Source organism: Camelina sativa, chromosome 9 (assembly GCF_030686135.1).
Source record: "Camelina sativa cultivar CO46 ecotype springtype chromosome 9, ASM3068613v1".
Classification (NCBI taxonomy): domain Eukaryota; kingdom Viridiplantae; phylum Streptophyta; class Magnoliopsida; order Brassicales; family Brassicaceae; genus Camelina; species Camelina sativa.
In genome coordinates, this window is record NC_141888.1 from 17,199,370 (window position 1) to 17,271,458 (window position 72,089).

Sequence of the window (72,089 nt, forward strand, 5' to 3'; positions counted from 1 at the left end):
AAAAGCCCATCGGTAGGTCGGTTCTTCTTACATCGGTTTACAACACGTCTCGGTAAATCGGGCATAACTTTTGGATGGCTGGATGGATTGACTTGGTTTTACTTCGAGGAGAAAGATGACTCTTCTAGATTTCCATAGACACCAAACATGATTTATTTTGAGTTCTTGAAGCTCTCCAAAAGTTACCCGTACTGTAAAGCTCTGAAACTTTCCTAAAATGTATTTTCTTTCTTTTTGGTCCTTTTTGCTATAAAACCTGTAAAACCTTCTTGGAACCTAAAATACTTGATAATAGACGATAAATCCTTGAAATCATATCAAACTCATCCTAAATGCATACTAAAACTATAGCTAAAATGGGTAAAATAATGATGTTATCAGATCCCATGCTCAAGGAGCATGAAGAGTCAAGCTTAGTGACTTTAAACAAGCTCACTTGGGAGAAAATCCCAAAGGTATCTTTTAAATTTAGTTTATTTGTTTTATTTACTTTTATTTAATCTTTCTTTTTTTGCAATTTTATATATATATAAAAAAGTGGAAAATTGAAAAGAGGAAAATTGGGGAACCCGAGGGTCAACCCGACACCGTACTCGACGCGCCTGATCGTGTCCCTGCTCGGATGGCGAGTGGAGTCCAAATTCCACAAGGAAACCCACTCTCGGCAAAGCCCACCAACCAAACCCTACTCTATTTAAGGGAGTCGAACCCTTCTCCCTCATTACCACCAATAAGTTTCCCCTCTACTCGAAAAGCTTTTTAGTTTCCATAAGTTTTTATTCTCTCTCGATTTCAAGCTTTATCGATTTTCTTTGGAGACTAACCCTATTAACCTCAAGACCTAGCCTTTCTTTTTCTTCTCAAGGAATTAAACATGGAGCCAATTGCTAAAACTTACCAAAGGAAGGGAAGAAAATCCACCTCCGCTGCTGCTACAACCGGAGGTGATTCCTTCGAACTTTGAGAGTCTCAAGGGAGAGGAAACGTTCCACATTCCCAATCGTTGGCTGGACGTTTTGCCTCCCCAACCCGATGCACAACTCGATCCACCACCCGACCTGATGCTCGAGTAACCGATCGAGTAGGCCCCCGAGTTCGCTCACCAAGTCCAATGGCGAGTGTTGTCTGCCGTTCTCCTCGATGTAGGGACCTGTCTACATCCGAAAAAACCCTTACCGACCCTATGGAGGTCGATTCTGATGCTGGAGGAGAAGAGCAAGGGGAGATCCAAACCTCTCGATAAAGGAGCAGAGCCGCGGTTGCAAGGGGGAAGAGACCGGCTTCAGAGAAGGCTGAGAAGATAGTTGAGAGAGCGGTTGAGGTAGAAGATCAACACGCCGAGGAGGAGGAAAGAGAGAGAGAAGAGGAGCAGAGAGAGAGGACCCGCCAAGCCTCACGGAGGCTGAAACAGAAGGAAGTAGACACTCCGGCGAGACTATTCAAAGTCTTCAAGAAGATGAGCTTCGTTGGTACCCGATACCCTCACCGCGAGACCATGAAGATGTTGGGTATTGCAAGGGATGTCGAGTTTCTGTTCGACATGTGCGACCTGGGCCAGATGCTGTGAGCCCACCTCGAAGCATATGAGGAGGAGACGTTCCACTTCCTTTCGACCTTGAAGCTGCACTATTTCAAGGACCACCCGACCCTACTACCCGATGGGGGGACCGGGTTCATCACCTTCTCCGTGAGGAACTATGACTACCGACTCAGTTTCAAAGAGATGGAGAAGCTGTATGGCGTCAAAGCTGGTAGTGGAGAAGGTATGGAGGTTAGCAAGGAGGAGATGAGGTCCCTATGGCTGACAATATGAGACAAGCACCCCTACAAGTCCACAAGCTCCAAATCCGCTCAAATAAGGAGCCCTGTCTTGAGGTCCCTATGAGCATGCACTCTTTTTGCTAGAAAAGAGACTGGGAATGTGAACGATCATGAGCTTCAACTGTTAGATATTGCACTGTGTGGAGTTTTTGATAGCGCTAGGGATAGAACACCACTAGATGTAGCTGATACTAGTATGGTGTTTGTGTTACTCGATCAATTCCTCTACTTGAAATTGTGGGCCGTGAAAAGAAGAGAAGGAGGCGGAGAGATCTCTATTGGGGGACTAGCCACACCAGTCCTAGTGGCATGCGATGTGCCCTTGAAGGGAATTGTGCACGAATCAAGATGGCTGGATGCGGATTACCTCGTGCTGGCAAGAATTTTGGCCTATGAGAGGCCTAATGACATGATGCTGTTCAAGTTTGTCCATCCAACCGTCAGAGCTGCTCAAATGATCCTGCCCAATGTCATATGCACCAAGGTTTGGCTGGGAAACAACATTGACTTCGCACCACCTTTGGAGGAGCTGTACAACCCAGAGGAGGAGTCCGAAGCTGAGAAGAGAGAGGAGACCGGGCAGAGACAGGGAGATAGCTCGGAGTAGTTCGATTTTGAGGAGTATGTATGCTCTCAAAAGCAACCAGTTGGAGTGAGGGAAGCACACAAGAGGATCGGTTGGCTGAAGAGGATGAACAAGTTCTTGGCGAAGAAGGTAAAAGACCTTGCTGGTTCGGTGAAGACAATGGGAGGTCAAATCAAGGAGTTACAAGATAAGGCAAGATGTGCCTCAGCTCCTACCTCGGCACAAGCACCCGTTTGGATGGGGAGAAGCGGACCGCTAGGAGGAACATCACCCGACCAGAAGCATCGAGGAGAAGCCATTCTGATGCTTACCCGACGCCCAACCCGATGGGATACACGATGAACTATCTGATGCACCCGTCGAGCACCCAATTGGGTGATTATGCTGGTATTTTCCCTCCACCCTACTAGATGCCATTCACGATGCTGTACACGATGCACCCTACGAGTGGATACACGGGTGATCATTCTGGACCTCTTCTGCCATTTCCGTCGTACTACCCGATGAGCTACGCTATCCCACACTCGATCAACACCTCGGATGCTGGTCCGAGTAAGTTGTCAGTGCACATTTCTGAGCTCCCTGACGAGCAAACCCGGGCACCTGCTGAAGCCGGCGACGACCCTGGCTACACATTGGCGAGTATTGAGGCTGCTGCAACCTCCTTGTTCTCCAACCCATGAGGTACCAATTTCATCCAACACTTGTATATACCATTGCATTTAGTTTAATTCATTTTGTGTGATTCTTGGATTCTTTTCCAACTTTTATTTACACAGGGACCGTGTAATTTAAGTTTGGGGGAGGGTTCTAGAATGTATTTAACATTTTGTTTTATTTTCTTATTTTTATTATTTCAAATTTTTGCATGCTAGTTTTATTCATTTGAGTCTGCATCTACATGCATTAAAAAACCCAAAAAAAATTTGAAATTTTTTGAAAAAAATAAAAAAAGGAGTGTTCATGTAGTTTTCATTTACATATTAGGATTGAGTCTAGGTTGTTTCATATAGGATTGTTGCATATGCATCTTAGGGGACAGTGATTAAAACCACCTTGTTTAAAATCAAACCTTAGGATTGAAGCTATAGCCCTTAGTCACAGTTCATTGTTGCTAGATCAATCTTTGGAAAAAAATGAAAAATCTTTGCTTAGACCCTTTGTGTCGTTTAAATGCATCCTCCACTTGCTTGAACATTAGAACATCTCTATATTATTGGACTTAATTTGAACTTAATTGTCTTGCTTATGGAACTTCAATACTTGCTCATGGTAACTCTAAACTCGGGTTAGCACTCCGCTTTTTACCAATCTTTTCGTTTAACCCGATTTATTTGTCCTACCCATGAACCCAAACCTTTCTTTCAAACCTTCTTGTGAATTGTTGTAACATCCGTGAACCGAAATCCCGGTTTAGGGGATTGCATCGGTCGATGCAAGAGGTGCATCGGTCGATGCATGTGCAATTCTCTGCGTTTTGACTTAAGTCAAACGCTGCGTTTTGGTCAGAAGAGAAAGGGGAAAACCCTTAGGGTCGTGTCTTTGTCTCATTAGACGTGTGTGGCCGTTTTCTGGAGATTTGAGGCGTTTCTTGGTGAGATCTGTAGCTGGGATTGTTGTAGGAGCTTCCTAGAAGCGTGTTCTTGCTTGTTGGTTGTTCAGATTCGTCTTGGCACAGGTAAGTGCATGACCATGGCTTATCTAAGCTAGAGGAACCTTTAACTTGCTTGTTTTGTGTTGTTAGACTTGTTAGATTGTTGGTATGGGCGTTAGGAAGCTTTTTTGTGGCTTGGGAATGAGTTTCTGTAGTTGTAGGAACGAAATCCGGCGAGAAGCTTCGGGGAAATCACGGTGCTCGACATTGCGTCGATCGATGCATATCATGCATCGGTCGATGCAAGTGCGAGGACAGCGCGTAAAACTCTAGGGTTTTCGTGTTGCATCGAGCATGCGTCGGTCGATCCAGACTGGGTATCGGTCGATGCAAGTTACACTTGCATCGGTCGATGCAGCTTCTGTGTCGATCGATGCTTCCCCATTTGGCATCGGTCGATGCATGTGTGGTGTCGGTCGATGCTAAGTCCTGGTTTGTTATGGTCGTTTGTTGATTGTTGTGTGTTGGTTATTGATACTCTATTGCTTGTGTGTATAGCCCAGTAGATGGGAGGATTGCCTTACTGAGTGTTTATAAAATACTCATGCATTGCAATATGTGTTTGTGGTGCAGGTAAAGGCAAAGTGTGATCGTGGAATCTCGGCAATGAAGAGGAGGATGTTCTAGGGACTCGGTTTGATGTTGTCTGGCATTGCTAGGTTGCTAGAGTTGGGTCATTAGAATATTGTTAGGATGCTGGTTCTTTGATTCTTGATGTTTGGATATTGATTATGTTGGAATATGGTTATATTTTATTATTGGTTTATTGTTGAATATTGGTTGGTTATTTCCGCTGTTGAATGTGTTGTGGTTAGGTGGCTAGTGGGTATGGGACCACTGGTTGTAGTTTATTTTATTATATTATATTTATTATTTATTTATTTTAAAAAAAAAAGGGTCGGTCGTTTCATTTTGGGATGTTTGGGATTTGCATGCTTGATTGATTATGTGAGTTAGTCAATTGTGGGTGGCATGGAGTCCTAGAACATCCTCTTCAAGCCGAGTGTGTGATTCCACGGTGAGTTTATGTTTCTGTGTTATAATAGAAATTGTTTGCTTAGCCTTCTGTTCATGGTAGTGCAGATGGTTAGAGAGGATGCTGTGGCTGGTCGAGGTCGTGGACGCGGACGTGGTCGCGGACGTGGTCGTGGTAGGGGCAGAGCCCCAGTGGTTAGTGAGACCGAGGACCAGAGTGTGACAGCTGAGGGTGTTGGCGAGTCGCAGGGTGTTCCGGGGGATTCTGTGAGTGTGGCAGGAGGGGGCGGTGTTATATTATATTATATTTATTATTTATTTATTTAAAAAAAAATAAAGGGTCGGTCGTTTCAATTGTTGAGTGAGGCCTCTTTTATTGTGCTATAGGTTGTGAAACCTTGAGAGTATTGAGAACGATAAAGAACTGCCTCTTGATTTAGCTAAGTTAGATTTGAACTAGCTAATAGATTCGGTTTTGAAAGATAGGTAGTTAGAATGTTTATCTAGGGTTGGGTTGTGAAATAATAAAAAAAAAAGTCCCTAAGGTTAGAATAAATTAGCTCTAAGTCTCTAAGTAAAAAAAAAAGGAAAAGAAAAATTCTTGCTATAGTCTCTTAGAAAGAAAGAAAAACATATATATTTATATTAGGAGTTTAGCAAAGAAAAAGAAAAAAAAAGAAAAAAAAGAGAAAAGAGAAAGAGCTAGAAATTCAAAGTCTAAAAGTCTAAACCTTAAGGAGTAAAAAAGGAGTTACAATCAAGGATGTGGGTAGTTTAATTATAGGGGATTTAAATAAATAAAAAAAAAAAAGAAAAAAGAGTGAATGAGAAAAGGGTAGATCATAAAGAGTTAAGCTTTGTATGCCCAAATTGTTCTCAATCTTAGATAGTTTTCACAACTGTCTAACATTCCATCTTTTGAGAGAAAAGCATTTGAAACCACCTTACTAAAAAGCCTTACCCATGAACCCGATTGAGCTTGATTCACCTTCCATTTGCAAGAATTCGCCAAACACTTAATTGAATGTGAAAGAGATGTTCTTTATCTTTAGTTGGAGGTTGAGCTAGATCGATGCATGGTGATAAGCATAGAAAAATATTTGTAAGTATGCTGATTGATCTTAGCACCATTAAACTATCTTTAAGGACTATAGCTTGAATCCTTCGCTTAGCATTTTTAAGGTTATGAGTCCCCACTTTCAAACCATACCCTCTTACTTCCTTGCTAGATGACTAGCAAGATTTAAGTTTGGGGGTCTGATAACTCTCCTTTTTATATATTTTTAGCATCCTTTTTTGTCCATATTTTGCATTGTTCATACCTCTAACTTAGCATTTTTAGGCCATTAACTGTAGGAATTCACTTTTAGACCATTTAGCATTTTTAGGCCATTAACTTAGCATTTCTGCATTTGCATATTTTGGATGAAAACAGGTGCTAAAGAGCCAGAAATGAGGAAAAACAGGGACAACTCGAGCATGTACCGGAAGGAGCCATCGAGCTACAAGAACAAGTCTGAACCCCAACACGATCAAAGAGGATCCAAGAGCGTGAAGAGCAACCCGAAGATCCACCCGAAGAGTAACCCAACTTCATCCTCGTGTACCCCATCGAGTAGACCATCGGGCAGGTCTGGGAAGCTAGGTCAAACGGTTTCCATATATAACCCCCTCTTCCCCTAGCTTGCAAACGAGCACGCCGCAGACCCTCAAACCAGAGAGCGAGAGCTTCTGTGAGAGAACTGAGCGACTCAAACATTTTCTTTTCGTTTCGCATTTTTATTTTGTAGTTTTCTTAGATTTCTATCTTGTACTCCTTCTACTCTACTCTATCTTTTAATACAATGTCATTTTCATTCATTTTGATTGCTTTGTTATTCGTTTCTATGTCCGAGTAGTGTAGTAAAGTTTCTAGGGATGGGATAGATGATTTTGTGTTCTTGATCGGTTAGGATGCTTTAGTTGATTGTAAATGATTGATAGATTTCCTTCTAGGTTGGTGTTCTTAATGCTGTCAACAGACCGAAAGGTTGAGATTAGATCTAGGGCGTTTACAAATGCTACAGGCCGAAAGGAGTAGATAAAATGCTTGATTTAGCCAATGTGTTCAAGGTTGATTGTTGCTAGTGCGAAAGTGTGGCGACAAGGTTTTAGAGGTTCATTGTCTAGGAAATAATTGCTTGAGGCATGTAAGGCATTCGTACTGGTCTAGAACACTTAGGATTAGATTACCCCCATCCTTAGGAACTTTCGTATTTCATTTGCTTACATTTTCTTTAATTACTCGACCACCTACCCGATCAGGTACATGATAACCTGCATCGAGTAATACCTCGAGCTGTTCATATCTCACTTGCATACTCGATCACCCCACTCGATCCTGTACTCGATTGCTTGCATCGAGTGCTTAGGTCATGTGGTTTCTTGTTTATAATCTTTTCTTTGTTTATTTTAGGATTGTTAGAACCAAAACCTTATCTGCTTGGCTTGACTTGTATTGTACTGATCATATCCTTCCTGCTAGCAATAGACAACCATTTAGATTGATAACCCTTTGTACTACAACTACATAGGGGATTGATATCCTGGGTGAAAACCTGTCTATCACCGCATACCCTCAAACCAGAGAGCGAGAGCTTCTGAGAGAGAACTGAGCAACTCAAAACACTTTTCACTTTTTGTTAGGATTTATTTCATATTTTTTTTTATCATTTCTTTAGATTTCTACTTTGTACTCTTTATTCTCTACTCTATCTTTTAATATAATGCAATTTTCGTTCATATATGCTTTTATGTTTCTTCCAATGATTTTCGAGTGGTGTAGTAAAGTTTCTAGGGATGGGATATATGATTTTGTGTTCTTGATCGTTTAGGATGTCTTAGTTTGATTGTTTTTGATTTATAAATTCCCTTCTAGATTGGTGTTCTTAATGCTGTCAACAAACCGAGAGGGTGAGATTAGATCGAGGGTGTTTTACCACCGAGAGGTGTAGATGAAATGCTTGAATCAACCAATGCTAGAGGTTTAATCACTTAGCCTAAGAGATTACATGAGTAAAGGGTTTACTGACAATAATGAATCGGTTCTTATTGCCTGCTTGGTAATGTTTCTCCAATGAGAGTTGGGTAGGGGAGTGATCAAGGTTGATTGTTTCTATCACGAGAGTTTTTTAACAAGATTTTAGAGATTCATTGTCTAGGGAATATTTTATTGAGGCATGTAAGACATCTCTACTGGTCAGGAATACTTAGGATTCGATTACCCCATCCTAAGAAGTTTTCGTATTTTAATTGCTTGCATTTTTATTCATCACTCGACCCTTACCCGAACAGGTACACGATCACCTGCTTTGAGCAACCACTCGAGTTGTTCATACTTCATTTGTTAACTCGATCACCCCACCCGATCTTGTACTCGAATTCTTGCATCGAGTGTTTAGGTCGTGTGGTTACTTGTTTATATTCTTTTCTTACTTTAGGATTGTTAGACAAACCCCCATATTGCTTGGCTTGACTTGCATTGTTCTGATTGCATCCTACCTGCTAGCATAAACAACCATTTGGATTGATAACCCTTTGTACTACAACTGCATAGTGAATTGATACCCTGGGTGAAAATCCGCTTATCAAGATCCAAGGCTAGGAAGGAATTAGAAGCTTGCTAGGAAGGTTGGATTCATTGCTGTTGGTCAGAATATTCCTGCAAAGAGGTGAGTTCATGACCATGGCTTATCTATGCTAAGATCTCTAGCTTTTCTGTGATTTGGTGCTTATGTGGTTGTTTCTTTGAGTTCTCTATGGTTATTCGTGGCTGCTATGGCTGGATTTTGGCTTCTGGGAATGCATGGAGCGGATTCGAGAAGATTTGAGGCGAGATTCGGAGTTTTTGATCGAAGAAAATCGATGCTCGGCATCGGTGTCGATCGACACCAGTTGGGGTGTCGGTTGACACCAACGCGAGGATGGCTCGAGATTCTGTCGAGTGTCAATCAACACCATGTGGAGGTGTCGGTCGACACCAACTACACCAACTAGGGTTTTCGGGAGTGTCGAGCATGGTGTCGGTCGACACCAGATTGTCAGTGTCGATCGACACCATCTGGTGTCGGCCGACACCCTTCTTTCAGTTACGATGGATGATGCATGCTTTGAATATTGCCTGGTTTGTTTTATTGATTGTTGTTTGTGGCATGTAGGGATCTTATTGCTTGTGTGTATAGCCCAGTAGATGGGAGGATTGCCTCACTGAGTGTTAATAAAATACTCATGCATTGCAATTTATGTTTGTGGTGCAGGTAAAGGCAAAGTGTGATCGTTGAATCAAGGCAATGAAGAGGAGGATGTTCTAGGGACTCAATTGGTTGTTGTCTGGCATTGCTAGGTTTCTAGAGTTGGGTCATTAGAAACATTGCTAGGTTGTTATGGTTCCTGTTGGTTGAATTTTGGATATTGTTTATGTTATAATTATTCGATTATTATTGGATATTTATTGGATATTAGTATTGGTTATTTACGTTGTTGTGATTGTGGTTAGGTGGCTAGTGGATATGGGACCACTAGTTATAGTTTAATTATTGTTATTACTATTATTATTATTATTATTATTATTATTATTATTATTATTATTATTATTATTATTAATTATTATTTTATTAATTAAAAAAGGAAAATATACGGGTCGGGTTGTTTCAACTGCGATCCTTGATATGTTGAAAGATTATATCAAGAAGAAGTAAGAATCTACTGGCCTAATATGTCAACTTGAAACAATCGATGTTCAACTCTCGCTAATCAACGATATCTTGAATGGGCAAATCGACTTGGTTAAAGAGCGTACTAGAAGAAGTTAGGGTTGTTATTGAGAAAGATGTCAAAGAATGTGTTGTTCCTAATATTGATTGGGATAAACTTCGTGTTCCTTTTAGTGGTTAACAATGTTAAGAATTTCAGCATAAACGTTTAAATTTCTCGAATAAAACTTTTTATTATCTGTCGAAAAATAAACGGGTTATTTATTTTATTATTCTATAAACCTAAAAATTTGTTAAAACGATAATATATAATAGAGATATTGACCTATCTACGAAATAGAAATTTAAAAAGATTAAAATTTTCAATAAAAATTAAAAATAATCATAAATTAGTCTTGGACTTTAATATTTTCTAGAAATATTCATGGTGATATAGTTTCTATATTCATTGAATGAAATATCTAAAAAATATTTAAAACTTATTTTAATCGTAATTTCCAAATAAATAAGTGGGGAATCTAGTAATATATTTGGTGATTACTGATAAATGTACAAATACCATTTAAGTTCATCCAATGATAAATTAATTTGAAGTTTTGACAATATCGTAAAATGTAAAAATTCTAGAAAACTTATCTGTATTATGTATATAGATATATATTCGTTTAAAACTTTTTAAAGTCAAAATCGTAGGTTTCGTTTTAGCCTAAGATTTTTTCCTTTTGAAAACATGGCTAACCTTCTATCTAATGCTATTAAAAAAAATATCGGGAAGAGAGACTATTTTTACGATGTCGACGACCTAAACCCCTTCGTTCATGAGTGGAAAGTTAAAGTAAAAAAACTGAGGAAGTTTGAGTGCCATCATCCTCTATTCAAATCAACACACTTGAATGTATTTGATGATAAGGTATATTTACAGTATACATCGGGTTCTGATAAAATTATAAATTTTTTATGTTACTTATATATATTTCTTTAATGTAGGGTAAAAAAATCCATGTAATGATGTGTCCTCCTTATCGTTATATATTTATAAACGATCTGGAAGAAGGTGAATGGATAATGTTATTAAGTTTCTCACTAACCATGGTTGATGGGATTTTAAAGCTAACTGATCATCATTTAATGATACATTGGGGAGACACGACATGGTTTAGAAAAATTTATGCTTTGTCTTCAAAGCAGTTTTTTTTTTTGTATCATTTAATGATATCAAAAGTGGATATTTAGACCCTGATTGTTGTGTAGGTGAGATGAAAAAAAAATTATATTATAAATTTTATTTAAATATGATAATTTATCTTCTAATGGAAATTGTATGAGCAGATATTATCGAAAGAGTGTACACTGTTGGAAATCGTTTTGAAGAAGGTCTACCATATAAAGAAGGTCTACCATATAAAGTAAGTCGTTCTATTTAAATTTTTTTAATATAATCATACTCATTAATGTCTTTAATTCTAAAAGAAGTATAATTGTAGGGGTGATCGATTGTCATGTCGTTTACCAAAAGACTACGCGAACACCTTTTTTAATAGTTGGATTCATTGTGTTTGTGATATCATATGTGTGTTACGTTTTTCCAAACTTGAGACTAATAAAGGTTCATATTATTTGTTCACGATAAAATTATTATTGTTTAGATTATTGAATATGTTAATTAATTAGACATTGTTAATGTAGATACATTGATGACAACAATGGTGCACAATTGTACAGTGGTTTTATAGAGAACTGATTTTATAGATTTTTAAGTGTAATTTGATATAATTTAAAACGCTATGATATTGAGCTTGGATTTTAATTTGATATATTTATATTTTAATATATTATTTATTTCAAAAATATCATACATACATATTAATTAGATGTACTTCTCAGAGATAATAGTATTAATAGATTAATTGACATTAACATTGTTTGAAATTAAAATAAACAATTTGAAACTATACTAAATGACCAATCATATAATTTATTATAGCATGATCTAATTTAATATATCATGATCTAATCAACGTCTTCTGTTATAATATATATACCTACTAACTATTTAGGGTAATTACAAAATTAGTTATGAAGATAATATCAAATAAAATTATGAAATGGAATCTTTTAAAAAAGGTTTTCAATAAAAATCAGAATAAATAAACATAAATTATACTAAAATTTTAATAATCTCAAAATGTTTATGGTGATACGATATTTTAATGGGAATACTCATAAAATATTAAATGCTTATTTAAAACAGAATTTATAAAAAAAGTAGGGGGAATTATAATAATATTATAATTGATAATTAATGTTAATTGTACAAATAACATTAAAGTTTTCCGATGAAATATATTTACAATTTTGACAAAATCTTTAGATGTAAATTTTCCAAAAAGATTTTCTGTATTATGTATATATAAATAAGTCAAAAAGTCAGTATCGTAGATTTCGTTTTAGCCTAAGTTTTTTAAACAAAAAAAATATGGCTAACCTTCTATCTAAAGCTATAAAAAAAAAGATCGGGAAGAGAGACTATTTCTTCGATGTGGACGACCTAAACCCCTTCGTTCATGAGTGGAAAATTAACGTTAAAATACTAAGAAAGTTTGAGTGCCATCATGCTCTTTTCAAATAATCAGACCTGATTGTAGTTGATGAGAAGGTATATTTCATTAAATAGCGTTTTCTTAAAATTATTTTACTCTTTATGTACTTATGTATAACGTTTATGTAGGGAACGAAAATACATGTATTGATGGGTCCTCCTTATTGTGACATCTTTATACGATTTGGAAGAAGGTTCCCCCTTTGTCTTCAAATCAATTTTTCTCTTTTGTATCATCAGTGATATTGTGACAACCCGTCCCGCGGACCACATTAGCCCCCCCCCCCCCCCGCTAGCTGCCCCAACGGACCGTCTGTGGACCCTGCTAACCCGCCGCTAGCCATCCCAACGGACCCCAAGCTGGACCTGCAGGACATCGATCCTAACCCATCACTGTGGATATCCAAATCCACCATTAGGTTATTGGTGCGCCAGACATTCCTCGAACCCTGGTCCCCACCCTTTAACAACCTTCCCACAGGACAAGCTGTCACCAATTAACCTGCAGGTGGATATCTAGACCCTGCTAATTGTGTAGGTGAGTGTAACAATTTTTACTATATTATTAATTAAGATTCAAGTGGTTGATTATTTAGCTGTTTAATATATTTGCAGATCTTATCAGAAGAGTGTTCAGTGTTGGAAATAGCTTTGAACATGGTCCACCATACAAAAAATGGAATGAGTTGTTTGTTGTTCTAGAAAATATTGAGTAAGTTTTTCTAATTTTAAGAGTTTTACATTTATAATTCTCATTAATTTTACAATTACTAAGAGAAGTAAAATTGTAGGGGTGATCGATTCTCATGTCGTTTATCAAAGGACTACGCTAACACCTTCTTTGATCATTGGATACATCGTGTTAGTGATATCATATGTGTGTTACATTTTGCCAAACTTGAGAGTAATAAAGGTTCATATTATTTCTTGCTGATATAACTACAATTGCTTTGGTTAGAGAATAAGTCAATTAATTATAAAAACTTTATTAATGTAGATACATGGATGGCAACCACGGTGCACAATTGTACAAGTGTCATGATCAATCCTCCATGTCCTCAAGTCACGCAGATGTTAGATGCCTTTGCTAATATGAAAATTTGATTTTAATTTAAAAGTGTTTGGTTTTTTATATTATATATATAAATATATGATACTTCAAAACGCTTTGATAATCAGTTTGGATTTAAATTTCATATTAAATAATATTTCATTTACTATAATTTTACAGAAATCAAAGTCTTTTATTATATTAGTTCCCCTTTGTATTCAAAACAGTTTTCCATTTGTATAATTCAATGATATCTACATATTCATGAATCTTTCAATTATTTAATCAATAGGTGTGAGTGGTAACATCCCTTGGAGTCAAAACGTTCAATGCAACCATTAACAACCTATAAATTCCTAAAGTCGAGTTATTAAACTAAAAACTAAAATAATACCTTTTCAACTTCTACATTTTACTCTCTTTTGACACTTCTCTCTATCTCAAAATCTTTTGTTTTTAAAAAAAAAGAAATGACGAGATTTGTGTTGCTCGACAAATTGAAACCTTAGACAATGGGATGGATGATTTGTGTAAAGGTTTTCCATGCACGGAGAGTACAAGATTGATTGAATGATGCATCGACAGAGCTAATCTTGGTTGACGAAGAGGTACGTTTTACAAATTTATTTCATTGTTTCTTCATATGTATGGTGTGTCTAAATACCTTGGATAATCATACTCTGAATTAGGGTACATTTGGACATGCTACTATCCCGACATCACTCTATGGTGTTCCGTGTTTTAATATGGCGGAGAATCGAACTTAAGTTATAGAGAAGTTTGAAGTCAAGGACGACAGAGAACAAATCCAGAAAACTAATCTCGGTTATCGGATCTTCTTCACAGAAAAAACTATAATCTGTTTTGCAAGAGATCTTATAATTTGCAAACCTTTTAATAACGTAGGTTCTAAAAGTGTTTATGATAATGCGTTTCATGGAAGATGGCCTTACGGTAAGTCATACTTTATAATGGATTGTTTTAGAAATGTAACACCCACAAACCAAAACTGTGCGTTTTGGGGGGGAGGGTGTCGATCGACACCATGGTGGTGTCAGTGTAATGACCCTCACCAAGAATAGAAATTTTAAACAAAAAGGTCGAAGAAATGGGACGGAAAAGACCTAAGAAAGAAGAATAAGGGAAATAAAGGTGAATGGCCCAAGGAAGTCCAGAGAAATATGTGTAAGTCGAAGAATGGTCGAGCCAAGACCGAAGTACCGGACGCACGGTCGAGACCCTAAGTATTTACTAAGACAAGTGGTCGAGAAGATCGAGAAAATTGTCGAGACTCGAGGGAGATGCCGAGTACTCGAGAAAATTGTCGATACTCGAGGGAGTTGCCGAGTACTCGAGAAAATTGTCGAGACTCGAGGGATATGCCGAGTACCCGAGAAAATTGTCGAAAGCTCGAGGGAAACTGCCGATGACTCGAGAGAGTGTCGAGATATCCGTGGCGTGTAGTCAAAGTTGCCCGAGACGTATCGCCGAGGCGTACGGTCCGAATTGCCCGATAGACTGCCGAACGTACCGAGCAGAACGTCCGAACGGTCGAGAAAATGATCTGACCGAGTCGAGAAGCACCGGAGAGAACGTCGAAGGTGCCGGACGAAGGATCAAACATTTTGGGAAAATTTAGTGTTTTCTCAAAATTTTGACCAATAAAAATTGAGGAAAGTGGAGAATTAAAATAATCAAGGAAGAATTAGTGGGGGGAATTAAAAATTCAAGGTGATTAAGAAGAAATAGTGGGGGAATTAAAAATTCAAGGTGATTAAGAAGAGATAGTGGGGGGATTAGCTTAATCCAAGGAGATTAGCGGAGTGGCGAAATTCAATTGGCTGAAAGCTTATGATTAAGCTCACTTAACCCACATGCACTAATAAGAAGGGATTACATGCACTAATGGGGAGATTTACATGCACTAATACAAGGAGAATTAGTGGCTTAAGTGGTGAGCTGCCATTGGTGGAGGAGCTACATGCCCAACATGCAGCCAAAGAGGACGCCATTTGTCAAAGAGCACTAAGGGGATGAGAGGAGAGTTGAGCTTATAAATAGAGGATGTGGGATTACATTCTCTCATTTCCCAAATTTCTTTAAGTTCATAAGCTCTCTTGTTTCACCTAAAATCGAGAGGAATCAAGAGAGTTATCGAGAGAAAGATCAAGAGTGATCAAGAAGGAGATCGAGAGGAGAAGTGATCGACGCGTACGCTTAGAAAACGCTGAGAAAGGCCGACGGTTGGGCCAACGATCATTGGGGAAAAGAACGGGTTGCGACCGACGTAGCGAGAAGCAGTTGACGCGGAGTAGGAGCGAGTGGTCTGATCGGGTGGTGCTGTGAAGTCCGAGTATCATCGACGATTGCGCAAGAGGTGAGTCTAAGGTAGTGCATGTAGTGTAGTACATGTAGTTGCGATTGGAGTAGGTTGCATGCGAACATGATGGGATTCTTGCTAGAATCATCATGCGAAAATGAAGTGGTTGCATGCAAAATAATTGGGACTCACTCAATACTGGGTTAAAGAAGAATTTGGATGCATTTAAGTAAATTGGACTTACTTAAAATTTGGACAAGGCTATTGCATGCGAATTGGGAGTTGAAGTTTTTTAGCAATTTTTATTGCATAAAAGTCAGATGGGATTAATAGCATGCTAAATGAACCTAACGGTTTAATGAGTTAAATCGAATGGCCTTGCATGTGTAAATTGGACTAAAGATTTAAACGGTTAAATCTTATTTGGTTGCATGCATATTAGGACTTGTTGCAATTGTTTTGCTTAAGTCGATTATGTTGACTGCATGCTTGTAAAATAATCTTAAGTTGCTTGATTTATTATCTTGCTTCTTGTTGATTATTTCGTGTTGGGTTTTCTTGTATGATTGTTTGCATGCGTATACAATAATCCTAAGTTGCTTGATTTCCTATCTCGCTTCTTGTGTGATTATTGCATGATTTGTTCTTGGTCGATTTCTTGCATGCGTGCTTGATGAATCGTTGCTTGAATGGAGGTGGTGTTTTATTTTAGCTAGTCTCTTGAATGTGTTTCTTGAGTCGTAGCTAGTGTAATGTGTCGATAATTCTGGTTCCATAAGCGTTTGTCACGCGTGAGTTCCCGACGACCACTCACGCGGGGACATTGTTACGGCTGGCTAGCTACCAGCATAACCGCTTCATGACGATGTAGCTAAAGGTGGGTTCATGCCGGAGAAGTTTGTGGTCTCGGCATGGGAAGGATTGGAACGGAACAGATTATCGAAGGGCCCTAGGAGTAAAGAGTCTAGAGTAATCAAGTGTCCCTTGTTTATGTCTAGTCGTCTTTACATGTTGTGTGTTGCGTGTTGTTAAAGAGCTTAGGGTATTTCAAGCGATCCTTGTTGTACTCTAGACATCTTGTTTGGTTATTCGATCAAGGAGTTAGGATAGTTCAAGAGTTCCTTGTTTATCCTAGTTGTCCTTGCTAGTCGTGTAGAGGACTTAGAGCGTCGAGACGAGTCGCGTTGATCTAACCTCTCTTGCATGTTGTAGTTTGAATTGCTTCCGCTAAGCTTTTGTTGCGTTGCTTTGATGTTATTTGCTAGTTGTTGTGGCTTGCTAGCTTCTTGGGATTGCCGGGGTAGTCGGTTTGGGGAAGTAATATCCTGTTGAGGATAGAAAGGGGGTACCCAGACTCACTGAGTAATCTTAGATTACTCATGTCTCATTTGTTGTGGTTTTGCAGGGAAACCTAAGTGAGTCTAGAGCCGGAGCAAACGTTAGGGTACCGGATAGGGTTTTCTTGTGTTTCTTGTAAAACCCTATATTTTCTTAAAAGAACAAGTGTAAAGTTTTCCGACTATCTTTATATATATTACTTTAATGATTTATTTTCGATGAAGTATCTTATTAAAGTGATATATATACGGTTTTCAGGAAAGCATGGCAAGTTGCAACTGATACTCGGCCTAGTCCGGGCTAACACAACGCACCAGGCCGCGAGGGTTGCAAAGCCTAAGTAACCTCGGCTGCGGGTGGGACTGTGCTAGGGAGGACCGGTTGGGAAGTCTGCAGCTTCCGTCCCTCGACCGGATCACCTTGGTGCAATTCCACAAGTGGCGTCCCGTGGCTGTCCGATGGCCTTAGTGGTCATAGTACGGTTCGGGGGCGTTACAATCAGTCGACACCAATTCTGGCTGGTTCGACCAGATTGTTTTAATCGGTGATTTTGGACGGTTTGGTTTAAGGAAACCATAGAACCGGACTATTAAGGGAGAAGAACGACCCAGAGTCGTGTTTTGGTGTTGTCTCGCCGTTTTTAGAGAAAACAAAGCGAGAAAATGTTCTTGAGGTTCTAGAGAGAGATTGTGAGATTTCAAGGCTTTGTGGGTGAGATCTTGCTGTGGGAGTGAGGATTCAAGACTAGGAACGTGTGGGAAGCTTGCTGGGAGTGTGGATTCGTCTTTGTTTGTCAAATCTTCCTGCAGAGAGGTGAGTGCATGACCATGACTAATCTAAGCCTGTGATTCCTTGTTCTTGCTTGTTTGTTGCTGTGTTTGTGTGTTTTTCTTGCTGGGATTGATTGCTACAGGTTCCTACGGACGTATATGGCTTGGGTCTTGAGTATTGGACGATTTGGTGGAGTTTGGGAGAGAGATTCGACTCTCGGCTTCATGCGGATCGTGGTTGCAGAGGGAGTGTCGATCGACACCAATTGGTGTTGGTCGACACTAGTGAAGCAGCATCGATCGACACTGTGGGGTAGTGTCGGTCGACACCATGAGCCAGTGTCGGTCGATACTTGGCTGGTGTCGGCCGACACCTCCTTTCCAGCGAGTTGATGTTTGTTTTCCTGGTTTGTATGCTTTGTTTGTTGATTGTTTGGAACATTGGAATTACTATTGCTTGTGTGTATAGCCCAGTAGATGGGAGGATTGCCTCACTGAGTGTTTATAAAGTACTCATGCATCTCAATTTGTGTTTGTGGTGCATGTAAAGGCAAAGTGTGATCGTGGAATCAAGGCAATGAAGAGGAGGATGTTCTAGGGACTCGATTGGTTGTTGTCTGGCATTGCTAGGTTGTTAGAGTTGGGTCATTAGAAACATTGCTAGGTGCTGGTTCTATGATTCCTGTTGTTTGTTATTGGTTATTTGTTATGTTTTGAATATTGGTTATTTATTAGATATTGGCATTTGTTATTTCCGCTGTTGGTTGTGATTGTGGTTAGGTGGCTAGTGGGTATGGGACCACAAGTTGTAGTTTATTTATTTATTATTATTATTATTATTTATAAAAAAAACGGGTCAGGTCGTTTCAAGAAAACTTTTATTTGTTATTTATAATACATATTAAACATTTTTATGGCAGTTAATTTGATTGGATGCATCACTAATATGGGTGAAATCAAGAGTTTCAAAAAAGAAAATAGTTCCGATCGTTGGAGTTTGATGGATCGCAACATAAAATTCACTATCGAGTCAATTGAGTAAGTTTATATATGGATGAAAATATCTTTTGAAACGGTTATATGTACTTGATAAAATACGTTGGATGACCTTTTTGATATCAATTATCTTTTTTTCAAGGGGATATGTACTTGACTGTTTCGAAACAGGATGTTATGCCAATCATATGTTCAAAAAATTTCAATCTGCGTAACAGAAGGAGAGTCTGTCTATTCAAGATATGGAAAGCAATCAGATTTGGAGGTGATTACATATATTTATAAAGTATTATTTGTTTTTTTTTGGGTAAGACAAGGGAGGCAAAGCCTCCCCTAATTTATTAAAACAAAGACTTAAGTACAAACACGACGTGGAACAGCGACGCCATTACCATCATCTGACAACAAAGAAACAAGACAACTTGGAACAACTTCAAAAGCAGGAAAACTAACCCCAGCGAGAAAGCATAGTTTGCCAAACCATCAGCCATGCGGTTTGCCTCCCTATACGTGTGTAAAATACGGACACACTAGTCCCTAGATATGAAGCCATGGCACAAGCGTACTAGGAAAGACAAAGGATGAGCCTCACTGATCCCTGTCTCAAGAAAACCAACCACCTCCCGCGAATCCACCATCAATTCAAGCCGGGTCACTCGATTATCCCACGCAATGCTAAGACCATAATAGACCCCCCACAGTTCAGCCAATGGAGCCGAACATATCCCTATCCGGAGAGCAAAACCACCCAGCCACTCTCCCGAACTATCCCGTAACACACCACCAGCTGTTGCCATACCCGGGGGTTGCCCCGTGACGCCCCATCTGTATTCATCTTCAACCAACCAACCGAAGGAGCAGTCCAAGCAATCAGTCGGTCTACTTGCATCGGAGGTGATGTGAGACACCCCATTCCTCTGTTCGCACCACCAACCTCTTTAGCATGATCTTTAACAAATTTAACTCTATCCCGACACTTGCCTGTGCTACCAAAGACATTGCCGCAGTGCCACTTCCAACCCCACCTAACTGTTACACCAAACAGTGTCGACCATGAGTTACCCCCGACCTGGTAACCTGCACTTAAGTTCTCGTACAACCATTCCAACAGAGTAGAATTAAAAACCCGGGTACGTTTGGCAGCAGGCACCAATCGTTGCCAGAGACCCGCCATTACCCCACAATCCTGTAACACATGGAGAATCGTCTCAATACCACCATTACATACCTGAGAATTTGGTGACTCTCCCATATGACAACGAAACCTCTCCTCATTGGTCATAATCACCTGATGGCGTACTAACCATAAAAAGGTCCGGACCCGTTATGGAGCCACTAGTCGCCACACACTAGACACTTTTCCATATTCGTCGCAGATACACTCTCCTGAGTAATAACTTTGTAAGCAGATGCCACCGAGAAGGACCCATCAGAACTCTCTCCCCAAGGAAGACGATCTCGAGCACCAGTGACATTATCCAGGTCCATCGAATACAGCCGCAGGCATATCTCCTCAGGAACATAGGGAAATATCAATTCCCCTACCCATCCCGCACCATCCTTCCACACATCCTTAACCAATTCATTCTCTCTTTCTTGTGGTTCTTGGTTCACCACCACATTCATTAGTGGCTCATTTAGTAACCACCTATCTTTCCAGAATTTGATTTCCCGCCCATTACCAAGAATCCAGCTGTGACCCTTCAAAATGACCTCTCTGATCCCTTGTCCCACACTCCGCAATGTCGAGGACCATGTAGACTTTGGTCGTAGCCAATCTGCATGCTGAATCTCTCCCACTTTGTACTTGCTTCGCAACACACTCGACCGTAAACTGTCCTTATCATGTAAGAGACGCCAACCAATCTTCGCCAAAAGAGCCTTATTCATACATCTGGCTCGCCGTATACCAACCCCTCCATCCTTCTTCGGTAAGCAAACTTTATCACAGGCGATAAGATGCTGTCTATGCTTCTCTCTCGTACTTCCCCATAAGAAGGACCGTGACACTTTATCCAGAGCATCTAATAGAGCTGTCGGCAACGAAATCACACTCATTGTGTGCACTGGAATAGAGGTAAGAACCGATTTAGTCAGAGTGAGGCGACCTGCAAGACTAAGACATTTTCCTTTCCAGCCTGCAAGTTTGGCCGAGATTCTCGCCAATACTTCACCAAAATTTTCCTTGTTTAACCGCTTCTGTAAAACCGGCAAGCCCAAAAATTTTCCAAGATCAGTGGTCGACTTGATACCACTCTCCTCACTAATAAGTCTCCCTAACTCCCGAGAAACATTGTTCGAGAAGAAAATTTTCGATTTCTCCAAGCTCACCTTCTGACCAGAAGCGATGCAAAAGGTCTCTAGTATTCTCCGTATCACTCAGATCTGTGAGACTGACACCTCTGTAAACAATATCAAATCATCTGCAAAGCAAACATGTGATAGGCAAGGACCCCCACGCGACAAGGAGATTGGTTTCCACTTCTTGTCTGCAACGGCTAGCTCAATCAGGTGACAGAGCCTTTCTAGGCACAAAACAAACAAATACGGAGACAATGGGTCACCCTGACAAAGCCCCCTGGACGGTTTAAAAGGTGTTGTCTTCTCCCCATTTCATAACACAGTCATAGAAGGACCTTTCACACACTCCATGATCCATTTAACCCATGGAGAGTATCTTCCAAGAAGTCCCACCGAATGCGATCATAGGCTTTCTCCAAGTCCAGCTTCAATAACATCCAGCCTTTCTGACCTTTCTTCCGCTTCATCGAATGCACAGCTTCCTGAACACAACAATTTTCTCAATGCTCAACCTCCCTGGGATAAAACTAGACTGCGCTGGCCCAATCAGGGACGACATAAACTGCTTTAACCGCAACACCATTATTTTCGTTAATGTTTTTAAAAAAACATTACAAAGACTAATGGGTCGAAACTGCTGTATTCTCTCCGGACTATCAACTTTTGGGATCAGAACAACCAGGGCATCATTAAACCCAGCTGGCAACTCCCCTGTTTCAAAAAATTGCAGGACACAAGCAGTGACAGATTCACTGACCACCTCCCAACACCTCTGATAAAAAATTGGCTGATATCCATCTGGACTAGGAGCCTTATAGGGACCCATACTCTTCAGCGCCTCCTCGACCTCCGAAACCACAACTGGTTTACTAAGAACACATAGATCCGTAGCTGATAACTGCTGAAAACCCTCTCTTGGGAGACTGTCACCCTGTTTGTCGATATCCTCCATGGAATACAACCGTTTATAATACTGCACCGCAAGCTCTTCCAACTCTTATGACTCAGTCAACCACCTCCCCTCCTCATTCTTTAACGAATCTATATGATTGCGTCGTCTTTGTATTATTGTAGAGGTGTGGAAATAGCGAGTATTCCGATCACCATCAACAATCCACTTCTCGCGTGATTTCTGGAACCAAATCACTTCTTCTTGTTCCAGAACATCATCCAGCTCCTGAATCAAAGACTCTTCCTTGCGTAAAAGCTCATCAGTCTGAACAAATTCCAAAGTATCCTGGATTTCTTTGATTTCAGCTAACAACCCCTCTTTCTTTTTATGAACGTCACCAAACACATCTCGGTTCCATTTCTTTAGTATCACCCGTAAAGCGGTAAGGGCTTCTGGTGTAGTCATATCCCTTCTCCACGATCTGCACAAGCTCCTTGAAACTAGGGTGGCTTAACCATGCTGCCTCAAAACGAAAGGGACGTCGAGTCGGGTCCCGTACTCCCTCAGGACACAACTGCACGTAAAGTGGTGTGTGGTCAGATGCTAGGAACGAATGATGAGAGACCAAAGCATCCTGCCATTTTAATCTCGTGTGAGCACAGCATAACACCCGGTCCAACCGCTTCGCAACAAAATTCTGTTCCACTTTTCCTCTCCTCCAAGTGAATTTGTTCCCACGGTAACCCATGTCAATTAAGGATTCTGCATTGATCCAATCTCCAAATGCCAAAGAATCCGCTGACAACCACCCGTTACCCCCAGTACGCTCACCCAATCGAACAATTGTATTAAAATCACCGCCTAGTATGAGCAGTCCATCAATTCCCTGGATCAAAGAATGTAGCTTCTCCCACAGACCACTTTGTCGAGAAACTGTCGGAGCGGCATACACAACAATCAAATGCAATGTATCTACCCTGTTCTCCACGTTAGCCACAACGTATTGATCAGTGGCCTCAACAATCACCATGTTGCCAACACCGGACTTCCACAACAACCATATTCCACCGCTCTGCCCAACAGCATCAACCCGGAATGAGTTGTCAAAACCCAGACCCTGAAAAATTCGACCAGCTCTATCCCCACTGGCATGCGTTTCAAACAAAGCTAGAATATCTATTCTAAACTTTTTTAACAAATAGTCGATTGATCGTCGGAAAGTGGGTTTGTTCCCCCCCCCCCAGCAATGTTTCAAGGGATACACTACTCGATATCCACATCACGGCTTCAGTAATGCTTCATTGCTGAGCACACTTTACAGAGGAGTGGTCCCCAGATTCGGATGTTGCTGGACACCACAAGTAATGGTAACTTCCTCAACAAGTAATGAGAACTTGGCTCAATCTGATGGGAACTACAATGAGGAGTATGATCGCTCTGTGCGATATACCGGAGAGGACGATGCCAAGTACAAGAGGGACATGAAATCCCTCAATGATAAGCTTGATAAACTACTCAACCAGCAGCAGCAGCATGTTCATGCTATATCAGAGGAAGAGCAGTTTCTACAACAAGATGGGGAGACTATATAGATCGAGGATGTTAACTACATCAACAACCAAGGGGGTTGCAACAGAGGTTTCAACAACTACAAGCTGAATCCAAATCTGTCTTATCGGAACCCGAATGTTGCGAACCCTCAGGACCAAACTTACCCATCTGCAGTTCAAGGGAACCAGTTCCAACATAAGCCTTTTGTCCAGTACAACCAAGGGTATGCACCTAAGCAACAGTACTCTGGAACCTTCAACCAACCACCTGGATTCCAACAACCACAAGGTCCACCAAACCAATCACAAGAAGCTGAATTACGCGGTCTCATTCAGCAAATGATTCCGAATCAGGCTACAGCATCAATGGACATCGCGAAACGGTTCGCGGAGATGAGCAACAAGATTGATAGAGGATACAATGATCTCAATGCCAAGTACGAATCACTCAACACTAAGGTTAGATACTGGAAGGACACCACAACAACCAACCAGCTCCCAAGATCCACCAACTCCCAGGTAAGGCTGTTCAAAACCCCAAGGATTATGCAACTGCTCAAGCCATCTTCCTTGATGATGACTATGAGGACTACCTCACTCGGGACAGTGATGATCAAGATGGGGAGGATGTGGAACACCCAATGAAAAATGAGGCTAATAACTAAACTACTCAGTGAACCTGAGCCTTCACCCGAGGAGACTGATCGAGTTGATGATCGAGCACTGGTTCGAGAATCACAAACTGAAGAACAACCCAAAGTGGAACCTGATGACCTACACGATGGAGTGGATCGGATGATGCATCGAGTAGATGTTGAAACAAGAGATCAGCCTCAACCAATTGCACCAAAAGAAGGGGAATTAGAGGAAAGGTTCAATGCCACACTTGACATCCAGTTGGAGGTGCTTGCAGAGCGAATGGCTAAGCGTAAAGCTCCACCACCTAAGCTTTTGCCCCCACACGAACTTCAGGAGGAAGCTGCTAAGGAAGCAGCTCGATTGGAGAATGAGGTTAAAGAAACTGTCAAAGAGATTGGTTTTGAGATTCTGAGGAGTGGAGTATGCTTGGATCCTGATTTGCGGATTGAGGATAAATTAGAAGATCCCGGTTCTTTCACTTTTCCGTGTTTGATATGACTTTGAATCTTCAAGAACCGTTTGTGTGACCTTGGAGCTTCAGTTAGCATTATGCCGCTGTCAGTTGCCAACAAGATGGGATTCACTGATTTTAAACCGAGTAAATTGTATTTGGTTCTGGCTGATAGGACTGTGAGGCATCCGATTGGGATCCTGGAAAATCTGCCTCTCAGGATTGGAAGATTGGAAGTGCCTACTGACTTCATGATCATATGGACAAGGAACTAGATGATCCACTGATTCTAGGGAGACCATTCTTGGCAACAGTTGGTGTTGTGATAGAGGTGAAACAAGGTAAGATCAGAATAGAGCATGGTGAGCATTTTAAGATGGAGTTTGATGTGAAGAAAGGGATTAAGAGGCCAACCATTGATGGTCAAGCCTTTTCTACTAAAACCAAATAGAGGAAGGTGTAACATCTTGAAGAGGTCAACACCACATTTGCCTTAGAACCTGGACAAAACCTGAAAAATCTGTTGAACCAGCCTGCTACAGTGGAGAGGATCCCAAAACCTCTTCCACCTGGATCCCATGCTTAAGGAGCATGAAGAGTCAAGCTTCGTGACTTTAAACAAGCTCACATGGGAGGAAGTCCCAAAGATATCTTTTGTTTTGTTTTAATTTTGATTTATTTGTTTTATCTTACTTTTCTATTTTTGAATTTTCATAAAAAAGGGAAATACTGAGGAACCCGACGGTCAACCCGACACCTTACTCGACGCGCCTGATCGTGTCTTTGCTCGGGTGGCGAGTGGAGTCCGAATTCCACAAGGAATCCCACTCTCGGTGAAGCCCACCAACCAAACCCTAGCCTATTTAAGGGTTTCGAGACTCTTCTTCCTCATTACCACCGATAAGTCTTTTCTTTTCTCTAAAGCTTTTTAGTTTCCATAAGTTTCTATTCTCTCTCGATCTCAAGCTTTATTCGATTTCTTCGAGACTAACCTATTAACCTCGAGACCTAGCCTTCTTTCTCTCAAGGATTCAAACATGGAGCCAATCGCTAAAACCTACCAAAGGAAGGGAAGAAGATCAACCTCCACCGCTGCTACAACCGGAGGTGATGCCGTTGAAGTTCGAGAGTCTCAAGGGAGAGGAAACGTTCCACATTCCCAACCGTTGGCCAGACGTTCTGCCTCCCCAACCCGATGCTCAACTCGATCGACCACTCGACCCGATACTCGAGTAACCGATCGTGTAAACTCCCGAGTTCGCTCACCGAGTCCAATGGCAAGTGCTGTTTGCCGTTCTCCTCGACATAGGGACCTGTCTACGTCGGAAAAAACCCTTATCGACCTCACAGAGGTCAATTCTGATGCTGGAGGAGAAGAGCAAGGGGAAATCCAAACCTCTCGATCAAGGAGCAGAGCCGCGGTTGCAAGGGGGAAGAGACCGGCTTCGGAGGGTAGTTGAGAGAGCCGTTGATGAAGAGGATCAACAGGAAGAGGAGGAGGACCGAGAGAGAGAAGAGGAGCAGAGAGGGAGGACACGCCAAGCCTCGCAGAGGCTGAAGCAGAAGGAGGTGGATACTCCGGCAAGACTATTCAAAGTCTTCCGGAAGATGAGCTTTGTTGGTACCCGATACCCTCACCGCGAGACCATGAAGATTTTGGGCATCGCTAGGGATGTTGAATTTCTATTCGATATGTGCCACCTGGCCCATATGATGCGAGCCCACCTTGAAGCATATGAGGAGGACACGGTCCACTTCCTTTCGACCTTGAAGCTGCACTATTTTGAGGACCACCCGACCCTACTACCCGATGGGGGGATTGGGTTCATCACCTTCTCCGTGAGGAACAAGGACTACCGACTCAGTTTCAAAGATATGGAGAAGCTATATGGCTTCAAAGCTGGTAGTGGAGAAGGAATGGATGTTAGCAAGGAGGAAATGAGGTCCCTATGGCTGAAAATAGGAGACAAGCTCCCCTACAAGTCCACAAGCTCCAAATCCGCTCAAATAAGGAGCCCTGTTTTGAGGTATTTTCATAAGTCCCTCACATGCACTCTTTTTGCTAGAAAAGAGACTGAGAATGTGAATGACCATGAGCTCCAGCTGTTAGACATTGCTTTGTGTGGAGTTTTGGACAATGCTAGGGATGGTACACCACTAGTTGGAGATGTTGCGGATACTAGCATGGTGTTTGTGCTACTCGATAAATTCCTCTATCCCAAATTGTGGGCCGTGAAAAGAAGAGAAGGAGGCGGAGAGATCTCTATTGGGGGACTAGTCACACCGATCCTAGTGGCATGCGATGTGCCCTTGAAGGGAATTGTGCACGAACCAAGATGGCTGGATGCGGATTACCTCGTACTGGCGAGATTTTTGGCCCATGAGAGGCCTAACGACTTGATGCTGTTCAAGTTTGTCCATCCAACCGCCGGAGCTGCTCAAATGGTCCTACCTAACGTCATATGCACCAAGGTTAGGCTTGGAAACAACATTGACTTCGCACCACCTTTGGAGGAGCTGTACAACCCGGAAGAGGAGTCCGAAGCTGAGAAGAGAGAGCAGACCGGGCAGAGACAAGGAGATAGCTTGGAGGAATTCGATTTTGAGGAGTATGTGTGCTCTCAAAAGCAACCGGTTGGAGTGAGGGAAGCTCACAAGAGGATCGGCTGGCTGAAGAGGATGAACAAGTTCTTGGCGAAGAAGGTAAAAGATCTTGCTGGTTCGGTGAAGACAATGGGAGGTCAAATCAAGGAGTTGCAAGACAAGGCAAGTTGTGCCTCAGCTCCTACCTCGGCACAAGCACCAACTTGGATGGAGAGAAGCGGACCGCTAGGAGGAACTCGAGGACTGCCACCTCTGGAACCTCAAAGAGCATCATCATACCAGACCCAAGCTGAGGAGAACATCACCCGACCTGAGGCATCGCGGAGAAGCCATTCTGACGCTTACCCGATGCCCAACCCGATGGGATACACGATGAACTAATCGATGCACCCATCGAGCACCCAATCGGGTGATTACACAGGTATTTTCCCTCCACCTTACCAAATGCCATTCACGATGCCATACACGATGCACCCTGCTAGTGGATACACGGGTGATCATTCTGGACCTCTTTCTCCATTTCCGTCATATTACCCGATGAGCTACGCGATCCCACTCTCGATCAACCCCTCGGATGCTGGTCCGAGTAAGTCGTCCGTGCGCATTTCTGAGCTCTCTGATGAGCAAACACCGGCACCTGCTGAAGCCGGAGAAGACCTTGGCTACACGTTGGCGAGTATGGAGGCTGCTGCAACCTCCTTCTTCCCCAACCCATGAGGTACCCATTTCATCCAACCTTTGTATATACCATTGTATTTAGTTTAATTCATTTTGTGTGATTCTTGGATTCTTTTTCCAACTTTTATTTACACAGGAACTGTGTAATTTAAGTTTGGGGGAGGGTCCTAGAATATATTTAACACTGTGTTTTATTTTCTTATTTTTATTATTTCAAATTTTTGCATGCTAGTTTTATTCATTTGAGTCTGCATCTATGTGCATAAAATAACCCAAAAATTTTAAAAAATTTTGAAAAAAAAAAAGAGTGTTCATGTAGTTGCATTGACATATTAAGATTGAGTCTAGATTATTTCATATAGGATTGTTGCATATGCATCTTAGGGGACAATGATTAAAATCACCTTGTTTAAATCAAACCTTAGGATTGAAGTTATAGCCCTTAGTCACAGTTCATTGTTGCTAGATCAATCTTTGGAAAAAAATGAAAAATCTTTGCTTAGACCCTTGTGTCGTTTGAATGCTTCCTCCACTTGCTTGAACATTAGAACATCTCTATATTATTGGATTTAATTTGAACTTTAATTGTCTTGCTTATGGAACTTGAATACTTGCTCATGGTAACTCTAAACTCGGGTTAGCACTCCATTTATACCAATCTTTTAGTTTAACCCGATTTATTTGTCATACCCATGAACCCAAACCTTTCTTTCAAACCTTGTTGTGATTTGTTGAGTGAGGACTCTTTCATTGTGCTATAGGTTGTGAAACCTTGAGAGTATTGAGAACGACAAAGAACTGCCTCTTGATTTAGCTAACTTAGAATTTGAACTAGCTAATAGATTCAGTTTTGAAAGATAGGTGGTTAGAATGTTTATTTGGGGTTGGGTTGTGGAATAAAAAATAAAAGAGAAGAAAAAGTCCCTAAGGTTAGAATCAATTAGCTCTAAGTCTCTAAGTAAAAAAAAAAAAGAGAAAAAGATCTTGCTATAGTCTCCTAGAAAGAAAGAAAAAAATATATATATATATATATATATATATTCATATTAGGAGTTTAGCAAAGAAAGAATAATAAAAAAAAAAGAGAGGTAGAAGTTTTAAAATCTAAACCTTAGGGAGAAAAAAAAAAGAGTTAAAATCAAGAATGTGGGTAGTTTGATTCTAGGGGGTTTAAATAAATAAAAAAAGGGAAAGTGAATGAGAAAAGGGTAGATCATCAAGAGTTAAGCTTTGTATGCCCAAATTGTTCTCAGTCTTAGATAGTTTTCACAACTGTCTAGCATTCCTTCTATTGAGAGAAAACCACCCAAAGAATTTGTTTGAAACCACCTTACTAAAAAGCCTTACCCTTGAAACCGATTGAGCTTGATTCACCTTCCATTTGTAAGGATTCGCCGAACACTTAATTGAATGTGAAAGAGATGTTCTTTATCTTTAGTTAGAGGTTGAGCTAGATCGATGCATGGTAATAAGCATAGAAAAATATTTGTAAGTATGTTATTTGATCTTAGCACCATTAAACTATCTTTAAGGACTATAGCTTGAATCCTTCGCTTATCATCTTAAGGTTATGAGTCCCCACTTTCAAACCGTGCCCTCTTACTTCCTTGCTAGAGGACTAGCAAGATTTAAGTTTGGGGGTCTGATAACTCTCTAATTTATATGTTTTTAGCATCCTTTTTTTCTCCATATTTTGCATTGTTCATACCTCTAACTTAGCATTTTAGGTCATTAACTGTAGAAATTCACTTTTAGACCATTTAGGGTGTTGCATTTCTGCATTTGCATATTTCAGATGAAAACAGGTGCTAAAGAACCAAAAATGGGGAAAAACAAGGACAACTCGAGCATGTACCCAAAGGAGCCATCGAGCTGCAAGAACAAGTCCGAACCCCAACACGATCGAGGAGGATCCGAGAGCATGAAGAGCAACCCGAAGATCCACCCGAGGAGTAACCCGACTTCACCCTCGTGTACCCCATCGAGTAGACCATCGGGCAGGTCTGGGAAGCTAGGTCAAAAGGGTTTCCATATATAAACCCCCTCCTCTCCTAGCTCACAAACGAGCATGCCGCAGACCCTCAAACCAGAGAGCGAGAGCTTCTGTGAGAGAACTGAGCGACTCAACATTTTTCCTTTTTGTTTTTACATTTTGTTTCATAGTTTTTATAATTTTTCTTAGATCCCTATCTTGTAATCTTTCTACTCTACTATATCTTTTAATACAATGCAATTTTCATTCATTTTCGTTGCTTTATTTCTTGTTATCATGTCCGAGTAGTGTAGTAAAGTTTCTAGGGATGTGATAGATGATTTTGTGTTCTTGATCGGTTAGGATACCTTAGTTTGATTGTAAATGATTGATAGATTTCCTTCTTGGTTGGTGTTCTTAATGCTGTCAACAGACCGAGAGGTTGAGATTAGATCTAGGGCGTTTACCAATGCTACAGGCCGAAAGGAGTAGATAAAATGCTTGATTTAGCCAATGCTAGAGGTTTACTTAACTCTGAGTAAGAAATTAGATGAGTTTGAGTCTACTGACAATAATGAATCGTTCTTAATGTCTGCTTGTTCATATTGCTAGTGCGACAGTGTGGTAATGTGTTCAAGAATACTTAGGATTGTTGTCACTAGGTTGCTTGTTGCTAGTGCGAAAGTGTGGTGACAAGGTTTTAGAGATTCATTGTCTAGGAAATAATTGCTTGAGGCATGTAAGGCATCTCTATTGGTCAAGAATACTTAGGATTCGATTACCCCATCCTTAGGAACTTTCGTATTTTATTTGTTTACATTTTCTTTACTTACTCGATCACTTACCCGATCAGGTCCACGATAGCCTGTATCGAGTAATACCTCGAGCTGTTCATATCTCATTTATTTACTAGATCCCCCACTCGATCTTGTACTCGATTGCTTGCATCGAGTGCTTAGATCGTGTGGTTTCTTTGTTTATATTCTTTTCTTTCAATTTTTATAGGACTGTTAGAATCAAAACCATATCTGCTTGGCTTGACTTGTATTGTATTGATCATATACTTCCTGCTAGCAATAGACAACCATTTGGATTGATAACCCTTTGTACTACAACTGCATAGGAAATTGATACCCTGGGTGAAAACTTGTCTATCACACTCCCACCATTGGTAAAAGCACCCCCGGAACGACCAACATCACCATTCTCAACTCGCAGACGTTTCCCATTCCTGAGAACTGGAGAACCATTATTAGTTGGCTTAGGACTTTTATGCTGTCTGCGCGAGTTATTATCGTTCGGACCTTTCTACTTCTGGGCCGTGCTCTCCTTAGGCCCATTACGGAACGTGCAAAACCCTTTCTCCTCACCCGAATTAACTTGATTCCCATTGACTTGGGTGATAAGCTGCTCCCTCCTCACCCGATTATCAACATGCACATTTTCCTTATTTGCCCCAAATCGCATATTCACCTCCCTTAACGAAGGTTGAATTGATTCCACCTCCAACTGATCAAACTTATTGGAAATATCAATATTCTCCGTATCTCTCTGTGAGATCTCCTATAGATTTCTTTCCAAACTCTGACCAGAACCTACCGCTGCAAACGCCACGCGAGATTGCTGTGAACTAGACTTCCTCCCCCCTCTACTCACCTCTGTGAAACCGTCCTCCGTCTGCCCCGATTACCTAACTCCTTGAACTTCTGATTGTGATACAGGGGACACCTCTTGCACTAGCACAAACTTCAGACATGAATGAACTAAATGCCCGTACACTCCACACCCCGAACAAATAGTACTCAGTCCCTCATAAGAAACAAAATAATGTGCACCGTTGATCATCACCGTTCCTTTCAGTGCTTTCCTTAGATCCACCTCCACACACATCCGAGCAAAACAGGCTCTTTCAAATTGAGACGTGGTGAGGTCCACTCTAACTGGTTTCCCTAATCCACGGGCAACCTTCATTAGGATCGAACTATGGTAGTAGTTGATCGAAATATTGGACAAACGGATCCATACTGGCGTCGTAACAATATCATTTGTCAATGGATCAAACTCGGGAGACCAACCTTGCACCATAAGGTAACTCCCAAAAGCCTTCCACGGCCCACCAGTTAGTGCTGACAAATATTTCTCCTCCAGCTCAAACCGCACCATAAAGAACTGTCTCGGCAAATCCATAACATACATCGCTCCTCGAGGTTTCCAACTCTCTCAACTTCCGTTGGAGAACCGCAATAGAAACATTTCTACTGAGGACCTTGACAACCATACACCACTTCCAAAGTCCGTTCATCGCCTCTAGCACCTCTTGGCCAATGGTTATCACCGGCTCACCCTCTTCACCATCCGGAAACTCCAACGTAACCCTATCATCCACAAACCCCGCATCTACCATCTCATCCGGCGATAACAGCACACCAGCATTATTTTTGACCACCTTTGATACCCACGATCCACCTACATCCGGGGGATCTCCCGGTGGCCGATCTTTCGAGCCAACGTCAGTCATGGTAGCATCATGGTCACCCGTACCCAAAATCGCCTTCTCACTAACCCTAGCTGTCATTTGATAATTTTAAAATATTATTTGTTTGAATTCAATGCGGTAAATTATGATAATGAATAGTTTATTTATTTTATAATCGGTGATGCTAGATGATAATGTTCTCCTAACCAACGGTGATGGATGCTCGGACATAATAGAGGGCCCAAAGAGTGAAGACTTTGCAAACTACATGTACATGTAAGTCAAATTCTTATATCGGATCATTTTTCAATTAAATATTTTTAATATGTGGATATATATGAATTATACGTTAATTTAAACTAACATTTAGGTACAATTACATTGATCATGGAGAGTCAAGAATTAAAGATTTGGATGATACCGACTGTAGGATCGATATTGACTTAAGGTAATAAACAAATCTAACTTTATTTGTTTAATGATTAATTGATATTAACAATACTGATTTAAATTTTTCCTTCTGCAAAATAAAGCAATGCACTTGACTCCTATATTCATCTTGCTGTTGAGGATTCTTTTGAGAAGCAGTAAATTCCTTATTGAGAACTCTGTTCAGATTTTAGTTTTGAAATTAAGTAATTGTTTTGTTCTATTGACAAAAAACATGGGTTTATTGTTTGTTTCATACAAATTTTGAGTTATTTAAAATTAAATTAGCATTATTCTGTTTATTTTCAAAAAAGACGTTGATTGCAAATGTCGACATATTGATATTTGTGAAATTTTTATACACCGAGCCCATTATTATAATTTGTAGAATTTATAATTTAGTATGATCAAATCAAAGTCTATTACTATTATAATGTATACCACCCACTAACTAAATAAGGTAGTCGCATTTATTTAGGAACTCAAATTATAAATAACATATATAATAAACTAATCATCATAATTTAGATTACATCCAATTCGAAAGTTCAAATGTTATATGTTTACATTATTCCAAAACAACGATAAAGTAATTTACAAGTGCTTGATGATTTTCTTTAAAATTATATAAGAAAAAAATGTAAAATTTACTTTTTTTTACAAAATGATAGTAAACATATTTAGAAAATTCATATATGATATGTTTACATTCTTATCATGAAATATATTTGAAAATTAAATAAGAAAATATAATAATATTCTAAAAAGGAAAATAAATGATATTATTCATCATTATCATCTTAAAAATAAAGTAATTAATTATTCTAAAAATCAAGTTGGTTGTGTAGCATCTCTACATATATTGATACGCTAATGTGTTGAAAAGTCATATCTACAACTCAATATGACTTCAAAAAAGATGAATGTTTGTTCCTTTGCTCAGTTATGCGAACTCAACACTGCGCTAGACCATTACAAAATTAAAGTCTGTATCATAAGACTTTGGAAATCATTCAAGTCTCTATAGATGGTCTTCGTTGACAGTGATGTAAGTTTTATAAAATATATTAGATGTAATGTTTAATTGAGATCTCTATCATTTTTATAATAAATCACGATAAAAGCTTTTTAACTTCTAACAATTATATATAGGGTACATGGATACATTCATCTATTGAAGATGGTTTGGTCACCAAATTTCAGAACCAACTCGCTGCCGGCGAGTCTAAGATAGTCGATACATTCAGTTTAGTAGATTATGATAGTAGTTATAAGACAAGTTCTTTGGGATTTAAGATCGTTTTTTATAGAACCACTATAGTGAAACCATGTGACGAATTCACAGTTAGTGTTCCAGAAAAATATTTCCAGAAATTTTCTTCTATCTTGGCTGGAGAATTAGACAAGAATATATTGTTTGGTGAGTTGTTAATTTCATATTTAATGTTTTATTTTAATAAAAATATATTTATTCAGATGATTTTTTTGTAGATGTTATCAGCCAGGTCGTTGGTATCGGAAATCTTTATAGCGCCAAAACAAAAGGGAAGGATAATGTCAAACTGAGTTTCGATTTGCAAGATTTAATGTATGATTTGTTAATATATATATATATTCTTTAAAAGTAAAAATATATCAAATTATATCAAATTATATGTTCTTATATCATGCATTCGTATTATAGTGGAACCTGGTTGAATTGCACGTTGTGGGGTGATCTTACGAAGAACTTTGATAGACAGATAAAGGAATATCAAGATTCTGTTGTCCTTTGTGTAATACGATTTGCATGCTTGAAGGAATGGAGAGGTAATTACTGACTTTATGAAAAATTATAAAATTTATGATTATCAAAACTAATGTTGACAATTAAATTTAAATTTCAGGGAACTACAGTATTTCCAATGCCTTCAACTCTACAGAAATTATGATAAATCCACCTATGCCTGAAGTAGAAGCGTTACGAAAGAAGTAAAAAATATATATATATATATATCCATTCTATATTATTCGGCGAGACGTGCTATATTTGTAACATCTGCAAACCGAAATCCTGGTTTAGAGGGTGCATCGGTCGATGCACTATGAACGTGAGACCTATGAGTAAAGGAAAGTCCAAAAACCAAGAGCAAATAATGCATGGAACGTGAGTCTATCGCCTAGAGGTGACCTTTCGTAGATCGGTCGGAGGAGTACGGGCTGTAGAGACGGTTGCACAAGAGTCCTTGACTGACGGTTGTTCGAGATTCGAGGACGAACCTATTTTGGTGGGGGAGAATTGTAACATCTGCGAACCGAAATCTCGGTTTAGAGGGTGCATCGGTCGATGCACTATGTGCATCGGTCGATGCAAGGTTGGTTTTCTGCGGTTCGACTTAAGTTAAACGCTCTGTTTTGGGTTTGGAAAACCCTTAACTCGAGTTTTGTCTCATTAGTCGTGTTTAGCCACTTTTGAGAGATAGAAAAGAGACAAAATGTTTTCCTAAGTGTTCTTGAGCGTTCTTGAGGAGTTTGGGAGATTGGAAGCTGTTTCCTGTAGAGATCTGTTGCTGGGATCGTTGTAGGAGCTTCCTAGAAGTGTTTTCTTGCTTGTTTGAGGTTCATAATCGTTTTGGCAAAGATAAGTGCATGACCATGGCTTATCTAAGCTGGAGATCTCTCTGATTTGCTTGTTATGTGTTGTTAGGCTTGTTCGATTGTTATTTGGGATGTTAGGAAGCTTTCTTGTGGCTTGGGATCGAGTTTTGTGGTTTTAGGAACGAAGATCCGGCGAGAAGCTTCAGAGAAAACGATGCTCAGCATGTGCATCGGTCCATGCACTTTGTGCATTGGTCGATGCAAGTGCGAGGACGGCGCGTAAAACCTAGGGTTTTCGTGCTATGTCGAGCATGTGTTGGTCGATGCAAGTGAACCTTGCATCGCTCGATGCAGATCATGCATCGGTTGACGCAACCCCAACTGGTGTCGGTCGATGCATGCTTGGTGTCGGTTGATGCAGGGTCCTGGTTTGTTATTGTTGGTTGTTGATTGTTGGTTGATGGTTAGAGATGTCTCTATTTCTTGTGTGTATAGCCCAGTAGATGGGAGGATTGCCTTACAGAGTGTTTATAAAATACTCATGCATTGCAATTTGTGTTTGTGGTGCAGGTAAAAGCAAAGTGTGATCGTGGAATCAAGGCAATGAAGAGGAGGATGTTCTAGGGACTCGATTGGTTGTTGTCTAGGTTGCTAGAGTTGGGTCATTAGAAACATTGATAGGTTGCTGGTTCTATGTTTCCTGTTGGTTGAATATTGGATATTGTTTATGTTATAATATTGGTTCTATTATTGGATATATGTTTGATATTGGTATTTGTTATTTTTGCTGTTGGCTGTGGTTGTGGTTAGGTGGCTAGTGGGTACGGGACCACTAGTTGTAGTTTATTTATTATTTATTTATAAAAAAAAATGGGTCGGTCGTTTCAGTTTGGTATCAGAGCCCTTACGGTTCTAGGTTTGGGTTCACTAGGCTTTGTGCTGTAGATGTTTGGGATTTTCAAGCTTTGATTGATTATGTGAGTTAGTTAATTGTGTGGGCATGGAGTCCTAGAACATCCTCTTCGAGCCTACAGTGTGATTCCATGCTGAGTTTATGATGTTTTGTAATGTTAAGATTGCCTGTTAGCCTCTGTTCTTGGAAGTGCAGTGGTTAAAGGTGTTTGAGTTGTTGGTCGTGGATGGGGACGTGGTCGTGGTCATGGTTGGGCGGGTCCCGAGGCCAGCGAGTGTGTGGTCCAGAGTTCCATGAGGAGGTACGTCTGACGGTCGCAAGCGTATCAGGAGAGACCAGAAAGGGTTAGCCGGTGATAATTTCGGGGGTGCTGGGAACCCAGGTGTGGGGTTGCAGCAGGTGGATCCCATGGTCGAGATGATCGCTTGGCGGATCTGTTGGCGTGCTGTTGGAGCGGTTACCGAGAGGGGTACAACTGGAGGCTCCAGTTGTGCTGCATGTGGCGGGGTGCAGCCGAGGGCTGGGGATGTTGAGGACTTTCCATCTTATGTTAGGAGGATGGAGCAGTTGTAGATGACCGGTGCAAGAATCTTCTTGAGAGGTATCGAGCCTAGACAGGCGGGTAGGTGGACATATGTAGTTGGAGCAGATATTTCTCCAACTACATAGGTGGGTAATTCAGTTGGATATTAGAAGTTGAATGGGCAGGTGTAACATTGCAATGTTATACTTGGACCATAGGAAATACTTTTGGTCGGAAGATGTTTATAGTCCTTAAGGATTGTTGCTCCTGAGGGGATGGTGGTTTCCCTGAATACCGATATCTCAAGGGGTTGGGGGCTCCGAAAGTTTTAGAGGGGATGATGTTTCCCTAAGGGGATGAGTAGTTCTCCTGCTACCGAGATCTTGAGGATTGTTGTCCAAGAGTGAGACGGTATAACTCGAAGCCGCTGGTCTGAGAGTGTGATCGGTATGGCCCGAAGGTTGCGACCTAAGGGTGGAGGAGTTTGGAACAAGCAATGCCTAGGACGTGAGTATAAACATAATGACGGAATGTAGACCTTGAGAGTTGATGGTGGTTTAATCTTGGATTTTAGTTGTGTGGCCGATGTGCTTACTGGTGTTGCTGGAGGTCCAGCGGGTGCTGTGAGTGTGGTGACAGGTTTTGCTCAGACCGATATGACCGTATTGCGGATTTACTGACAATGTTGTTGGAGAACAGTTAATAAGATGATTAGTTCTTATAAAATCTTGATGTGGAATAGGTTAAGGGATTATGGGATTCTAAATATGGAAAGTGCTAAATATGGAAAGTGTCGTTGCAAAGGAAGAATAGAAAGTACTAGAAAAGGAAAGTTTCCATAAATAGAAAGTTCTGTGAATAGTTAGGACTTGTCTATTTTTGGAAAGGGGATGTGAAATGCCAGAGAGGCGAAATGTTTAATGGATCACCTGAAGAGTGGTCACAGTTGAGATGATCAGTTCTCAAGGATTTTTGATTGGTGATATTCAGGTGGCAGCGAGTTGATGTTGGCATACTTGATTATTAGTTTAGTAGAGCTGAGGAAGTAACCAGAGGATTTGTTGAACAGGGGATTCTTTCGACCTATCACTTCACCGTGGGGAACAAAGGATTTGTTGTTTGTTAAGAAGAAGGACGGAAGTCTCCGCTTGTGTATAGATTAATGGGGTTTGAACGAGGTCACTGTGAAGAAAAAGTACACTCTCCCTAGGATCGATGAGTTGTTGGATCAGTTGAGAGGTGCTACTTGGTTCTCCAAGATAGATTTGGCGTCAAGTTATCATCAGATACTGATAGATGAGGCAGATGTGAGGAAGATTGCATTCATGACAAGGTATGGGCATTATGAGTTTGTGGTGATGCCTTTTGGGTTGACTAACGCACCAGCAACATTTATGAGATTGATGAACATCATGTTTCAGGAGTTTCTGGACGTGTCTGTCATCATTTTTTTCTACGATATCTTGATATTTTCTAAGAGTCCTGAGGAGCATGCAGTGCATTTGAGTGCAGTTCTGCAGAAGCTGCGGGAACATAAGTTGTTTGCCAAGTTGAGCAAGTGTAGTTTCTGGCAGCGTGAGATAGGTTTTCTGGGTCACATTGTTTCTGCAGAGGGGGGTTTTTGTAGATCCGGAGAAGATTCAGGCTATTAGGGATTGGCATAGACCACAAAATGCCACAGAGATCAGGAGTTTCCTCGGTTTGGCATGTTACTACAGAAGATTTGTGCAGGGCTTTGCGAGCAAGGCACGCCCGATGACTAGGTTGACAGGGAAGGATGTTCCTTTTGTTTGGTCACAGAAGTGTGAGGAGGGCTTTGCAAGCCTTAAGGAGATGTTGACTACCACTTCAGTGTTGGCTTTTCCTGAGCAGGGAGAGCCCTATGTGATTTACATGGATGCATCTAGAGTTGGTTTAGGGTGTGTGTTGATGCAGCATGGGAAGGTGATTGCCTACGCTTCACGTCAGTTGCGGAAGCATGAGGGCAACTATCCTACTCATGATTTGGAAATGGCTGCTGTAGTTTTTGCCCTGAAGATTTAGAGATCTTATCTTTATGGTGCAAAGGTGCAGGTGTTTACAGATCATAAGAGCCTGAAGTATATATTCACTCAGCCTGAGCTAAATTTGAGATAGAGGCGGTGGATGGAGCTTGTGGCAGATTATGATTTGGAGATAGCTTATCACCCAGGTAAGGCTAACACGGTTGCATATGCTTTGAGTCGGAAGAGGGTAGCTTCTGGTCAGGAGCAGGAGATGGAGTCTCTGGTAGGAGAGATCAGTGCGTTGAGGTTGTGTACTATTTCTCTGGAACCGTTGGGTTTGGAGGCAGTTGATAGAGCAGATCTTCTGAGTAGGGTGCGGTTGGCTCAGGAGAAGGACTAGGGGCTAGTGAATGCCTCTAAGGATGTTGATTAAGTGTATCTGGTCTTAGATAATGGTACTATCTTGGTGCACAGTCGAATTTGTGTGCCCAAGGATGAGGAGTTGAGGCGGGAGATCCTGAGAGAGGCTGCGAGCAGGTTTTCTATTCATCCAGGAGCGACTAAGATTTACCGTGATCTCAAAAGGTACTATCACTGGGTCTGGATGAAGAAGGATGTAGCTAGTTGGGTCGCGAGGTGCGATGTGTGTCAGCTAGTGAAGGCTGAGCATCAAGTTCCTGGCGGGTTACTGAAGAGTCTACCCATTCCTGAGTGGAAGTGGGATATGATCACGATAGACTTTTGGTAGGATTGCCAGTGTCTCAAACTTTTGATGCTATCTGGGTCATTTTGGACCGGTTGACTAAGTTAGCACATTTTCTGGCCATTAAGAAGACTGATGGAGCAGTGATAGACTAGGTTTTCACCAAGGGTATCAACCCCATATGCAGTTGTAGTACAAAGGGTTATCAATCCAAATGGTTGTGTATTGCTAGCAGGAAGGATATGATCAGTACAATACAAGTCAAGCCAAGCAATTAAGGTTTTGGTTCTAACAATCCTAAAATAGACAAAGTAAAAGAATATAAACAAGTAGACCACATGACCTAAGCACTCGATGCAAGCAATCGAGTACAGGATCGAGTGGGGTGATCGAGTATGCAAGTGAAATATGAACAGCTCGAGGTATTACTCGATGCAGGTTATCTTGTACCTGATCGGGTAAATGGTCGAGTAAGTGAAGAAAATGCAAACAAATAAAATACAAAAGTTCCTAAGGATGGGGGTAATCGAATCCTAAGTGTTCTAGACCAGTACTGATGCCTTACATGCCTCAAGCAATTATTTCCTAGACAATGAACCTCTAAGACCTTGTCACCACACTTTTGCACTAGCAACAATCAACCTTGAACACACTACCACACTGTCGCACTAGCAATATGAACAAGCAGGCATTAAGAACGATTCATTATTGTCATTAGACTTAAACTCATCTGATTTTGTCACTCAGAGCTAAGTAAACCTCTGGCATTGGCTAAATCAAGCATTTTATCTACTCCTTTTGGCCTGTAGCATTGTAAACGCCCTAGTTCTAATCTCAACCTTTCGGTCTATTGACAGCATTAAGAACACCAACCTTGAAGGAAATCTATCAATCATCACAATCAACTAAAGCATCCTAACTGATCAAGAACACAAAATCATCTATCCCCATCCCTAGAAACTTTACTACACTACTCAGACATAGAAACGAATAACAAAGCAATCAAAATAAACGAAAATGACATTGTATTAAAAGATAGAGTAGAGTAGAAAGGGTAAGGGATAAAAATCTAAGAAAACTACAAAATAAAAATGCAAAACTAGAAGAAAAATGTTGAGTCGCTCAGTTCTCTCACAGAAGCTCTCGCATTCTGATTTGAGGGTCTGCGGCGTGCTCGTTTGCGAGCTAGGGAAAGAGGGGGTTTATATTTGGAAACCCATTTGACCTAGCTTCCCAGACTTTCCCGATGGTCTACTCGATGGGGTACACGAGGGTGAAGTCGGGTAACTCCTCGGGTGGATCTTTGGGTGGCTCTTCATGCTCTTGGATCTTCCTCGATCGTGTTGGGGTTTGGACTTGTTCTTGTAGTTCGATGGCTCCTCGGGTACATGCTCGAGTTGTCCTTGTTTTTCCCCATTTTTGGCTCTTTAGCACCTGTTTTCATCCAAAATATGCAAATGCAGAAATGCAACACCCTAAATGCTTTAAAAGTGAATTTCTACAGTAAATGACCTAAAAATGCTAAGTTAGAGGTATGAACAATGCAAAATATGGACAAAAAAGGATGCTAAAAACATGTAAATTGGAGAGTTATCAGACCCCCAAACTTAAATCTTGCTAGTCCTCTATCAAGGAAGTAAGAGGGTATGGTTTGAAAGTGGGGACTCATAACCTTAAGATGCTAATCGAAGGATTCAAGCTATAGTCCTTAAAGATAGTTTAATGGTGCTAAGATCAATCAACATATTTACAAATATTTTTCTATGCTTATTACCTTGCATCGATCTATCTCAACCTCCAACTAAAGATAAAGAATATCTCTTTCACATTCAATTAAGTGTTTGGCAAATTCTTGCAAATGGAAGGTGAATCATGCTCAATCGGTTTCAAGGGTAAGGCTTTTTAGTAAGGTGGTTTCAAACAAATTCTTTTGGTGGTTTTCTCTCGAAAAACAAAATGGAATGCTAGACAGTTGTGAAAACTATCTAAGACTGAGAACAATTTGGGCATACAAAGCTTAACTCTTGATGATCTACCCTTTTCTCATTCACTCTCTTTTTTTTATTTAAACCTCCCAGAATTAAACTACCCACATCCTTGATTTTAACTCTTTTTTTTTTTCTTTTTTTTTTTTTAATTTTATTTATTCCCTAAGGTTTAGACTTTTAAACTTTAAATTCCTAGCTCTTTCTCTTTTCTCTTTTTTTTTTTCTTTTTCTTTGCTAAACTGCTAATATAAATATGTATATATCCTTTTCTTTCTATCTAGGACATAGCAAGAATTTTTCTTCTTTTTTTGTTTTTTTTTTACTATGAGACTTAGAGCTAATTGATTCTAACCTTAGGGACTTTCTTCTCTTTTTTTATTATTCCACAACCCAACCCCAAATGAATATTCTAACCACCTAACTTTCAAAACCGAATCTATTAGCTAGTTCAAATCTAACTTAGCTAAATCAAGAGGCAGTTCTTTGTTGTTCTCAATACTCTCAAGGTTTCACAACCTATAGTACAATGAAAGAGGCCTCATTCAACAATTCACAACAAGATTTGAAAGAAAGGTTTGGGTTCATGGGTAGGACAAATGAATCGGGTTAAACGAAAAGATTGGTAAAAAGTGGAGTGCTAACCCGCGTTTAGAGTTACCATGAGCAAGTATTAAAGTTCCATAAGCAAGACAATTAAAGTTCAAATTAAATCCAATAATATAGAGATGTTCTAATGTTCAAGCAAGTGGAGGAAGCACTCAATCGACACAAAGGGTCTAAGCAAAGATTTTTCATTTTTTTCCAAAGACTGATCTAGCAACAATGAATTGTGACTAAGGGCTATAGCTTCAATCCAAAGGTTTGATTTTAAACAAGGTGGTTTTAATCATTGTCCCCTAAGATGCATATGCAACAATCCTATATGAAACAAACTAGACTCAATCCTAATATGTAAATGCAACTACATGAACACTCTTTTTTTTTTTTCAAGATTTTTCAAATTTTTTGGGTTTTTTAATGCACATAGATGCAGACTCAAATGAATAAAAATAGCATGCAAAAATTTGAAATAATAAAAATAAGAAAATAAAACACAATGTTAAATACATTCTAGGACCCTCCCCCAAACTTAAATTACACAGTCCCTGTGTAAATAAAAGTTGGAAAAGAATCCAAGAATCACACAAAATTAATGAAACTAAATGCAATGGTATATACAAGTGTTGGATGAATATGGTACCTCATGGGTTGGAGAAGAAGGAGGTTGCAGCAGCCTCCATACTCACCAACGTGTAGCCAGGGTCGTCGCCGGCTTCAGCAGGTGCCGGTGTTTGCTCGTCAGAAAGCTCAGTAATGTGCACAGACGACTTACTCGGACCAGCATCCGAGGTGTTGATCGAGGGTGGGATCGCGTAGCTCATCAGGTAGGGGATCGGGTAGTACGACGAAAATGGCGGCAGAGGTCCAGAATGATCACCCGTGTATCCACTGGCAGGGTGCATCGTGTATGGCATCATGAATGGCATCTGGTAGGGCGGAAGGAAGATTCCAGCATAATCACCCGATTGGGTGCTCGACGGGTGCATCGGATAGTTCATCGTGTATCCCATCGGGTTGGGCGTCGGGTAGGCGTCAGAATGGCTTCTCCTCGATGCTTCTGGTTGGGTGATGTCCTCCTCAGCTTGGGGCTCGTATGATGATGCTCTTTGAGGTTCCGGAGGTGGCAGTCCTCGAGTTTTTCCCAGCGGTCCGCTTCTCCCCATCCAATTAGGTGCTTGTGCCGAGGTAGGAGCCAAGGCACAACTTGCCTTGTCTTGCAACTCCTTGATTTGACCTCCCATTGTCTTCACCGAACCAGCAAGGTCTTTTACCTTCTTTGCCAAGAACTTGTTCCATCTTCATCAGCCAGCCGATTCTCTTGTGAGCTTCCCTCACTCCAACCGGTTGCTTTTGGGAGCATACATACTCCTCAAAATCAAACTCCTCCGAGCTATCTACTTGTCTCTGCCCGGTCTCCTCTTTCTTCTAGCTTCGGACTCCTCCTCCGGGTTGTACAGCTCCTCCAAAGATGGGGCGAAGTCAATGTTGGTTCCCAGCCAAACCTTGGTGCATATGACATTGGGTAGGACCATTTGAGCAGCTCCGGCGGTTGGATGGACAAACTTGAACAGCGTCATGTCATTAGGCCTCTCATAGGCCAAAAATCTCACCAGCACGAGGTAGTCCGCATCCAGCCACCTTGGTTCATGTACAATTCCCTTCAAGGGCACATCGCATGCCACTAGTATTGGTGTGACTAGTCCCCCCAATAGAGATCTCTCCACCTCCTTCTCTTCTTTTCACGGCCCACGATTTCAAGTATAGGAATTGATCGAGTAGCACAAAGAACATGCTAGTATCCGCAACATCTCCTACTAGCGGTGTTCCATCCCTAGCGCTATCCAAAACTCCACACAATGCAATATCTAACAGTTGGAGCTCATGGTCGTTCACATTCCCAGTCTCTTTTCTAGCAAAAAGAGTGCATGCAAGGGACTTGTGAAAATACCTCAAGACAAGGCTCCTTATTTGAGCAGATTTGGAGCTTGTGGACTTGTAGGGGTGCTTGTCTCCTATTGTCAGCCATAGGGACCTCATCTCCTCCTTGCTAACCTCCATACCTTCTCCACTACCAGCTTTGAAGCTATACAGCTTCTCCATCTCCTTGAAACTCAGTCGGTAGTCTTTGTTTCTCAAGGAGAAGGTGATAAACCCGATCCCCCCATCAGGTAGTAGGGTCGGGTGGTCCTCGAAATAGTGCAGCTTCAAGGTTGAAAGGAAGTGGACCGTCTCCTCCTCATATGCTTCAAGGTGAGATCACATCACCTGGCCCAGGTGGCACATATCAAACATAAATTCTACATCTCTAGCGATTCCCAATTGCTTCATGGTCTCTCGGTGAGGGTATCATGTACCAACAAAGCTCATCTTCCGGAAGACCTTGAATAGTCTCGCCGGAGTGTCTACTTCCTTTTGCTTCAGCCTCCGCGAGGCTTGGCGGGTCGTCACTCTCTGCTCCTCTTCTCTCTCCTTTTCCTCCTCCTCGGCGTGTTGATCTTTTTCCTCAACCGCTCTCTCAACTATCTTCTCAGCCTTCTCCGAAGCCGGTCTCTTCCCCCTTGCAATCGCAGCTCTACTCCTTGATCGAGAGGTTTGGATCTCTCCTTGCTCTTCTCCTCCAGCATTAGAATCGACCTCCATAGGGTCGGTAAGGGTCTTTTCGGACGTAGACAGGTCCCAACGTCGAGGAGAACGGCGGACCGTACTCGCCATAGGACTCGGTGAGCAAACTCAGGAGCCTACACGATCGGGTACTCGAGCATCTGGTCGGGTGGTCGATCGGGTTGTGCATCAGGTTGGGGAGGCAAAACGTCCAGCCAACGGTTGGGAATGTGGAAAGTTTCCTCTCCCTTGAGACTCTCGAACTTCGGCGGCATCATCTCCGGTTGTAGCAGCGGCGGAGGTGGATCTTCTTCCCTTCTTTTGATAGGTTTTAGCGGCTGGCTCCATTATTGAATCCTTGAGAGAAAGAAGACTAAATCTCGAGATTAATAGGGTTAGTCCAAAAAAATCGAATAGAGCTCTTTGAGAGAGGAGAATAGAAACTTTAGAAAGCAAAAACTCTAGGGTTAAGAGACACTTATCGCTGATGCTTGGGGAGAGAATGTCGAAACCCCTTAAATAGGCTAGGGTTTGGTTGGTGGGCTTCAACGAGAGTGGGCTTCCTTGTGGAATTCAGACTTCACTCGCTACCCAAACATAGACACGATCAGGCGCGTCGAGTACGGTGTCGGGTTGACACTCGGGTTCCCCAATTTTTCCTCTTTCCAATTTTCCATTTTTTTTTTTTATAGAATTGGAAAAAGAGAAAAATTAAATAAAGGTAAATAAAACAAACAAACTAAAATTAAAAGATACCTTTGGGACTTCCTCCCAAGTGAGCTTGTTTAAAGTTACTAAGCTTGACTCTTCATGCTCCTTAAGTATGGGATCCATGTGGAAGAGGTTCTGGAATCCTCTCCACTATAGTAGGCTGGTTCAAAAGATTTTCCAGGTTTTGTCCAGGTTCCAAGGCAAATGTGGTGTTGACCTCTTCAAGATGTTGCACCTTCCTTTGTTTGGTCTTAGTGGAAAAATCTTGACCATCAATGGTTGGCCTCTTAATCCCTTTTTTCACCTTAAACTCCATCTTGAAATGCTCACCATGCTCTATCTTGATCTTGCCTTGTTTCACCTTGATTACAGCACCAACTGTTGCCAAGAATGATCTTCCTAGAATCTGTGGATCATCCGGTTCCTTGTCCATATCGAGGATCATGAAGTCGGTAGGCACTTCTAGTCTTCCAATCCTTAGAGGCAGATTCTCCAGGATAGCGATAGGATGCCTCACTGTTCTATCTGCCAAAACCAAATATAATTTACTTGGTTTAAAATCAGTGAATCCCAGCTTGTTGGCAACTGAAAGCGGCATAATGCTAACCGAGGCTCCAAGGTCACACAAACAGTTCTTGAAGATCTGAAGTCCTATCGAACACGACTGGATCTTCAAGTTTTTCCTCAATTCTCAGCTCAGGATCCAAGCAAACTCCACTTCTCAGAATCTCAAATCCGATCTCCTTGACAGCTTCGTTAACCTCATCCTCCAATTGAGCTGCTTCCTTGGCAGCTTCCTGCTGAAGCTCATGTGGGGGCAAAAGCTTAGGTGGTGGAGCTTTGCGCTTAGCCATTCGCTCTGCAAGCGCCTCCAACTGAATGTCAAGTGCAGCATTGAACTTTTCCTCTAACTCCCCTCCTACCAGTGCAGGTGGTTGAGGCTAATCTCTTTTCTCAATATCTACTCGATGCATTACCCGATCAACACCATCGTGTAGGTCGTCAGGTTCCACTTCGGGTTGTTCTTCAGTCTGTGATTCTCGAGCCAGTGCTCGATCATCAACTCGATCAGTCTCTTCGGGTGAAGGCTCGGGTTCATACTCGGATATGTAGTACTTGGTCTCATTTTTCAATGGGTGCCCCACATCCTCCCCAGCTTGATCATCACTGTCCCCAGTGAGGTAATCCTCATAGTCATCATCTAGGAAAATGGCCTGAGCAGTTGCATAATCCTTAGGGTTTTGAACATCTTTACCTGGGAGTTGATTGATCTTTTGTGCGGGTTGGTTGTTATGGTGGCCTTCCAGGTAACGAACCTTTGTATTTAGTGATTCGTACTTGGCATTGAGGTCATTGTATCCTGAGTCAATCTTGTTGCTCATTTCTGAGAACCGTTTCGCGATGTCCATAGAAGCTGTAGCTTGATTCTGAATCATCTGCTGAATAAGACCGCGTAACTCAGCTTCTTGTGCTTGGTTTGGTGGACCTTGTTGTTTTTGGAATCCAGGTGGTTTGTTGTAGGTTCCTGAGTATTGCTGGTTAGGTGCATAGCCTTGGTTGTATTGGACAAAAGGCTTCTGTTGAATCTGGTTCCCTTGAACTGCAGATGGGTAAGTTTGGTCCTGAGGATTCGCAACATTCGAGTTTTGATAAGACAGATTCGGATTCGGCTTGAAGTTGTTGTACCCTCTGTTGTAACCTCCTTGGTTGTTTATGTAGTTAACATCCTCTAGCTGCATAGTCTCCCCATCTTGTTGTAGAAACTGCTCTTCCTCAGATATAGCATGAACATGCCTCTGCTGGTTGAGGAGCTGATCGAGCTTGTCATTGAGGGCTTTCATGTCCCTCTTATACTTGGCATCTTCCTCTCCTGTAGATCGCACAGAGCGATCATATTCCTCATTGTAGTTGCCATCAGATTGAGCCAAGTTCTCCACTAGGTCCCAACCTTCATCAACGTCTGTGTTGAGGAAGTTACCATGACTCGCGGTGTCCAACAACATCCGTATCTTGGGGACCACTCCTCTGTATAGTGTGCTCAGCAATGAAGCATTACTGAAGTCGTGATGTGGACATCGAGTAGTGTACCCCTTGAAACGTTCCTAAACTTCATTGAACGTTTCATTGTTCTTCTGTACAAAGCCAGAAATGTCATTTCGCAGCCTTGCGGTTCTGAAGTTGGAGAAGAATTTGGCTAGGAATGCCTTCTTGCACGCTTCCTAAGTGGTGATGGACTCCTTAGGGAGCGATTTCTCCCAGATGTGTGCTTTATCTCCCAAAAAGAATGGAAAAAGCCTGAGCTTTAATCCATCTTCACTGACTCCATTTATCTTAGTGAGGCTAGAGAGCCTATAAAATTCATCCAGATGATCCAATGGGTCCTCCATTGGAAGTCCATGAAACTTATTGCTCTGTATCATTTGGATGAGACTACTCTTGATCTCATGGCACAATGCCATTCCTCTGAGTGTGAGTAGTCGGAGCATCTCCTGCTCCTATATTGGTCCTTTCTTGAGGAGCTGGTGGACCGTTCTGATTATTCATCATCTCCTTAATGATTGCTGGTTCCGGTTGAATCTGTTGTTGTCTGAGTAGCCGAGGTCTATCGATGTTGTCGATGAATGGACTCAGGTTCTGGCTACCTCTGGATCGTGTTTGCATGCATAGGTAGGTATCCGAGTGTGTACACGAGGATCAATTCGATCCAGATGATCGAGTGACGGGTCGAGTGGGTGCTCGGGTTGTACCTGAGATTCAAAACAAACAATGCAAAAGCAAACAAGTTAGTATCTGAAACAAATATAAACAAACGAACTTGATCTAGCAAGTCCTGAAATCCTAAACGTAGCAAAATTAAAACAACCAAATGGCAACGGCGCCAAATTGATAGACTAGGTTTTCACCAAGGGTATCAATCCCCTATGCAGTTGTAGTACAAAGGGTTATCAATCCAAATGGTTGTGTATTGCTAGCAGGAAGGATATGATCAGTACAATACAAGTCAAGCCAAGCAATTAAGGTTTTGGTTCTAACAATCCTAAAATAGACAAAGTAAAAGAATATAAACAAGTAAACCACACGACCTAAGCACTCGATGCAAGCAATCGAGTACATGATCGAGTGGGGTGATCGAGTGGGGTGATCGAGTATGCAAGTGAGATATGAACATCTCGAGGTATTACTTGATGCAGCTTATCGTGTCCCTGATCGGGTAAGTGGTCGAGTGAAGAAAATGCAAACAAATAAAATACAAAAGTTCCTAAGGATGGGGGTAATCGAATCCTAAGTGTTCTAGACCAGTACGGATGCCTTACATGCCTCAAGCAATTATTTCCTAGACAATGAACCTCTAAGACCTTTTCACCACACTTTCGCACTAGCAACAATCAACCTTGAACACACTACCACACTGTCGCACTAGCAATATGAACAAGCAGGCATTAAGAACGATTCATTATTGTCAGTAGACTTAAACTCATCTGATTTTGTCACTCAGAGCTAAGTAAACCTCTAGCATTGGCTAAATCAAGCATTTTATCTACTCCTTTCGGCCTGTAGCATGGTAAACGCCCTAGATCTAATCTCAACCTTTCGGTCTGTTGAGAGCATTAAGAACACCAACCTAGAAGGAAATTTATCAATCATCACAATCAACTAAAGCATCCTAACCGATCAAGAACACAAAATCATCTATCCCATCCCTAGAAACTTTACTACACTACTCGGAGATAGAAACGAATAACAAAGCAATCAAAATAAACAAAAATGACATTGTATTAAAAGATAGAGTAGAGTAGAAAAAGTAAGGAATAAAAATCTAAGAAAACAACAAAATAAAAATGCAAAACAAGAAGAAAAATGTTGAGTCGCTCACTTCTCTCACAGAAGCTCTCGCTTTCTGGCTTGAGGGTCTGCGGCGTGCTCGTTTGCGAGCTAGGGAAAGAGGGGGTTTATATATGGAAACCCATTTGACCTAGCTTCCCAGACTTGCCCGATGGTCTACTAGATAAGGTACACGAGGGTGAAGTCGGGTAACTCCTCGGGTGGATCTTCGGGTGGCTCTTCATGCTCTTGGATCTTCCTTGATTGTGTTGGGGTTCGGACTTGTTCTTGTAGCTTGATGGCTCCTTCGGGTACATGCTCGAGTTGTCCTTGTTTTCCCCATTTTTGGCTCTTTAGCACCTGTTTTCATCCAAAATATGCAAATGTAGAAATGCAACACCCTAAATGCTCTAAAAGTGAATTCCTACAGTAAATGACCTAAAAATGCTAAGTTAGAGGTATGAACAATGCAAAATATGGACAAAAAGGATGCTAAAAACATGTAAATTGGAGAGTTATCAAGCAGCGGCCTTGGCTAAAAAGTATGTGAGGGAGATAGACAGATTGCATGGGGTGCCAGCGAGCATTGTGTCTGACAGGGATTCTAAGATCATTTCAGGCAGAGATGAGCACCAAGGTGCATATGAGTACAGCTTATCATCCCCAGATAGATGGACAGTTAGAGAGGACGATCCAGACGCTGGAAGATTTGCTGAGGATGTGTGTGTTGGATTGGGGTGGCCATTGGGCAGATCATATGAACCTGGTAGAGTTTGCGTACAACAACAGTTATCAGGCGAGCATTAAGATGGCTCCTTATGAGGCTTTGTATGGGAGACCATGCCGTAAACCGTTATGCTGGACTCAGGTGGGGGAGAGGAGCATGTTTGGGACAGATTTTGTTCAGGAGACCTCAGAGAAGATTCGGGTGCTCAAGCTAAACATGAAGGAAGCTCAGGATCGGCAGAGGACTTATGCTGATAGGAGGAGGAGACATCTTGAATTTCAGGTAGGAAACATAGTGTACCTCAAGATGACCATGTTGCCGGGTCCGAACAGGTCATTGACAAAGTCTAAGTTGAGTCCAAGGTTTATGGGTCCGTTCAGAGTGATTGAGCGAGTGGGACCGGTAGCATATAGGCTGAGGTTATGCGTGCGTTCCACAAGGTTTTCCATATTTCTATGTTACGGAAGTGTCTCCGTGAGGATGATCAGCTGTTGGCTAATATTCCTGAAGATCTTCAGCCTAACATGACTTTGGAGGCGAGACCAGTGAGGGTTCTCGGGAGGAGGATCAAGGAACTTCGGAAGAAGAAGATTCCTTTGATGAGAGTCCTTTGGGACTATGATATTGTTGAGGAGTAGACTTGGGAGCCTGAGGCGAGGATGAAGGCAAGGTTTAAGAAGTGGTATGAGAAGCAAGCCACGACTTCAGCTTGTCTAGCCTGGTCCCATCTGTAATCCGTGGCTGGAGCAGGAATGGACTATTCCAGCTCATCTCTCTTGTTTACTTGGTCGCTTAGGGCTAGTTGGTTGTGCGACTAAGTAACAAGATGAGGTGGTAATCGGGGTACAAAATTTCCCTGAGGCGGGGTTTGGAGTGACAGTTTCCTGAAATAGAAGTTTCTAAAAGTGAAAAGTTTCCAAAAGTGGTAAGTTCTATAAATGGAAAGTTTTATGTGAGTTAGAATTGTCCATTTTTAGGGGTTGTGAGCCTTGGAGGGGCTTGTGTGGCCTTAGTGGCAGACTTTTGAGTCAGTGTACCCGTGTGTGGGTGTCTTTTGAGACATTGTGTGGCATTAGTGGCAGACTTTTGAGTCAATGTGCCCGTGCGTGGCGGTCTTTTGAGACATTGTGTAGCCTTTGTGGCGGGCTGTTTAGCCAATTGTGGGGCCTTTGTGGCGGGCTGTTTAGCCAATTGTGTGGCCTTGGTGGCGGGCTGTTTAGCCAATGTGCCTGTTTAGGAGGTCCTTCGGGACGTGTAGCCTGTTAATGCGATCCTTCGGGATGTATGGTCTTCGTGACGGTCTTTCGGGACAAGTGGTCTTCGTGACGGTCATTTGGGACGAGTGGTCTTTGTGACGGTCCTTCGGGACAAGTGGTCTTTGTGACGGTCCTGTTGAGGATATTTGTTTGGCCTTGGTGGCGGTCCTGTTTAGGACATTTGTTTGGCCTTGGTGGTGGTCCTGTTTAGGACATTTGTTTGGCCTTTGTGGCGGCCCTTGTGGCATGTATATGATCCTTGTGTGGTCATGACGTATTCTAGTGAGGGGATATGTGGTTGGTAGGACATTGTGATGTTTTACGCGAGCCACGGGAGGGAAACCTGGATAGGGATAGGACTCAGACGTGTTCAGAATTGTTTGCTCGCGACTCTTGGGGGAATTTGGTTCTCCTAGTACTGCAATATTATGTGACTTTGTGGCTTGGTAGTATAGTTGGTATATCGATTTCGGATGACGATCCGGGAGCGCGCTGTAGGGTGGCAACCCGAGAGACGAATATTGGACTTCCTTATATATTATGGCATGCGGGCTTAGGCCAGATGAGGAACCAACATTATGGCATGCAGGCTTAGGCCTGATGAGAAGCCTATAAAAACTCAAGGTTGAGACCTATGAGTAAAGGAAAGTCCAAAAGCCGAGAGTAAATAATGCCTGGAACGTGAGTCTATTGCCTAGAGATGACCTTTCGTAGATCGGTCGGAGGAGTGTGGGCCGTAGAGACAGTTGCACATGAGTCCTTGACTGATGGTTGTTCGAGATTCGAGGATGAGTCTATGTTGGTGGGGGAGAATTGTAACATCTGCGAACTGAAATACTGATTTAGAGGGTGCATCGGTCGATGCAAGGTTGGTTTTCTGCGGTTTGACTTAAGTTAAACACTGTGTTTTGGGTTAGGAAAACCTTTAACTCGAGTTTTGTCTCATTAGTCGTGTTTAGCCGCTTTTGAGAGATAGTAAAGAGACAAAAGGTTTCTTAAGTGTTCTTGAGAGTTCTTGAGGAGTTTGGGAGATTGGAAGCTGTTTCCTGTAGAGATCTGTAGCTGAGATCGTTGTAGGAGCTTCTTGAAAGTGTTTTCTTGCTTGTTTGAGGTTCAGAATCGTCTTGGCAAAGGTTAGTGCTTGACCATGGCTTAGCTAAGCTTGAGATCTCTCTGATTTGCTTGTTATGTGTTGTTAGGCTTGTTAGATTGTTATTTGGGACGTTAGGAAGCTTTTTTGTGGCTAGGAATCGAGTTTTGTGGTTGTAGGAACGAAGATCCGGCGAGAAGCTTCGGGGAAAACGAGGCTCGGCATGTGCATCGGTCAATGCAAGTGCGAGGACAGCGCGTAAAACCTAGGGTTTCCATGCTATGTCAAGCATGCATCGGTCGATGCAATGGGAGCATTGGTGGATGCATATCATGCGTCTATTGATGCAACCCCAGCTGGTGTCGGTCGATTCACGCTTGGTGTCGGTCGATCAGGGTCCTGGTTTGTTAATGTTGATTGTTGATTGTTGGTTGATGGTTAGAGATGTGTAAGATCCGCGAACCAAATTTCGCATTTTGGGTCTGAGTGTCGATCGACACCCTTGGTGTATCGATCGACACTATGATTTCCGGTTTTGACAGGTTGGTTTAAATGGCTGGTTGGTTCGGTTTGGTTCAATAAGGAATATCTAAACCGTGTATTAAAGAAAAGGACGACCCAAGTCGAGGGTTTTTTATTGTTTGTCGCCATTGAGTGAGAAAAAGAGAGAAAAAGGAGAGAAAGCATTGGAGAGTGTTTCTGTGAGTTTTTGGGTTTGTTCTTGGTGTTTTTGGAGAGATCTGTGGCTGTAGAAGGGAGAGCTGTTGCTGGTGTTGTTCCCCACCGTTTCTCAATCAAATCTTCCTGCAAAGAGGTGAGTGTCTGACCATGGTTGATCTAAGCCTGAGATCTCTTTTGTTTGGTTGTTCTTTGTTGCTTGTGGTGTTTTGCTTGCTTGGGTTGGTTGGTTTCGTGTTTCTATAGGTTCATGAGACGTTTGGGAGAGTTTGGGACAGATTGGAGGCGTTTTGATACAAAGATTTGACGTTCGGACTCCTGAAGTTCGTTTCTACGAAGGCAGTGTCAATCGACACCCATAAGGTGTGGGTCGACACCATGTTGTGCCAGCATCGATCGACACCGACTTAGCATCGGTCGACACCAGTCTCATCAGAGACTTGTTTTCCTGGTTTGATGTATTGTTTGTGTTTGTTTGCTTGCTTAAACATGAGAGTCTCAGATGCTTGTGTGTATAACCTAGTAGATGGGAGGACAGCCTCACTAAGTATTTATGATATACTTACGCATCTCAATTGTTGTTTGTGGTGTGCAGGTAAATGCAAAGTGTGATTGTGGAATCAAAGGTGATGCGGAGGAGGATGTTCTAGAGGCTTGATTGATTGTGGTCTAGCTCTTGTTAGGTTGCTAGTGTTGAGTTGATAGAACAATGTAGGATGTTGGAACTTGGTTATTTCATTGTTGGTTATGGATTATTGCATTGTTGGTTATTGGATTGTTATTGTTGGAAATCTTATTGGTTTAATGGAATTGTTTTGTTATCCGCTGTTGTTGATTTGTTGCTAGGTTGTTAGTGGGTATGGGATCACTAGTGAATTATTATTATTATTATTTTTTAAAAGGAAGGGTTGTTTCAAGATGTCTCTATTGCTTGTGTGTATAGCCCATTAGTTGGGAGGATTGCCTTACAGAGTGTTTATAAAGTACTCATGCATTGCAATTTGTGTTTGTGGTGCAGGTAAAGGCAAAGTGTGATCGTGGAATCAAGGCAATGAAGAGGAGGGACTTGATTGGTTTTTGACAGGCATTGCTAGGTTGCTAGAGTTGGGTCATTAGAAACATTGTTAGGTTGCTGGTTCTATGTTTCCTGTTGGTTGAATATTGGATATTGTTTGTGTTATAATATTGGTTCTATTATTGGATATATGTTGGATATTGGTATTTGTTATTTGCGCTGTTGTTTGTGATTGTGGTTAGGTGGCTAGTGGATATGGGATCACTAATTGTAGTTTATTTATTATTTATTAATTATTTATAACAAAACCGGTCGGGTCGTTTCAATATTCGTTTACATGTTCTTATTATTATCGTAACTTGACAGGTTACCGTCTAATGCTGTTGATTTAGTACAACTTGATGGTGAACCAAGCCCTCAAAAACTAAAGGTTTCATTTTGCTATCAGAGCCCTTAGGGTTTTAGGTCTAGGGTTCACTGTGCTTTTGCTGTTGATGTTTTGGATGTCATGCGAGAGTTGATTGTGTGAGTTAGTAAATTGTGTGTGGCATGAGGTCCTAGAACATCCTCTTCGAGCCTACTTTATGGTTCCACGGTGAGTTGTGTTCTTGTGTTATTAGAGTTATTTGTTGCTTAGCCTTCTGTTCTTGGTGATACAGATGGTTAGAGGTGAGGATGCTGTTGGTTGCGGGCGTGGTCGTGGTCTTGGTCGTGGTCGTGGTTGGGGACGAGGTCAGTTTCCCGAGGCCAGTGAGAGTGTGACCTAGAGCATGGCAAGTGAGGAGGTAGCAGAGTCACAGGTTAATCCTAGTGCGTCTGAAGACCATGCTGGTTTTGGTGACGGTAGGGCGGATGGGCCCGGTGTCGGTCACGGTGTTGCCCCAGGTGTGAGGGTTGCAGCGGAGGGTGCTCCAAGCAGGGAGGATGTCTTGATGGACTTGCTAGCTCAGGTTTTGGCGTGGCTTCCAGCAGCAGTTCCGTCAGTGGTTGGTGGGCAGGTTCCAGTAGTGCCACCAGTGGTTGGTGGGCAGGTTCCAGTGGTGCCGCCAGTTGTAGGTGGGCAGGTTCGAGCGGTGCAGCCTGTGGCAGATTTGCAGGCAGGTGTGCAGCCGGGGTCCAAGGCAGTGGACGCTCAGTATGTGCAGATGATGGTGCAGCTGCAGCGAGTGGGACCGGGGTCTTTCTCGGGAGGTACGGATCCGAGTGTAGCGGATGAGTGGAGAGAGCGGATGGAGGATCTTTTCCGGTTGCTTCGGTATCCCGACCAGTTTAGGGTGGATTTGGCACTGCACTACTTGTCAGGTGATGCACGTGTGTGGTGGAGGTCGGTGACAGCACGGAGGGTGCAGCAGGATATGACTTCGGGGGATTTTGTGAGGGAGTTTAACTCTAAGTATTTTCCACAGGAGGCTCTTGATCGCATGGTGGCAATGTCCTTGGGGTTGATTTAGGGGGACCGTACAGTGCAGGAGCTGGATGCAGAGTTCAGTCGGCTTGTGGGGTATACAGGCCGGGCATGAGAGCCAGAATCGGCTCAGGTGCGGAGGTTCTTGTTGGCTCTGCGGGATGATCTGAGGACTCGGTGCAGAGTGAGGAGCTATGCTACGAGAGCGGAGCTGGTTGAGGTTGCAGCTAGGATAGAGGACGACTTGAGGTCACAGGTGGTTGTGGTCAGTCCTTCAGTGCAGGCACAGCGGTCCCAGCCGCATTCTGTTCCTAGCAAGGACAGCAAGCCTGCGCATGGGCAAAAGCAGAAGTTTGATGATATGCAGAGATCGAGGTACGGTGGTGCGAGATGCTTTGGGTGTGGTAGCAAAGACCACAAGGTGACCAACTGTCCGCAGAGAGGTGAACAGCGGGCAGTGACGGAGCAGCAGGCAGTGATGGAGCCGCGAACAGATACTCGAGTGTGTTACTACTGCAGGGAGACAGGGCATATCAAGCCTTGTTGCCCCAAGTTGCAGCAGATGGAAGTAGCAGCGGTGCAGGCTGGAGGTCAGCGAGGAGTGCAACAGGGTGTGCAGCCGGTGGGTTGGACCGAGCCGATGTCGCGGGTGTACTCGACTGTGGAGACCGGTGGCACCAGTGCAGGAGCGATCACAGGTATAACTTCTGAGATTCAAACTTGGTCAATTCAATAGTTCAGATTATGTTCATTTTTGCTTGTGATTGAATGTTAGGTTCTCTGATAACATCATTATTTTACTCATATTAGCTATAGTTTTCATATGCATTTAGGAAGATTTTGATAGGATTTCAAGTATAAAAGGTCTATTATCACATATTTCAGGTTTCAAGAAGGTTTTACAGGTTTTATTACAATTTGGAAAAAAAGACAAGGAAAATACGTTTTAGGAAAGTTTCAGTGCTTTACAGTACGGGAACTTTTGAAGGGCTTCCAGAACTCAAAATATATCATTCGTGGTGTCTATAGAAAGCTGGAAGAGTCATCGTTCTCCTCGAAGTAGAATCAAGCCAATCCATTCTATCATCGGGAAGTTATTCCCGATTTACCGAGACGTGTTATAAACCGACGTAAGAAGAACCGACCTATCGATGAGCTTTTATTCAAGGCCTGACCAGCGACCATCACGGCGGCCCAGTCCAAGCCTCCTCCACGGTCCATAAGCCTATTTTGCCGCCCCTTATCCTGCACTCAAAAAGAAAAGACGTTTCTAACCATACAAACCCTAAATCCAAGACAAAACCCTATAAATACTCTTAAAACCTAGGGTTTCAAGGTGTGCTTCCTTTGTTCCTCTAAGCTCTTCATCCACGCCACCAGCAGCTGATCTAGAGACGACCAGAGACTCCTTTACTGCCGTCGAAGCTCTTCCTCTCTCACCTCCTCTTAGAAGCCATCGCCGAAGTCACCAATCTCTCTTTCTACTCTTTCTAGTTATTTCATACTATCTTTGTTTTGGGATCAAGTTACTTTTGTGACAAATAGAGAAGTTTACTTTGAACCCCCTTTTGTTTATTGATTCACTTTTGATGCTATACTTTATATTATCAATGCCGTTTCTTTGCATCATGAGCGAGTAGTTTACTTTGTTGGGTTCTATGGGGTGATTCAAGGGGAATTCATAGGTTCGCTTCAATTAGGTTTTTTGATCTTATTTTCGGTTTTATAATAGAGTTCTTTTGAGACATCTTTATCTTAATGCTTATACTTGGATTGATCACCAAGTGCTGATCTAGAGAACGAGAGCGCTAACCGTGTTATCCTACTTCTCCAAACTAGTGTTATACCGAAGCTTTGCTCGTAACCTGCGTAAGTTGAGTTGGAAAGTTTGGTGAATGTATCGAACATGTTTTACTAGCTGGTTCACATGCGTCGTTGCCTACGAAAGTTGAGTAATGGAATGTGAAGACTTTAGACTTTCATTCTATGAGAATAGCTTGTTAGTTCATTAGTGTTTTGTAGTTGAGAACCTAGACCGAAAATTAGTATTTACTTGTTAAATCTTACACTTAATATTGCTTAGAACCATGAAACCCCTAAGATGACTCCCAAAACGCCCAACGCCTTAGCCTTATAGTTTTAAACCGTTTTGTTTATTTGCAATAGTTTTTAGGAAAACCAAAACCCCAATCTCTTACTTCGTCTTAGCCATAGTTCTTTCTCTTTTAATTCAATTTGTGTTTGCTATTACTCTTTGTGGGATCGATCCTAAAATACTACAATTGATTAACTGTGGACTTTCAGTCGTCGTGTAGTCTTTTCAGGTAAAAGATTTGGAGTGAAATTCTACACACATCATTCTCAACACATGAGGTTTGTGTAGGGACCTTGTCAGTGGGCGGGTTTATATCCCACGTTTTGTTTGACTCTGGAGCAACTCATTGCTTCATTACTCCGGAGTGCGCGGAGAGCGCTAGTATCAGTGGAGATCCTGGTGAGAGCATGGGTGTTGTCAGGGTTGCAGGAGGGAAGTTCCTGAGAGTCTTTGGTCGAGTGAGTGAAGTGGAGATTCAGATTGCAGGGGAGTCAAGACCGGCAGATTTGATTATCAGTCCAGTGGAGTTGTATGATGTGATTCTGGGTATGGATTGGTTGCATCGTCATGGGGTGCATTTGGACTCGTACAGGGGCAGAGTTGTCTTTGAGTGTCCAGAAGGGAAGTTGGTTTTCAAGGGAGTGAGACCGACTTCGGGGAGTCTTGTGATCTCGGTGGTGCAGGCTGGGAAGATGGTCGAGAAGGGGCGCGAGGCCTATTTGGTTACAATTTCGATGCTGGAGTTCGATGCCGGAGTTAGTGGGGCAGTCTTCTATTGGAGGTATTCGGGTTGTGGAGGAGTTTGAAGTTGTGTTCTAGTCGTTGCAAGGGTTACCACCATCTCGGTCTGATCCCTTCACGATAGAGTTGGAACCGGGGACAACGCCGTTGTCTAAGGCGCCCTACAGGATGGCTCCAGCAGAGATGGCAGAGCTGAAGAAGCAGCTGGAGGATTTGTTGAGTAAGGGTTTTATCCGTCCTAGTTGTTCACCGTGGGGAGCACCGGTTCTGTTTGTTAAGAAGAAGGACGGGAGTTTCCGGTTGTGTATCGACTATCGGGGTTTGAACAGAGTCACTGTGAAGAACAAGTACCCTCTCTTGAGAATTGATGAGTTACTGGACCATTTGAGGGGTGCTACTTGGTTCTCCAAGATCGACTTAGCATCAAGTTATCATCAAATTCCAATACATGAGGCAGATGTGACGAAGACTGCCTTCAGGACGAGATACGGACATTATGAGTTTGTGGTGATGCCGTTCGGTTTGACAAACGCGCCAGCTGCGTTTATGAGATTGATGAACAGCATGTTCCAGGAGTTTCTGGACGTGTCAGTCATCATTTTCATCGACGACATCATGGTATATTCCAAGAGTCCTAAGGAGCATGCAGTACATCTGAGAGCAGTTCTGGAGAAGCTGCGGGACCAGAAGTTGTTTGCTAGGCTGAGTAAGTGCAGTTTTTGGCAGCGTGAGATGGGGTTCTTAGGCCACATTGTTTCTGCAGAGGGAGTTTCGGTGGATCCCGAGAAGATTCAGGCCATCAGGGAGTGGCCGAGGCCACAGAGTGCCACTGAGATCCGAAGGTTTCTGGGGTTAGCGGGTTTCTACAGGCGGTTTGTTTGGGGTTTTGTGATTATGACTCAGCCGATGACTAAGCTTACAGGGAAGGAGGTCCCATTTGTGTGGTCACCAGAGTGTGAGGCAAGTTTTGTAAGTCTCAAGTAGATGTTGACTACTACACCGGTGTTAGAACTGCATGAGCAGAACGAGCCCTATGTTGTGTATACAGTTGCTTCTGGAGTGGGGTTGGGTTGTGTGCTTATGCAGCAGGGGAAGGTTAAAGCCTACGCTTCGTGGCAGTTGCGGAAGCACGAGGCTAATTATCCTACTCATGATTTGGAGATGGCTACGGTGAGTTTTGCTCTGAAGATTTGGAGGTCTTATCTGTATGGCGGGAAGGTACATGTATTTACAGATCAAAAGAGTTTGAAGTACATTTTTACTCAGCCTGAGCTGAATTTGAGGCAGAGGCGTTGGATGGAGTTAGTAGCGGATTATGATTTGGACATAGCTTACCATCCTAGTAAAGCTATCCTAGTTGCAGATGCCTTGAGTCGGAAGCAGGCGGCTTCGGCTCAGGAGCAGGATATGGAGGCGTTGGTAGGTGAGATTAGTGCATTGAGGTTGTGTGCTATCTCACAAGAACCTTTGGGTTTGGAGGCCGCCGATCGAGCGGATTTGTTGAGCAGAGTGCGGTTAGCTCAGGAGAGCGATGAGGGGCTAGTGAATGCCTATAAGGCTGCGAGTTCGGAGTACCAGGTCTCTGCTAATGGTACTATCCTTGTGCATTGTCGGGTCTGTGTGCCCAAGGGTGAGGATTTGAGGCAGGAGAGACTGAGTGAGGCTCATTCGAGCAAGTTCTCTATTCATCCAGGAGCGACCAAGATGTATCGTGACCTCAAGCGGTATTATCACTGGGTCGGGATGAAGAAGGACGTAGCTGACTGGGTTGCGAAGTGTGACACTTGCCAGCTAGTGAAGGCGGAGCATCAGGCTCCTGGTGGATTTTTGCAGAGTTTGCACATTCCAGAGTGGAAGTGGGATATGATCACGATGGACTTCGTGATGGGATTTCCTGTGTCGAGGACGTTTGATGCGATTTGGGTCATTGTGGACTATTTGACTAAGTTTGCGCACTTTCTGGCCATCAAGAAAATAGATGGAGCAGCGGTTCTGGCCAAGAAGTACGTGAGGGAGATAGTCAGATTGCATGGTGTGCCTGCTAGTATTGTGTCTAATAGAGATTCTAAGTTCACCTCGGTGTTCGGGAAGGCGTTTCAGGCAGAGATGGGCACGAAGGTGCATATGAGTACAGCCTACCATCCTCAGACGGACGGTCAGTCGGAGAGGACGATCCAAATTGTGGAGGATTTACTGAGGATGTGCGTGTTAGATTGGGGTGGTCATTAGGCAGATCATTTGAGCTTGGTGGAGTTTGCTTACAACAACAACTACCAAGCGAGTATTGGGATGGCCCCTTATGAGGCATTGTATGGGAGGCCGTGTCGTACACCGTTATGTTGGACTCAGGTGGGGAGAGAGGAGCATATATGGTGCGGCTTTTTTTCAGGAGACCTCGGAGAAGATTCGGGTCCTGAGGCTGAACATGAAAAAGGCTCAGGATCGGCAGAAGAGCTATGCTGATAAGAGGAGGAAGGATCTTGAGTTTCAGGTTGGTGATAGAGTGTACCTCAAGATGGCCATGTTTTGGGGTCCGAACAGGTCATTGTCAGAGATTAAGTCGAGTCTGAGGTACATGGGTCCGTTCAGAGTAGTTGAGCAGGTGGGACCATTGGCACCGACTGGAGTTGCCTGAGAATATGCGTGCGTTCCACAAGGTATTTCATGTGTCGATGCTGAGGAAGTGTCTTCACGAGGGTGATCAGTTGTTGGCTAAGATTCATGAGGATCTTCAGCCCAACATGACTTTGGAGGCGAGACCGTTGAGGGTGCTCGAGAGGAGAGTCAAGGAACTTCGGAAGAAGAAGATTCCTTTGATGAGAGTCCTGTGGGAATGTGATGGTGTAGAGGAGCAGACTTGGGAGCCCGAGGTGAGGTTGAAGGCAAGGTTTTAGAAGTGGTTTGAGAAGCAGGCCCCGACTTGAGCTTGTCTAGCCGGGTCCAAGTTATAGTCCGTGGATGGAGCAGGTACAGAGTATTCCAGCCCATCTCTCTTGATACTTGGTCGTTTAGGGGTGGTTGTTTGTGCGACTAAGTACCAAGATGAGGTGGTGCTCGGGATGCGGATTGATGGCTTGGAGTGTTGTATCTTATTTTCTTATGTATTTTCGTTTAGGTTGTAACGATTATGACATTTTTGAGATTAATAAGTTGAGTATTTTTCTTTATGTTTGACTGTTGTTGTCACGGAAAGTTTCCATAAATAGAAAGTTTCCACAAAAAGAAGGTAGATCTAGTCGGGAGATAGTCGATGGCATCAGACTTGTTTGCTCGCCGTGAGGGCCCAACTCGTGTGATACCGATAGCTCGATGGACTTTGTGGCTAGAGAGTGGGAGTGGTATGTTGCCTCGGATGACGATCCGAGAGCGCGCTTTAGGGTGACGACCCAAGAGCGAGATATTTGAGACTCCTTGGATACCGTAGCTGTGAGCCGCGGCTTGGCAGTGAGCCGGTATTTCTAGAGGGTTGCGACCCGAGAGTGGGGGGAGTGCGTGTGTGTGACTTCCTGGATGTCGTAGCTTAAGGCGGTTGGCCTGATAGTGAGCCGCCATGATTCGTTGGTTTCGACCACGGATGGGGGAAGCACTGAGTTGTGAGCAAATAGTGTCTTTGATGTGAGTATATTGGTTAGAGGGAGACCTCGTGGTTCAGTCGGAGGTGTGTGGGCTGTTGCGACAGTTGCACGGCAAACCTTGGCTGACGGTGTTCAGTCCGGTCGGAGGACGTGCGGGCCATGTTGACGGTGGCACGGAGGTCCTTGACAGATGGACGGTGCTTCAGGATTCAAGGACGAATCCTTATTGGTGGGGGAGAATTGTAACATCCGCGAACAAAATATCGCATTTTTGGTCTGAGTGTCGATCGACACCCTTGGTGTTTCAATCGACACCATGATTTCCGGTTTTGACAGGTTGGTTTTAATTCCTGGTTGGTTCGGTTTGATTCAATTAGGAATCTCTAAACCGTGTATTTAAAGGAAAGGACAACCCAAGTCGAGGGTTTTTGATTATTTGTCGCCGTTGAGTGAGAAAAAGGAGAGAAAGCGTTGGAGAGTGTTTTTGTGAGTTTTTGGGTTTGTTCTTGGTGTTTTTGGAGAGATCTGTGGCTGTAGAAGGGAGAGCTGTTGTTGGGGACGAAGGAGAAGCTTTCTAAGGTGTTGTTCATACTGTTTCTCAATCAAATCTTCCTGCAAAGAGGTGAGTGCCTGACCATGGTTGATCTAAGCCTGAGATCTCTTTTGTTTGGTTATTCTTTGTTGCTTGTGGTGTATTTCTTGCTTGGGTTGGTTGGTTTCCTGTTTCTATAGGTTCATGAGACGTTTGGGAGAGTTTGGGACAGATTGGTGGCATTTTGAAACGAAGATTTGACGTTTGGACTCGTGCAGTTCATGTCTATGAAGGCAGTGTCGATCGACACCCATAAGGTGTTGGTCGACACCATGTTGTGCCAGCATCGATCGACACCGACTTAGCATCGGTCGACACCAATCTCTTCCGAGACTTGTTTTCCTGGTTTGACGTATTTTTTGTGTTTGTTTGCTTGCTTAAACATGAGAGTCTCAGATGCTTGTGTGTATAACCTAGTAGATGGGAGGACTGCCTCACTAAGTATTTATGATAATACTTACACATCTCAATTGTTATTTGTGGTGTGAAGGTAAAGGCAAAGTGTGATTGTGGAATCAAAGGTGATGCGGAGGAGGATGTTCTAGAGGCTTGATTGATTGTGGTCTAGCTCTTGTTAGGTTGCTAGTGTTGAGTTGATAGAACATTGTAGGATGTTGGAACTTGGTTATTTCATTGTTGGTTATGGATTATTGCATTGTTGGTTATTGGATTGTTATTGTTGGAAATCTTATTGGTTTAATGGCCGAAGCCCTCAAAAACCAAAGGTGATGATGAGGTGTTTTTTATTTTGAACGAAAAGACTACTATGAACCAAATCGTTTATGCACTTGAGGTTATTTTCTTAAAGAGAGAACTAATATCACGTAACTTAAATCGTTTTTCAAAACTCTGTAGGATAACGAAAGTTTGGTTTATTCTTTAAACAATTTGTGCAGGCGCATACATGTGTGACAATCGGGATAATTTATTATGTTGAAGTGTTACTTAAATGGTATTATATTCCCTGTAAGGTTTGCAATAAGAAGGTGCAGCCGTATCCACTAGAATCTCAATTTGGAAAAGATTTACTTTATTGTTGTGGAGTTTATGATGTTGATGTTACGGATGTTGATTACAAGTAAGTTTCACTTAGATTGTTAAAATGTTTATTAATATTTGTGATCTGGAACTATATATACATTTAAAATTATGCCTAACTAATTTATAGGTATAAACTCATACTTCATGTTGGGTACGGAAGTTCTCAGAATATTAAGCTGCTCTTCTTTGACGGTCTTGCCCAACTATTTATTGGAAAAAAAGGCTGAAGAACTGGCATTGGAAAATTCTAAAGTAAGTATTAGAACATCTGAACTCCTTTAGTTTAAAAATATATTAACAAATATTAAATCAAGTGTTCACTTATTGTTAGGAGGATACTTCAGCTATTCTAGAATCTCTTTCGGTCTTTCGGTTCCACCAATGAATTATGTTCCCCAGCCAGTCCACCGGCAGCCGCCTATCCGCTACGTACATTACTTAGGCTTTTCAACCCTCGGAACGTACAAGGCGTTGTGCTGGTCTGGACTAGACCGTACTATTTCCACTTGTCCGAATATATATATATATGAAAATATCTCGATTTATTACATATATAGGCAAAGTTTACATTCGTCAAAATTACTTAAGAAAAACAGTTGGATCCATTCGACTAATACAGCATGTTCATGAAACATGGATTTGCAACACAGCACAAAAACACCCTATCCGGTTTCCTAAGTCCAACTCTACCCACATACTTTCCCTGCAAGAAAGTCAATGGAGGAGGAGGGTGAGTAATCTAAGATTACTCAGTGAGTTGGACAACTAACATGCTATCCTATCTCATCCAACTACTCCAAGCAACAACCCCAAACAAAGCATGTAATGCGGAAACATAACAAGCAAGCAATCAATCAACAAGCAAGCAATCAATCAACAAACAATCTAGAAAACAATCAAAACACATGACTCTTCTAGATTTTTCCCTCTAACTTGGCCTCCACGCCACTTCACCCGCAATCACTGCCAGGTGGAAAAGTCCTAGCGGTGCATCAAGATAACTTGACCACCCTAGACTACACATGCAATAGGTCAATCAAACGGATATCCACATCAACGCTTGAGACCTACCATGTTGTAACCTCAAATGCCATAGATCAATCAAGCGGATATCCACATCAACGCTTGAGGTCTACCATGGAGCAACTCACATCCTGGGGAAAATACTTCCTAGGGAACTCCAACACATCCTAGGGCCCCTTGATCCTATGTCCCATCCCATCGACACACTCTGCATTGATACCATAAAGGCAATCTACCGGACAACCAAATCCTCCGCATTGTTACCCCCAAGTAATCAACCGGACACACACAAAGCCGCATCGTCATGCGGTTCGGGCTAGTAGTTAGCTAGACACCGAAGGTTGTCCTGCCATGAGATCCCTCTGGATTAGCTCACCAGACAAAATCACCACACTGATGGGAACAGAGATCGACTTCTAGCTAAGAACCGAGACGTCGACTCAAGCACTAGCTAGAACATGTACTCAATTCTAAGTCTATCCACACAAAGAATTAGCACATACTAAACATACAAAGCAAGCAAGAAAACAAGCACGCAAGCAAGTAGCCAATTAAGCAAGCAGTCAACAACCAATCAAACACACAATCACACAAAAACTTAAGAAGCAAGAAAAATACTCATGCAACTTAAGTTAACTACTCATGCATGCAATCCTAACATGCACCCAACCCCAAAATAAAGTTTTAGGATAATTATCCACATTTTAATTAATAATTCTTTCCACGTTCACACATGCATCGGCTCTCTCCTTCCTAGAGATTCTCGCATGACTTACAAAAATATATCTCCCAATGAACCGATCTCACATCAAGTCCATGGGAATATTTTCTCAAGTTTTGGGGCCCTCATGCGGCTCTTTTCGTCCTGGAGATTCTCGCATGGCCTCACCAAAACAGCCCATCCCGTAGACTGGTCTCACATCCAAATTCATGAGGATACACTCAATTTTGGGGCCCTCATACGGCTATTTCCGTCCTGGAGATTCTCGCATGGCCTCACCAAAATTTCCCTCTCATCAATTGATTTCACATCCAGTCTACGAGGGATTAACCACCTCAACCACTCATGCAAAAATTTAAATAATTAAGTTTTAAACCTGCATGACTCTTTCTTAATCCCAAAATTAAGTAAGAAAATTCTTACTAATTTTTCCATCGATCCCCTTGATCGAGAAAAAATTCTATATCAACAGGCAAGACATTTCACACTTGCAGTTGATTTTTTAGAAATTATTTCTCACCTTCAAAAATTCTCAAAACCCCAAAAATTAAGCATGCAAGGCATTTCACACTTCCAGCTAATTTTTAAAAATGCCATTTTTCCCAAAGAATGCATATAACCCTTCAAATCTAGCATGCAAGGTATTTCACACTTGCAGCCAGTTTGAGAAAAATGCAAATCTACCCCAAGATTGCATAAAAACCCCAAAAATTGCTCTTGTCTACATGCAATCATCTATATCTACATGCAACAAGGAACAACCACTACTAAACAAGGTCGACGCAAGAGCTAGAGAGCGAATGCACCTCCTTAAGCAAGATTCCCAACTTGCTCTCAACAAAAAATCACCAACACAACCAACCAAAGCCTCAACTCTCAACACAAACAAAGCCTCAACTCACCTTAGCTTTGAAGATCTTGGCCGATTTGGACTTCACCACACCACGCCGATCTGACAGCACCTCCGCTTGCTCTTTAGCTCTTACCTTCCTCTAGATCTCCTTCTTCTTATCCTTGGTCGAAAATCAAGAGATTTTCTCTTCAAAAGTTTGAGAGAAAAATTGACAAGAGAGGTTTTGGTTGCAAATGAGAGAGTGAGGGGGTATTTATAGCCCTCTCTCTCATTCTCTCGGCTGGGTAGGTGGCGTTTCTCGCTTGACAAGTGTCAAGAAATTTGCATGTATTTCATCCATACTCTCACTTACGCGCAAGTCTATCTCACTCACTGGCGGAGACATCGTGACATGTGGCGTTGCGCTGCCATGTAGAGAGACCTTACCACATCCTCGTCCATCCGCGTCTTTCTTGCGTCCCAATCTCCCGCGCTTGTCCGCAATTCAAAGTTTATCCGTCTGCGGCTTAATTTTCCTCTTCAGTCCCCGGTCCTTCCGACTGTGACTACCGCTTCTCTCGTCCAACTCCGGACCTCTAGTTCGTGTCATCGACTTCTCTCGTCCGTCTTTGGACCCCTCTTCCGCGATATCGACTTCTCTCGGCCGTCTTCGGACTTTTCTCCGTGACATCAACTTCTCTCGTCCGTCCCTGGACCTTCCGTACCTCCCGTACGTTCTGTCCATGGTCCCGTGGTACTTCAACCGTCTGGCCGGTACGTGGACATTCCGTTCCCATGGTCCTTTTACGTCCCCTTCCCTTTCTCCACGGACATCTTTTTCTTAGACTATCTTTTGGACTTCCACTATCGTCCTCGATCATCCATTGTCAAATTCACCGGATGTCCTAACGGTTCACGTCCGTTCGTCAGTCTTGGACCATTCCGAAACTTGATAACCTCTTTTGCAAGTCACTCGTTTGTTCTTCGAGATTTTCTTTCCTCCGTCTTTTCAAGGTATCTCCACGTCCTTCGGACACGTCTTCTCCGTCCGGTCCGTACTTCTTTATATCGGTCATTACATTCTACCCCTCTTAAAAGAATTTGTCCTCAAATTCTAGCGTCTCGATCACCTCTTTGTGATGTCCATGACTTCTCGTCAATTACGCCTCTGGATATCTCCTTGTCCACCGTTGTATCTTCTCCCATGATACCACCTTGGAGTGACTTTCATCACAACATTAGCTCGATTGATTTGTATCGTCAAAGCTTCTTCATCTCCAGCATTTCCTTGGTCCTTCTGGATTCATACCTCTCTCGGTTATGAGTTTACTCGCACCATACCTTTACTTAACATATCACCCTCGCATCCGTTTGCTCACTTTCTGGTACGCTTTGCTCTCACCCCGTACTTTAGAGTCTTTTCGTAGTCGTTAACACGACTTGGTGCGAATTCCTCTATTCTTCTCCTCAAGTTGGTTCGTCGGAACTTCACTTGGTACTTGACTTTTTGCATAGAGTTTATTTTCTTAACTCATTATCTTCTTGCACACTCTTTCTTTGCCACATTATCTTTTTGCACTCTCTTTCTTGACTTAGTCGATTTTTTTTTTTGCATCAGACTAATACGCCATTTTGATTTCTAACCACTCTCTTGGTTAGATTCCACCGTGCCTATGCCTGCCTCAAAATCCTCTCTTTTCCAAGTTCAATTGTCTCTCCTAGATCAATCGTTCGACCATTCCACATTTTGGTCTTGCAAAAATGCCTTCTCTCTTTTCTCCCCCCAAAATGATTGTCCCTCCCGGATCAATCGTTCGAATATTCCACATTTTTCCCTTGCAAAAATGCCTTCTATCTTTTCTCTCCCCAAAATTATTGTCCCTCCCGGATCAATCGTTCGACCATTTTCTGGAGTTTGTCGTCACGACGACTCTCCTTCCTTGCCTCAGCTACTCCGAGTGTCCTCCCGATCACTCTCGTGCTGTCTCGCTTGTCAGATCGCGTTTTTACGGTGTTTAGGTGAATCATCAATCAATAATGCAAGTGAAAGCAATCTTAAGCATTTGGTTAGTTATGCAACCTATATGCAATCTAAACCAACATGCAACCACACAACTACCACAATCAATCACGCAAAGGGGGTTAGCAAGCAATCACACAACTACCAACCACACAAGGCTAATAAAAATTAGCAATTCTTCCTTAATATTTTACACCAAAAGATAAAAGGGTTCTGCTTGCTACCGGGTTCAATATCTAGTCCTCATGACTTAGATAGAATATTACACACCAAAAGGTAAGTTCTAACCTTCCCCAAAAGGTTTTACACAACACCCTATAACATGGCTAACAGGTGCCTAGGGTTCTCTCAAGAACTTACACATTCTACGGTTGCACTCGCATCTTCAGGCGGCTGGTCGGCACTTGGTTCAGCAGGCGGGTTCAGAGAGGTCGAGGCTGCAGGTTCTGGAGCTTCACTTCCACTTGGTCCACCTTCACCCGCCCTCGCGGGTCTGGTCGGACAGTTTTGCAATTAGTGCCCAATTGCACCATAGCTCCCAACCCTGGAGTGCACAAGGCTGCTCTCCAGCAATGTCGAACTCGGTGCCCAATCTCACCACACACAACACATTGAGCCGTGTTTCTTATCTGCACTCGGGAAGGATTGGTCACTCGCTTCCTCGCTTGTGCCCGAGTTCTTATCATTCCCCTCCGCGGTCGTATCTCCTCACGTTCTGCGGGTCCGATGATATCACTCATAAGCCTGGTCCGTTTCTCACTTCCTTGATAATGCTCCAACCGTACAATCTCCTTTCTCAACCTTCCTTCTTCGTCCAGCTTCTCCACTAGTTCCATCATAGAGTCTCTCAATCTTCGACTCGCTTCCTCCACTTCCTCGTACCTTGGTTCTTGGTCAGGGTCTTTCTCCGGGTCTCCTCTAGATTCACTTCCGGTGATCTCTTGTTCCTCTTCAGGTTCACCCCCGACTTCTTTTGATTCACCTTCAGCGTCAAGTTCTCCACTTGTTCTTGACCACTCTCGGTTCAGTCTCGGCCATTGGTACAGGAACATGCTCGGGTTCTGCCTCAGCCTCACCCTCATGTTCGTGCACTGGCTCCATCTCTACTAGTCTCAACCGCCTTAACAGGGCTTCGTTGTTGAGCTCCACTTCCAGCAGCATCGGGTCCCATTGGCCCATTCTTCTGGCCGCATCTCTTTGGTTCTCAACCTCTTGTGTCTCTGCACTATGGTCTTGTTAACTACGTACTTGGTTTACCCTTGTTACCGGGTCAGCAACCATCTCTCCTTGATCTGGGACTGATATTGGTACTGCCACTAGTTTGGGTTGAGCTCCCTCTCTGACCGCTTCTCTTTCCCTCATTTCTATTTCGATAATGAGGGTTGGTACGCCCTCCTCTTTGCTAGACAACATCTCAACCACCTCCAGTTACTCCTCCTGGTCATCATAACTCAAGTTAGGGTTCCCATCACCCTCAACTCTGTTCACTCCAGCACTGGCTTCTCCGCCATCAATGTGCTCCGGTCCACCGTTGGTTTCAACCCCATCCGGCTCCTCATCGTCTATCTCCCTCATTATCTCCGCCAACATAACCATGACTCGGGTTCTCATCCCTTCTCTTTCGTCCTCTGGTACTGTATCCAGAACCTTCATGGACAACCCCCGTCCGTCTATGGTGATCTGAATCTTCATTGGTACCTCGACCCACGCTGCAGCTGCTTGGTCATCCCAACCATCGTTGACATCCTCGTCATCTCCCAAGCACTAGGAAGGATCAGTCTCAACGTACTGGTTCACTTCCTCACCATTCTCTACACCCACATTCTCAATAGGATCGGACCTAACATGTTGGTCCAGTTCCTCCTCATAACCATCCAGCAACCCATCGAGACTCCAATTGTTGAGGTCGATGGTCGCATGGGTACTCTTCGACTCCATCGAGAGAAAGCCATTATGATGACTTGGCTCCTCCTGCCCTGGACTCTGTCCCCCTGAACCTATGCTACCATCCATGCTACCTGAAGACATCTGCAACACCACCACAACAACAAGGTTTTTGCTAGTTAGTCTAAGGCTCACTTACAACTAAAAAAGCAAAAACTAGTTTCTAAGTGTTGTGTACGAATCATTTACTCGATAAAACATTTTGAAAAGCCCAAGTGGACATGAGTTTTGCAACCCGCTCTGATATCACCGTTGTAACGCCCCCGAACCATCCTTCACTCGGCCGGACAAACCACGGAACGGCCCGGAGATGCCACATAGGAGAACTGTCTGTGATCCGGCCGAGGTTCCACTAAAGAATTAGGCTCCCCAGCCAGTCCACCGGCAGCCGCCTATCCGCTACATACATTCCTTAGGCTTTTCAACCCTCAGAACGTACACGGCGTTGTGCTGGTCTGGACTAGACCGTACCATTTCCACTTGTCCGAATATATATATATATATATATATATATATGAAAATATCTCGATTTATTATATATATATGCAAAGTTTACATTAAAGAAAATCACTCAAGAAAAACAGTTGGATCCATTCGAATAAAACAGCATGTTCATGAAACACGGATTTGCAACACAGCACAAAAACACCCTATCTGGTTTCTTAAATCCAACTCTACCCACATACTTTCCCTGCAAGAAAATCAATGGAGGAGGAGGGTGAGTAATCTAGGATTACTCAGTGAGTTGGACAACTCTCTAACATGCTATCCCCACTAACATGCTATCCTATCTCATCCAACTACTCCAAGCAACAACCCCAAACAAAGCACGCAATACGGAAGCATAACAAGCAAGCAATCAATCAACAAGCAAGCAATCAATCAACAAGCAAGAAATCAATCAACAAGCAAGCAATCAATCAACAAACAATCTAGAAAACAATCAAGACACATGACTCTTCTAGATTTTTCCCTCTAACTTGGCCTCCACGCCATTTCACCTGCATTCACTGCTAGGTGGAAAACTACTAGCGGTGCATCAAGATAACTTGACCACCCTAGAATACACATGCAATAGGTCAATCAAACGGATATCCACATCATACGCTTGAGACCTACCATGTTGTAACCTCACATGCCATAGATCAATCAAGCGGATATCCACATCAACGCTTGAGGTCTACCATGGAGCATCTCACATCCTAGGGAAAACACTTCCTAGGGAACTCCAACACATCCTAGGACCCCTCGATCCTCTGTCCCATCCCATCCACACACTCCGCGTTGATACCTGATAACTCTCTATTTTACATGTTTTAAGCATCCTTTTTTGTCCATATTTTGCATTGTTTATACCCTTACCTTAGCATTTTTAGGTCATTAACTGTAGCAATTCGCATTTAGGCCATTTAGGTTGTTGCATTCATGCATTTGCATATTTTGGATGAAAACATGTGCTTTAGAGCCTAAAATGGGGAGAAACATGGTCAAATCCGAGCATGTACCTGAAGGAGCTATTGAGCAGGAAGAACAGCCCGAACTCCAACCCGATCGAGTAGGATCCAAGAGAAGAAAGAACAACCCTAAGACCTACCCAAGGAGTAACCCGACCTCATCCTCGTGCACCTCATCGAGAAGACCCTCGGGCAGGACTGGGAAGTTAGGTCAAAGGGGTTTCCATATATAAACCCCCTCTTCTTCCTCTCGCCCTAGCACGCCGTATACACTCAAATTAGAGAGCGAGAGCTTCTGAGAGAGATCCTGAGCGACTCAAACACTTTTTCTCTACTTTGTTAGGATTTATTTTACATCTTTTTGCTATCCTTTTAGATTTCTGCTCTGTACTCTTCACTTCTATTTTATTTTGAATACAATGCAATTTTCGTTTATCTATGCTTTTATGTTTTCCGAAATGAAATCTGAGTAGTGAAACAAAGTTTCTAATGATGAGATAGACATTTAGGTGTTCTTGATCGGTTAGGATGTCTTAGCTTAGTTGTTTATGTTTTATAAATTCCTTTCTAGATTGGTGTTCTTAATGCTATCAACAGACCGAGA

At 42.4% G+C, this 72,089-nt stretch overlaps 2 protein-coding genes, 1 non-coding gene and 1 pseudogene across 3 annotated transcripts; 2 read left to right on the forward strand and 2 right to left on the reverse strand.

Annotated features, from left to right (window-relative positions):
* Positions 1–22,159: 22,159 nt before the first annotated feature.
* Positions 22,160–23,084, reverse strand: LOC147938218 (uncharacterized). Its single transcript, XM_087465532.1, has 2 exons — positions 22,458–23,084; positions 22,160–22,378 (listed from the first exon to the last, which is right to left on the reverse strand). The coding sequence occupies exons 1-2, from the start codon at positions 23,082–23,084 to the stop codon at positions 22,160–22,162; spliced, it is 846 nt and encodes a 281-aa protein (XP_087321658.1).
* An 8,550-nt stretch (positions 23,085–31,634) lies between these two features.
* LOC147938219 (uncharacterized) lies at positions 31,635–32,523 on the reverse strand (annotated as a pseudogene).
* A 1,357-nt stretch (positions 32,524–33,880) lies between these two features.
* On the forward strand, positions 33,881–37,546 carry LOC147938220 (replication protein A 70 kDa DNA-binding subunit E-like). Its single transcript, XM_087465533.1, has 6 exons — positions 33,881–33,901; positions 34,006–34,273; positions 34,345–34,441; positions 34,538–34,662; positions 34,740–34,824; positions 37,441–37,546. The coding sequence occupies exons 1-6, from the start codon at positions 33,881–33,883 to the stop codon at positions 37,544–37,546; spliced, it is 702 nt and encodes a 233-aa protein (XP_087321659.1).
* A 9,966-nt stretch (positions 37,547–47,512) lies between these two features.
* On the forward strand, positions 47,513–47,619 carry LOC147938221 (small nucleolar RNA R71). The gene has a single exon (XR_015567571.1). It is a non-coding gene; the product is annotated as a small nucleolar RNA R71 (small nucleolar RNA).
* Positions 47,620–72,089: the final 24,470 nt, after the last annotated feature.

Excerpts from the sequence above, each read along its gene's own strand:
- LOC147938218 (XM_087465532.1), bottom strand. The coding sequence starts at position 23,084 with ATGGTGATTGTTGAGGCCACTGATCAATACGTTGTGGCTAACGTGGAG. Across the intron at positions 22,379-22,457 it reads AAGAAATGGAACCGAGATGT|ACTGATGAGCTTTTACGCAA; the intron begins GTTTGGTGACGT and ends GAATTTGTTCAG.
- LOC147938220 (XM_087465533.1), top strand. The coding sequence starts at position 33,881 with ATGGTCTTCGTTGACAGTGAT. Across the intron at positions 33,902-34,005 it reads TGGTCTTCGTTGACAGTGAT|GGTACATGGATACATTCATC; the intron begins GTAAGTTTTATA and ends AATTATATATAG. Across the intron at positions 34,663-34,739 it reads ATGCTTGAAGGAATGGAGAG|GGAACTACAGTATTTCCAAT; the intron begins GTAATTACTGAC and ends TTTAAATTTCAG.